The 72,089-nt window shown below is 44.2% G+C and overlaps 2 protein-coding genes across 2 annotated transcripts in view; both read right to left on the bottom strand.

The window, feature by feature from the left end:
• Positions 1-221: 221 nt before the first annotated feature.
• On the bottom strand, positions 222-34,391 carry LOC143982505 (cytochrome P450 2G1-like). The gene is made up of 9 exons (XM_077481306.1): positions 34,173-34,391; positions 33,486-33,648; positions 29,377-29,526; positions 24,309-24,469; positions 22,268-22,444; positions 7,868-8,009; positions 7,189-7,373; positions 2,440-2,581; positions 222-520 (listed from the first exon to the last, which is right to left on the bottom strand). Exons 1-9 carry the CDS (start codon positions 34,344-34,346, stop codon positions 327-329), a joined length of 1,488 nt encoding a protein of 495 aa, XP_077337432.1. The 5' UTR covers positions 34,347-34,391; the 3' UTR covers positions 222-326.
• Positions 34,392-67,491: 33,100 nt separating this feature from the next.
• The window catches only part of LOC143982508 (cytochrome P450 2G1-like), a 76,689-nt gene continuing 72,091 nt past the window's right edge, over positions 67,492-72,089 (bottom strand). The window contains exon 9 of the mRNA XM_077481321.1: positions 67,492-68,726. Coding sequence (XP_077337447.1) covers positions 68,533-68,726 — 194 coding nt within the window. The 3' untranslated portion in view covers positions 67,492-68,532. The remainder of the gene's footprint in view (positions 68,727-72,089) is intronic.

Raw genomic sequence — 72,089 nt, forward strand, 5'->3', positions numbered from 1 at the left:
TGTGCGCTCACAGTCCACGTGCACTCACAGCCCACATGGACTCACAGTTCATGTGCGCTCTCAGCACTCATGTACTCACAACCCATGTGCACTCACAGTCCACATGGACTCACAGTTCATGTGCGCTCTCAGCACTCATGTACTCACAACTCATGTGCACTCACAGTCCACGTGCCCTCACAGCACTCATGTACTCACAGTCCTTACATTACAATGCGGTCTTAAATGCTTAAATAAATATGTTTTTATTTTGCTACTACAATATAAAAGGAAAATACAAGCCAAATGTAATTTACAATGGGAATATACAACAAACCAATCCAAGATTAAATTGTGCTAGTGCGGAGAATGGCAGACATTTTGTAGAAGCGAGGAAAGTGTCCAGCACTGCTGACTTCAGGGGCTAAGTTCAGGTCTTCTCGAGGTACCGGGGAGGTCAAGGTGAACTTCTGGAGGAGGGAGGTGAGGAAAAGAAAAAGCTCCATGCGGGCAAGGCTTTCCCCTGGGCACATCCGCCTTCCTATAGATGTACAAGATATCATATTAAGGTGTTGAACATTACAATAAAATATATTTAAAGTGTATGTAAACCCATCTTTTTGGTTTTGGATAGGATGACGAAAGGTTAGAATCACTGTCATGTTTTTTGTTTTTTTTGTTGCTGTCTGCATTCCTGCTGCAGAAATTCACCCTCTGAATTTTTTTTGGTGACCATTGTCATTAGGGCTGAAAGTAAAATAAAAGCTAACATTTTGAGGTGTCAACAAAACAGAAATAAAGGAAAAAATCATCTAATGGGAACACTAGCATCGGGGACTTTACATACATTTCCTCTCAATTCCTGTTGTGCCCACAGGACAAAAAAATTAATAAAATCGTTCTACTGGGACACGAACACGAACACACACACACACACACACACACACACACACACACACACACACACACACACACACACACACACACACACAGACACACACACACACACACACACACAAAATGACAAAGGTTTCTTCCTTACTCTAAAAATTCTCCAAAAATAGAAAGTTTTGATTATGTACTAAACCATTAAAAAATATTTGTCAGGTGATGTCCAAAATGGTAATTCAACTGTGTTTATTGAGATTGAGAACCAGTCAGAAAAGAGAATAATGTAATCATTTAAAGTTTAGACATTGAATCTGTTATGAGAATAAAGCCTTACCTCTTAGAGCAGGGGTCTACAAACTTTTTAAACAAAGGCCCAGTTTATTGTTCTTCAGACTTTAGGGGGGCCGGACTGTGGCCAGAGGGAGTAGAAAATGTCCCAGCGTTAGTGGGAAAAAATAATACTCCATCAGCTGTTTCCGTGGGAGTAAAAGTGCCCCATGATTGGTGTCATCGGGAGGAGTTGTACCATTTCATAGGCATTAGTTGGGTGGGGGGATTATGCCCCATCGTTGGTATCAGTGGATGAAATAGTGCCCCAAGGGCCATATAAAAGCATGCAAAGGGCCATAGCTGGCCCCCAGGCCACAGTTTGGAGACCACTGTCTTAGGGAATACTTTTAATTTACTTCTTTACTTTCTCTACCTGTCAGATACTCAGAAAGCTGCCATTAAAAAGGAACTTTCAGGACTGAATTAGATGGAAGAAAACTAAAGGCTTTTTTTGGCAGTTTCATTATTCTCCTGCAGCCTGGGCACATTTTCAGTTTTCAGTCCAGAGGGCAGGCAGACTGACATTTCTGCTTTGACAGGAAGAGAATACAATCTGGCACATCGGTCACATAAAACCTTCCCCCTCTCAACCTTTACTTATCTATACCACCATTTCTAAAAAAAAACCTGTATTGCATGGTAAAGTATGTGTCACCTGCCTCCAATGATACAGAGCCCATATTTCAGTGCTGTCACTGTGTAAGTTCTCGTGACAAATGGTGAAGATCACTGGTGATTCTGGAGAGGCAGTGGTAGGCATCTTAATGGTGTTAAAGGTAAATATAGGCCCACAAGAGTTTTCTTTGGACAGGATGTGATAGGTCTGCTTCAAATAGCTGCTTATAAAACACAAACAGGGGCGGACTGACAACTCATGGGGACTCGGGCAATAGGAGAAGATTATGGGGCCCCCGGGCAATAGGAGATTATGGGGCCCCCAGGCAATAGGAGTTTATGGGGCCCCCGGGCAATAGATTATGGCCACACAGTATACACATACACACATACAGTATATACACACACCGTATACACACACAGAATACACACACTGAAAAGGTACTGGAGAGATGGGGCAGCTATAATCTTGGGATCTTTAAAAAAAACACAGATTTTTACATCCTGTCCCTGGTTTTATTGAGGCTGGCAAGCCTGATGGGGCCCCTTGGTGGCATAGGGCCCTCGGGCAGTGCCAGAGTGCCCGAATGGTCAGTCCGCCCCTGAACACAACACACTTCTTACCAGCAGAAAAAGGCATCAGTGCTGGTTTCTTCTCCAGGCCTCCGTTATTGTCCAGGAACCTGGCTGGGGAGAATACTTCTGGATCTGGAAACTGGGTGGGATCCTTCAATATGAAGGTAAGTAATGGGAACACATCTGTGCCCTGGGATATATTAAAAGAGAAAATAGTAATGTTGTGATTCTAAAGAGCACATGTGTAATACACATATAAAAAGTGTTTGACTGTCAAATGTATATAAGTTAATGCATGCAGTCTTGTGATTTACTTACCCCAGCCTTTTTATATGACTGCAAAGTATCAGAGATGGAAATGCCTTAAAGGGGTTGTAAAGGTTTGTTTTTTATTTTCTACATAGGTTCCTCTAAGCTAGTGCATTGTTGATTCACCTACCTTTTCCTTCGATTTCCCTTCTAAATTTTTTTTTTCTTTGTCTGAATATCTCACTTCCTGTTTCTCCTCAGTAAACTTCTCACCATTATCCGAGCTGGTGGTTAGTCAGCCAGAACAGATTACTGAACAGCTTACTGAGGAGGAACAGGAAGTGAGAAATTCAGACAAAGAAAACAAAGAAAAAAAACATTTATAAGGGAAATCGAAGGAAAAGGTAAGTGAATCAACAATGCACTAGCTTAAAGGAACCTATTTAGAAAATAAAAAACAAACCTTTACAACCCCTTTAACCACATGATTACTCTGTGGGTAACCAGCACACTTCACTACTCTTTTTACACCCTCCTGAGCTCTCCATATTCTGTAAGTACAGTTAAAATAACTACCTCCTCCTTTTTTTTATCAGTTTGCAAGCCTGATATAATCTTGTCTGCTGGCAAGCAACACGCTATAACAATAGTAACTCTTTAGGTTTAGAATAAAGAAATATTGGTGAAGAGTTGAATCATCATTTTGATAGGTATTCTAATTTTAGGTTTGTAGTAGTCATAGCCAGCTCTATAGAGTCTGATGGGCCCAAAATAAGTCCTCAGAACATCAGCAATAAATACAGTAGAGAGGCGAGAACACCATAAATGTAGCTAAAAGTCAAGCTAATTTTTATTAATTACAACAGTTACTGTACAACACATAGCTACTGCATTTTAAGGGCTTTACTGATTTCCCTCAACAGGGATTGTGGAGCTAAGGAGAGGAATTTAACTGGACCAAGAGCAGGTTATCTCGAAATTAACTTTGCATTACATTGTTAGTTTGGTTGAAAAAACACAAAAGTCTGTCTAGTTCGACCAATAGAAGGAAAAAATAAAAAAACAAATACAACCCTATATATGCACAATCCTATACCCACAGTTGATCCAGAGGAAGGCAAAAAAAAAAAACAGTAAAGCATAGTCCAATTTGCTCCAACAGGGGAAAAAAGTATTCCTTCCTGATCCCCAAGAGGCAATTGGATATTCCCTGGATCAACTTTACCTATAAATGTTAGTATTCAGTTATATTATGTGTAGCTTTGAAAGAATCTAGGCCTTCCTTAGAACAATCTACTGAGCTGCCCAGAACCACTTGTTGAGGGAGTCTATTCCACATTTTCACAGCTCTTAATGTGAGGAGGAAACCTTTCTGTATTTGGAGATGAAATCTATTTCCCTCCTGATATAAAAAGTGCCCCCTTGTCCTCTGTGATGACCTTAAAGTGAATAACTCAACACCAAGTTCACTATATTGACCACGTATGTATTTATACATGCTAATCATATCACACCTTAGTCTCATCACCTTAAAGCGGAGGTCCACCCTAAAGTGGACCTTCCGCTCATCGGAACCCTCCCCCCCTCCGGCGCCACAATTGGCACCTTTCAGGGGGGAGGGGGGTGCAGATACCTGTACAGTACAGGTATCTGCACCCACTTCCGGGATAGCTCTCTGCGGAAAGGGGCGTAGATTACGCCCCTTTCCGCAAGTGTCCGCCCCTTTCCGCAAGTGCCCCGCTGCCTGCTGGGAAACACACAGATCCCAGAGGCAGCGGGGACCGTCCTTATTGCGCAGCGCGACTCGCGCATGCGCAGTAGGGAACCGGGAAATGAAGCCGAAAGGCTCCATTTCCTGATTCCCATATCCAAGATGGCGGCGGCAGCACCCGAGAGATGACCTAAAGATCGGCTTCGGGTGCCGACATCGCGGGCGCGCTGGACAGGTAAGTGTCACTATTTTAAAAGTCAGCAGCTGCAGTATTTGTAGCTGCTGGCTTTTAAAAAAAAAAAAAAAAAATGCGTAGTCCCGGTGGACTCCCGCTTTAATCTCCTCTTTTTAAGAGAGAATAAATTCAGTTCCTCTAATCTTGCCTCATAGCTGAGCTCCTCCATGCCTCTTATCAGTTTGGTTGCCCCTGAAATTTCTCTAGTTCCCCAATATCCTTATTATGAACTGGTGCCCAAAATTGAATTATTCCAGATAACTGAAATATTCCAGATGAGGTCTTAATAATGATTTGTACAGGGGCAAAATTATATCTCTTTGTCTGCAGACTATGCCTCTCTTAATACAGGAAAGGTTTTTGCTCACTTTGGAAACTGTAGCTTGGCATTGCATGCCATTATTAAAGGGGTTCTGCACTCATAATACAACATTTGCCCATTCTGTTGCCTATAGTTAATATATCTCATAATGCCACCTGTTTTTTTTTTTTGATTCACCTACCTTTTGTAATCTTCAGTACTTTATTTTAAACCCCTCGGCGGTCTCTTGCGGGGATCAGCGTAATTTCCTGTTGAAGCCCGCACTGTCTCCTGTGATCTCGTTCGTGTAATCCCAGGAGACATTGCGGCTAATGCACCCGACATCTCGCGAGATTTCGGGTGCTACAGCCGACATCTCGCGTGATTTTGGTAATTACAGCCGAGATCTCGCGAGATCTCGGCTGTAATTACCGAAATCACGCGAGATGTCGGCTGTAGCACCCGAAATCTCGCGAGATGTCGGCTGTAGCACCCGAAATCTCGCGAGATGTCGGGTGCATTAGCCGCAATGTCTACTGGGATTACACGAACGAGATCCCAGGAGACAGTGCGGGCTTCAACAGGAAATTACGCTGATCCCCGCAAGAGACCGCCCATCGCCGCAGGGGTTTAAAATAAAGTACTGAAGATTACAAAAGGTAGGTGAATCAAAAAAAAAAAAACAGGTGGCATTATGAGATATATTAACTAGAGGCAACAGAATGGGCAAATGTTGTATTATGAGTGCAGAACCCCTTTAAGCTTATGATCTTCCAGAACACCCAGATTCTTCTCCACCATTGATTCCCCCAGCTGTTCTCCTCCTGTAAGATGCATGCTTATTCTTAGCCCCAAAAGGGCATAACTTTACATTTATTAACATTAAATCAGTAATTTTGTAATCTTTCCATCTATTAAATCTTCTGCCCTTGTTGTTTTAACTTTGGATAATAAAACATTATTTTTTTCTTCCAGTAAATACCTTTTTGCAGCCCACTTCCTGTTTCTTGTCTGGTAAAAAAAAAAAAAACTAGGCTTATGACATCATGCACAGCTCTCTCTCTCACTCTTGTGAGAGTTTGCCAGGAAAGGAGGGAGGATAAGTCAGAAGAGCGCCAATGAGAGCTGCTGAGCTGGAGGTGTGCCACTGTGTGTCTGTGTAAATCCAGGAAATGAACAGCCAGCAGCTTCAGCTTCCCACAGTTATATTGGCTGCAGTCAGACTCAGTAGAGGGAGATTTCTGCAGCATATTTGGCAAGTACAGAATCAAAGTATATATGAAATAATATGCAAAGTGGTTGGAGGGAAGCTCCAGAATGGCAAAGATGTTTTTATTACAAATTATGTGAGCAGACTGCAGCTCCTCTTTAAACCTCATTTGCCCCTGAATTGCGCTTGATACCTGTTGATACTGTTATTATCCATAAAAATTAACTGGACTTTAAACTGAATTTATGGAGCTCTCTTCTCTACACTGTACTTATCAACACATTTGAAATATAGACATATTGTGCCAAAAAAGACCAAGTGGTCCATCAAGTATGCAACTTTTTATTTTATCAATATATATATATATATATATATATATATATTTTTTTTTTTTTTTTAACCTATTTTAGAGTATAGATTTATGTTTTTCCCAACCATTTTCAAACCCACTGCTGGAAGTCTATTCCAAGCATCAACTACTTTTTCAGGAAAATAATAATTTGTAAGATTAGTTTTGAAGTTTCCTCCTGCTAGTTTGAGGTTTTGTCCTTGTGCTCTTGATCTTGGCTTCCTATTCAAAATCCTATCCTCCTGAACCTATTTCTCCCCCTAGATATATTTTACGGTTTCAGTCATGTCTCCCCTTTGCCTTCTTTCCTCCAGTCTGTACATATTACGTTTCTGAAGTCTCTCTGTCCTGATAACTTTTATCTCTCAGACCTTTCACCATTTTTGTTGCCTGTCTCTAGAGTCTAGACTGTTTCTATCTTATCAATATCTTTTTGTAAGTGAGGTCTCCAGAACTGGACCCAGTATTCTAGATGAGGTTTAACTAAAGATCTACATAGAGGAATCAGGACCTCCTTCCTCCTGCTATTGTTTAACTGTGTCTTTGTCAGAGACAGTCTTGATTTACTTCTTTAGGTCTAAACATTTTTAGAACATTTTTTTTTCTTCCTAATTGTGTGTCCATCAAAACATAAATGCAGTGACATACAATAGCTATTTATGTTTTTGTTGGTGCATTCTATGTTTTGTCTACTGTATTCATTTAATTTCCCTTTCCAGATGTAGTATCCTAAACAAATTACCTTGGGTATTACATAACCCCGGAGTGATACATCCTCTGTTGTGCAGTGTGGCAGTCCAGTTGGGACAATATCACTAAATCGCTGGATCTCATGGATTACGGCCTCAGTGTAAGGCATCTTGGTTCGGTCTTCAGCTGACGGACAACGTTGACCTAATACTCGATCAATCTCCTTCTGGACCTTAACTGAATAATACATTTTAGAGTCATTCCACCAAGCAAGAGTAATTCCAAGTAGTAGTAAATGTACCTATAGACATGGTAGATTGTTGATGCTTCCTATTGAGCCAACCTCATATTTGACAAAAGCTGTATGTAAGGGTGATCCTATCATGTGTGCTTGAAAAATAAATATTGGTTTTTGGTTGGATGTATCTGTAGTTCTTTAAACAGGTCTATGGATTGTTTTAATTTTCAGAGACAGATGTAATGAACGGAAATGATGTCTACAGTTCATTCTAGGGTAATTCACTGCTGCTGCCTAGGGTGCCCCTCTGGGAGTGTTGTCACCCTAGGACAGGATGATAAGAAACTGTCAAATTGAAGAAATGTAAATTGAAGAAAAAAAAAAGAATTAGAGTAAAGAATGACATTGTCAGTAGAAGGTCAACTATTATTTTATGTTTGTTAAATGTAGGGTCGGGTGCACAGAAAAGATTTTTTAAGTCCTATTTTTTTACCTTGAATTTCTGGATATTTCAACAGGATGAGAAAGCCATAGCGAAGAGTTGTGCTGACAGTTTCTGTTCCAGCGGTAAATAGGTTTACTGTTGAAGCCACAAGGTTCTCCATATGAAATTCTGTGTCTGGATTCTCCTTATCCTGCAAGAAAATACAGTGATATTAGTTACTAAAACTTTTGATTTCAAGTAATCTTTAAAGCATATCTAAATCCAAGAATAAAAAATTAAACATATCGTAGCTACTGTTGCGCCCCATTCTCTTAAAAAAGAAAACATTTTCAATTTTGCCAAAGCAATTAAAGTGCATGTAAATCTAGAACTAAATTTGAATACATTATAGCCTACCAGTTCTTAGATGTGGTGGCTGCATGAGTTTATTTTTGTAGGCTTTTTTCCTTAATTTTCACCTGGTGAACATAGTTTTTGTTTTAGAGTTACAACGCTCAGTCGTCATACTGTATCTATGGAGGAGCAGTATTAACACTCAAGGGCAGGACTGCAGAACAACAAAGGTGTTCTGTAGTCTTGATAGATGCCTGGGAGCAATGCTAACAGATAACAGTCAGCAGAAGTAGACTGTACAGAAAGTTATCAGTTTGCACAATTTCCGACAGGTGCTTTTTTACTCATTTTAAAGAGAAATAACAAATTGCTTTCAATGATATATTAAACAGACCAAAAAGGAGCAAATATGAGAAGTTTGTTGTTGGGGTTTACATACACTTTAAGACATGCAATATTTCTGTATATTCTATGTAAGCGCTGTTGATAATTTACCTGTTGTACGTGTAGCACTAACCCCTGAAGGAGCTGCTGGTCATTTTTGGGCTTACCGTTACCTTCCGTTCTCCTTGTTGCACGTCTAGGGATGTCCCGTGGTAGATGGCCCAGTAACTTGAGACTGACAATAGATCCACTTGAATGGATTTTATTTGCAAACTCAGACAATTGAACAGTCTTTCAACTTGGGACCAGAGGGTTGGAAAAGGAAGTTCAAACATTAAAGAACTTGCTTACTTTGACGGCATCCAGAGAATAGCCATTCGCAGCTGGATGAGCACTCAGGTTGGACAGTCCCTCTCTCACAAGGCCTAGCAGCCAACTTGGTGCTTACTCAGGAACAAAGTCTTTGTCACAGACGTTGTTACAGAACGTGTAGGGAAACTATGCTTTAGAACACTTGTAGGATACCTGGATCTTTCAGCCCACTTGGCGATATCCACAAGAACCGGATTCTCTCAGTTACTTCAGCCCTTCCAGGCTCTTGTTAAGAAAACCAACCCGTACGTGGTGTTCTTCTAAAGAGTCCTCCCCTAGAATGCTCGAAGTACACTGGGTCTCTCCCAAACCGGAGACGGCACCCAACCACCTTGGAATCCTCCTTTAGTTTCCTTGCCTCAGGCTAGCCAGCCCCGAGGCATTAAAGTCGGGTGGAACCGTACCCCAGACCATAGCCTTCCTGTGGGCTGGTTAGGAGGACCAGGACCATGTAATCAGCACATTATACTGGACTGGAATCCTGAAGCACGTGACGTCCACATCTTAAATACCCTCTCCCAGAGGGCACAGCGAGAGGGCCACTCCCACTGACTTGGCTCTGAAAGAGAGTAACTTAAGCACCTAACCAGACCATAGTTCCACACCTGCCACAAGAGACAGTGCCCCCTGTGGCCAGGCTGAACATCTTACAGTCCAGTCAGACTGATGCAGAGGTCCAATTTAGACAAATAAACCCAAACCAAACGTCAGTTTAGGTAAAGTCTAACTTTGAAAAAATGCATAGCGCGTGCTCTTCAGGAGCCGCCGCTACATAAGCTACGTATCTAAATGTATAAATAGACACATAGCGCTGCCTTTAGGAAGGCTGGCCAATAGCTACATCAGGATCTTTAACTAGCTAGAACCACACCACTCAAAGAATAAGGACTGTACAAGAGCATATGAAGCCTTCAGAATAAGCTCTATGGTATGACATGCATTAAGGCTTTCTACTGCTGCTGCTTGGTGCTGTTGGTTTGTTGTTTGGTATGAAAGCTACAGTGATGTTTGTCTGTTGATAAATCTGAGGGTGGTCATGTACCAAGGCTTGTATATACCATAATGGCACTTGTGGACGGGTCCATGGCCATCAGGATATGCAGAGACAACACCAAACCTCATAATTTACTAATTGGGATACTTTTTTTATTAATTACTTTTACACTGCTGTCATCTCTGGACCTCTGTGGCTACATGTACTAAGAGGACTGCAGAGATATGGGATCTTAAGGGGATTTTAAGAGAAGTCAGAAAGCCTTTTATAGTAAAGTATAACTAAAGGCAAAACTTTTTTTCAGTTTTGGAGTGGAGATGGATTAGAACACCTGCCAGTTCTTATTGCTGTCTGTGCCCCCTTTAGGGAGATTCACTCTCTCTATTTGTCCTGTTTATCATCATCATTGAAAGTGAAAGCAAAAGAAAATCACAAATTTTGGGTTGTCCCCAGAAAAGTAATAGAGGGGAAATCTTCCCCCGGGACACTAGTTCTTGGGACCTGGGGGTCCCAATGAGATTCCCTCAATTTGTAGGTATTTCTTTTCACTTCCTGTATTGGCTATGGGACAGGAAGTCCCACAGATAGCAAAAATATACCTTACATGGGTCATAACCCTCCCTAAAGACAAAAAAATTGTCTATAGTTCCACTTTAAAGAAACATGAAATGACCTTTGCATTCTGTAGTCTGGTGGTTTGTACAATTCTGTATATAACACAGACAACATGATGCTTCTAATATTGCATTGTCTGGGTTATTTTTAGTAAAATAATCACATGATACAAGAGGCAGAGCTTGCATAAAACCGTGTCATCATTTTTGTGTAGCTGTGGCATCATGATGTCTTAATATGGTCCAACATACTGTATATCAATGGCATTGCAATAGAACTGGGTGATGCCATAGGGCCCAAGATTTCAGGACATCCTAAAGGCCCGTACACACGATCAAACTTTTTGACAACAAACATGCAAATTAGCTGTTTTGGAGCAACAGCCAACCGTGTTTACGCTCCATCGGACAAACTTTTTCCGTTTTCATCAGACTTTTGTTGGCAGTGCGAACGGACAAACTTTTTGACAACATAAGTCCGATGGAGCAAAGTCAGATCGTGTGTACAGAAAACCATCGGACTTTTGTACAAGGTACAAAAACGCATGCTCAGAACCAATGCAAAAGATCAGACAATAATACAGAAGTTGACCAAAGGTGGCGCTGGAGTAATTGAATGTCCTCTTTTGAAGTGTCGTCAGTATGTTGAAACGTCACTACGTTTGTGTTTGTTGCCTAAAAAGTCTGATCGTGTGTATGCAATACAAACTTGTGGACTACGCCCTTTGTACAAAAGTCCACTGGAAAGTTTGTACAAAGTCCGATCATGTGTATGAGGCTTAATACTTACCCAAATTCATGAGTGTGACTATTTTCTTTTACAGTGCACCAATTGAAGGGTGGTCATGATGTGTTTTCCAGTTAGAAAATACTTCTATAATCATTATAGTCTGTGTGGCCTTTGTTTGTAGAGTAGTGGTTATTCAAATGGAGAAGATTTTACTGGATCCTGGACAAAACTTGGGGTTCAAAGAAGTTTTGCAACCCCAATGAGTAGAGCACTCAATAGGAAAAATAGACTATGAGAGATCTACCTATTCTGATTTAAATTATTTGGCTTCTGGCAGTCACCAAAACTTGTCTCCAACTCATGACACCTCTGATGGAAGGACTGTCCCTTTATCTATGGAGAATGGCAGTTAGCCAATACAATGTTTGCTGTTTATCTTGAGCATTAACCATAAAAACATTGGTGCAGCTCCCTTCTCTAGCTCCACTGTATGCCGGTGAAGCTGGAGCTGACTAAAGCTAGCCATAGATGGATCAAAATTTGGGTGGTTCAGCAGGAACTGGACAAATTTCAATTGATATGTGGGTGTCCCTGTTTGACAGAAGTCAATCGTTAGATTGAATTATGTTGTATGGTAATACTAGAAAACTTTTCTTGAGAGTTCCACTGTCAGAATACAGTGCCTCAACAGGGGTAGATTCCTTCATCTATCTTGCTAGCCGCTGGGCTTTCTTTTCGTTCAGCCGAACAAAACTACCCTTCTATGGCCAGTTTAAGAAAGGCTATAAAAACAATAGTTTGCTGTTTGACAAAACCAAGGTCAAGGTTATTTCGCATATAAAGCCCCATACACACTATCAGATTTTTTGCTGATTTTTTCCATCAGATTTACCAAAACCATATAATATGAGGTCAAACCTTAGGGGTTTCAATGTGTATGCAATCAGGCAGGCCCTTGTACTACATGGTTTTGGTAAACCTGAAGGAAAAAATCAGCAGACAATCTGATAGTGTGTATGGAGCTTAAGGCTCGGTTCACACAGGGGGCGACACGAGGCGACACGACTTGCCGCGCCGCGACCTGCCGCGACCTCAGCGGCGACTTGTAAATGACTTCTGTATAGAAGTCAATGCAAGTCGCCCGAGGTCGCCCAAAAGTAGTACAGGAACCTTTTTTCTAAGTAGGAGCGACTCGAGTCGCTCCTCTTAGAACGGTTCCGTAGTACAGAACGGGGGCGACTTGTCAGGTCGCGGCACGGCAAGTCGTGTCGCCTCGTGTCGCCCCCTGTGTGAACCGAGCCTAAGAGTGTCCAATATGAATGAGAAAAAATAAATTGCATAGCTTGTTTTTCACAAGAAGACATCATATGTGGTTTGGGAATTTTAGGAAATGGTATGTTGGAAATCTACTCCTTAAACTCAAGTAAATCTTGATGATTTATTACATTTTTTGAACTGGTTGTAACGTATGGGGTTCTAGACTGTCTCTACCCTAAAAAAAAGGCATTTTCTTGCTTTCTGTCTGTGTTGCTGTTGCAGATTTCCCCCTCTAGTGATGGCCGAACGGTTCGCCCGGCGGTCGTTTCGCGGCGAATTTCCGACTTTCGCCGTCCGCGGGTTCGAACGCCTTTTTCCGTCGTTCGCCCCGGCGGACTTACGTGTTTAATGTATACAAGAACTTTAACCTTTCGTGACACGTTTATCATGTGTTACAGGACAACCAATTGAGACATGACAGCTCATGGACACTTGGACATTCCCCCTAACCTATAAATACACCCGATCCGGTGGCCATTTTACATTCTTTCTTCTGTCACTGTAGGGAAAGGATCCTGTGTGGAGTAGGGACAGAGAAAACGCTAGCTATTTGGTACACAAAAGTTCTTTTCAGGACTGGTATAGGTGTTAGGTCAGCAGCCTGAGTTTCTTTTGTCAGTTTAGATAAAGGGACAGAGCGCTGTATGCTGCTATTTTAGGGACAGCTCAGCCAGATTAGTCTTTCTTCATCATCATCATCATCATCATCATTAGCTGTTACTATCAGGTCCACAAAAGAGCTGTTCCAGCTAATCGTTCCAGCCTACTCTTTTTTGCCAATTTGTATAGGGACAGGCAGGAAGCAGTGTGTCAGGCAGTGAGGATAATTTTAAAGACTTGCTGTTACTATTAGTTCCACAAAGGTTCTTTTCAGGACTGGTATCAGTGGTACGGTAATAGGCTTGTACACGTATAATATTCTTTCTTCCAAATATAGAAAGAATATTATACTTGACTGCTGCCCTTCTGCTGCAGTCTGCTAATCATTCACAACTCACTTGTTCCACAAAGCTCTTTATCAGGACTGGTAACTTGGTCTGTCTAGGGTGCTACGGTACATAGGCTTGGGTGCGGTACAGTCTGCTGTTCTGTAAGGACCGCTATCGGTCCACAATACATAGGGTTGCCGTGCACTACTGCTGACCGCTGCCCTATACTGCAGCAGTCCTTCAGCGGTATAGGGACTGACGCACAGTCTGCTAAACACTAATACACAACCTGCTTGGTCCACAAAAGTTCTTATAAGGACTGGTAACTTGGTATAGGGTGCTACGGTACATAGGCCTGAGTGCGTTACAGTCTGCTGTTCTGTAAGGACCGCTATCGGTCCACAATACATAGGGTTGACGTGCACTACTGCTGACCGCTGCCCTATACTGCAGCAGTCCTTCAGCGGTATAGGGACTGACGCACAGTCTGCTAAACACTAACACACAACCTGCTTGGTCCACAAAAGTTCTTATAAGGACTGGTAACTTGGTATAGGGTGCTACGGTACATAGGCCTGAGTGCAGTACAGTCTGCTGTTCTGTAAGGACTGCTATCGGTCCACAATACATAGGGTTGCCGTGCACTACTGCTGACCGCTGCCCTATACTGCAGCAGTCCTTCAGCGGTATAGGGACTGACGCACAGTCTGCTAAACACTAATACACAACCTGCTTGGTCCACAAAAGTTCTTATAAGGACTGGTAACTTGGTATAGGGTGCTACGGTACATAGGCCTGAGTGCAGTACAGTCTGCTGTTCTGTAAGGACCGCTATCGGTCCACAATACATAGGGTTGCCGTGCACTACTGCTGACCGCTGCCCTATACTGCAGCAGTCCTTCATTGGTATAGGGACTGACGTACAGTCTGCTAATCACTAACACACAACCTGCTTGGTCCACAAAAGTTCTTATAAGGACTGGTAACTTGGTATAGGGTGCTACGGTACATAGGCCTGAGTGCAGTACAGTCTGCTGTTCTGTAAGGACCGCTATCGGTCCACAATACATAGGGTTGCCGTGCACTACTGCTGACCGCTGCCCTATACTGCAGCAGTCCTTCATTGGTATAGGGACTGACGTACAGTCTGCTAATCACTAACACACAACCTGCTTGGTCCACAAAAGTTCTTATAAGGACTGGTAACTTGGTATAGGGTGCTACGGTACATAGGCCTGAGTGCGTTACAGTCTGCTGTTCTGTAAGGACCGCTATCGGTCCACAATACATAGGGTTGCCGTGCACTACTGCTGACCGCTGCCCTATACTGCAGCAGTCCTTCAGCGGTATAGGGACTGACGCACAGTCTGCTAAACACTAACACACAACCTGCTTGGTCCACAAAAGTTTTTATAAGGACTGGTAACTTGGTATAGGGTGCTACGGTACATAGGCCTGAGTGCAGTACAGTCTGCTGTTCTGTAAGGACCGCTATCGGTCCACAATACATAGGGTTGCCGTGCACTACTGCTGACCGCTGCCCTATACTGCAGCAGTCCTTCATTGGTATAGGGACTGACGTACAGTCTGCTAATCACTAACACACAACCTGCTTGGTCCACAAAAGTTCTTATAAGGACTGGTAACTTGGTATAGGGTGCTACGGTACATAGGCCTGAGTGCGTTACAGTCTGCTGTTCTGTAAGGACCGCTATCGGTCCACAATACATAGGGTTGCCGTGCACTACTGCTGACCGCTGCCCTATACTGCAGCAGTCCTTCAGCGGTATAGGGACTGACGCACAGTCTGCTAAACACTAACACACAACCTGCTTGGTCCACAAAAGTTTTTATAAGGACTGGTAACTTGGTATAGGGTGCTACGGTACATAGGCCTGAGTGCAGTACAGTCTGCTGTTCTGTAAGGACCGCTATCGGTCCACAATACATAGGGTTGCCGTGCACTACTGCTGACCGCTGCCCTATACTGCAGCAGTCCTTCATTGGTATAGGGACTGACGTACAGTCTGCTAATCACTAACACACAACCTGCTTGGTCCACAAAAGTTCTTATAAGGACTGGTAACTTGGTATAGGGTGCTACGGTACATAGGCCTGAGTGCGTTACAGTCTGCTGTTCTGTAAGGACCGCTATCGGTCCACAATACATAGGGTTGCCGTGCACTACTGCTGACCGCTGCCCTATACTGCAGCAGTCCTTCATTGGTATAGGGACTGACGTACAGTCTGCTAATCACTAACACACAACCTGCTTGGTCCACAAAAGTTCTTATAAGGACTGGTAACTTGGTATAGGGTGCTACGGTACATAGGCCTGAGTGCAGTACAGTCTGCTGTTCTGTAAGGACCGCTATCGGTCCACAATACATAGGGTTGCCGTGCACTACTGCTGACCGCTGCCCTATACTGCAGCAGTCCTTCATTGGTATAGGGACTGACGTACAGTCTGCTAATCACTAACACACAACCTGCTTGGTCCACAAAAGTTCTTATAAGGACTGGTAACTTGGTATAGGGTGCTACGGTACATAGGCCTGAGTGCAGTACAGTCTGCTGTTCTGTAAGGACCGCTATCGGTCCACAATACATAGGGTTGCCGTGCACTACTGCTGACCGCTGCCCTATACTGCAGCAGTCCTTCATTGGTATAGGGACTGACGTACAGTCTGCTAATCACTAACACACAACCTGCTTGGTCCACAAAAGTTCTTATAAGGACTGGTAACTTGGTATAGGGTGCTACGGTACATAGGCCTGAGTGCAGTACAGTCTGCTGTTCTGTAAGGACCGCTATCGGTCCACAATACATAGGGTTGCCGTGCACTACTGCTGACCGCTGCCCTATACTGCAGCAGTCCTTCATTGGTATAGGGACTGACGTACAGTCTGCTAATCACTAACACACAACCTGCTTGGTCCACAAAAGTTCTTATAAGGACTGGTAACTTGGTATAGGGTGCTACGGTACATAGGCCTGAGTGCAGTACAGTCTGCTGTTCTGTAAGGACCGCTATCGGTCCACAATACATAGGGTTGCCGTGCACTACTGCTGACCGCTGCCCTATACTGCAGCAGTCCTTCATTGGTATAGGGACTGACGTACAGTCTGCTAATCACTAACACACAACCTGCTTGGTCCACAAAAGTTCTTATAAGGACTGGTAACTTGGTATAGGGTGCTACGGTACATAGGCCTGAGTGCAGTACAGTCTGCTGTTCTGTAAGGACCGCTATCGGTCCACAATACATAGGGTTGCCGTGCACTACTGCTGACCGCTGCCCTATACTGCAGCAGTCCTTCATTGGTATAGGGACTGACGTACAGTCTGCTAATCACTAACACACAACCTGCTTGGTCCACAAAAGTTCTTATAAGGACTGGTAACTTGGTATAGGGTGCTACGGTACATAGGCCTGAGTGCAGTACAGTCTGCTGTTCTGTAAGGACCGCTATCGGTCCACAATACATAGGGTTGCCGTGCACTACTGCTGACCGCTCACCTATACTGCAGCAGTCCTTCAGCGGTATAGGGACTAAGAGTTTTGTCACAGGGTCATTTAAAAAATGACATGCAGAGGAAGAGGCAGGCCCTTCCGCAGGGGTGGTAGGGGTAGGGCAGGAGCAACAGGCTTGAGCCAAAGTGGGAAGTTGCAGAAGGTGCGTTCAATTACTTTAAAGGATGCACCAGACTTGGTTGAGTGGCTCGCTCAGCCTTACTCTTCTGCACCCTCCTCATCCTCTCGATCTGCACCCTCTTCTTCACTCTCTGCTATGTGCACCCCCAAAGACACTACCACCAACAACACGACCACCACCACCACCACCACATACCTTCCGCTTGAGTCACTGGAATTATTTTCCGATCCATATCAAGAGGACATTTCTGATGCGCAGCCACTCTTGGTATTGGATCAGGAAGAGGAGGTAGCAACAAGCGCTACTCAGCAGTCTGACGCCAGTACCCAGATCAGCCCAAGGAGGAGGTTGGTCCCCGGTGTTGCTGCCTACTCTACTTATAGCGGTGGGGAAGGTGACGTTGATGATGACGTGTCTAGTGATGTCACGTGGGTGCCCACAAGAGAGGAAGAGGAGGGGAGTTCAGAGGGAGATATGGACCAGCAGATAGGGAGGAGAAGCAGCAATGACTTACATTGCACAGCAGGGACAAAGCAGACTGCAAATGTATCAGGAGCGAGTCATCGACCATGTACGGTCACATCTGGCGCTCCCAGGACACCGGCACATGGCTCCGCAGTGTGGGCTTTTTTTAACGTGTCCGCTGCTGACAATAGCGTTGCCATCTGCAATCTTTGCAGTCAACGCGTTAGTCGCGGTAAGCCCAATACTCACCTAGGGACGACCGCCTTAAGAAGGCACATGAGCAGCCATCACCGAGCCCAGTGGGAGCAACGGAACACACAAAGCCACACTGCAGGCTCTCACCGTCCAGCCTCGTCTTCTACTTCTCCTTCTCCTCTCTCCTCACAATTGTCCTCCACTCCACCTTCCATCACGCCAAGCTCACATTTTTCTGCAAAAAGGCAGGCTTCCGTGGGCCTAATGTTTGAGCGTAAAAAAATGATGACGCCGGATAACCCTCTTGCCCAACGGTTGGCGGCTGGCTTGTCAGAACTCATAGCCCGCCAACTACTGCCATATAAACTGGTGGACTCGGAGGCCTTTCGCAAATTTGTGGCCATTGGAACACCACAATGGAAGGTCCCAGGAAGGAAGTATTTCTCAGAGAAGGGCATCCCAGAGCTATATGGCCATGTTCAGCGGCAAGTGAATGTATCTCTGGCACACAGTGTCGGTGCCAAGATACATCTGACCACAGACACGTGGTCTAGCAAACACGGGCAGGGAAGGTATATCAGTTTTACTGCCCACTGGGTGAACCTTCTGACGGCCGTCAAGCATGTAACCCGTGGCACCCGTGTAGATTTGGTTTTACCGCCACGGATTGCATGCAGGCCTGACTCTTCTTCTCCTCCTCCTACTCCATCCTCCTCCCTCTCCTCCTCAGCTGCCTCCTCCTTTTCCGCTGCTAGCGTCTCTTCCACTGCACCGCCCAAGCTCCCCAGAACCTATTCCACATGCCAGGTGAGACGTTGCCATGCCGTGCTGCGTCTGTTGTGCCTGGAAGCAAAGAGCCACACTGGCCCGGCACTCCTTTCAGCTTTGCGTTCACAGGCAGATGAGTGGCTAACACCGCTCAATTTGACAGTTGGTAAAGTGGTGTGTGACAACGGTGCCAATCTGCTTAGCGCATTGAAACAGGGCAAAATCACGCACGTGCCGTGCATGGCACACGTCTTAAACTTGGTCGTGCAGCGATTCCTTGTCAAATACCCTGGGGTCCAGGACATCTTGCGGCAGGCAAGGAAAATCTCGGCCCATTTCAGAAGATCTTACACGGCCATGGCTCGCCTTGCTGACATTCAGCGGCGACACCATCTGCCGGTCAGACGTCTTATTTGCGATTGCCCGACGCGATGGAACTCAACCTTCTATATGCTTGATAGGCTGCTCCAGCAGAAACGTGCAGTTAACGTCTACCTGTATGAACTCTGCGAAAGAAACGGTTCTGGGGAGCTGGGTTTTTTTTCACCGCGCCAGTGGCTGCTCATGCGCGACACATGCAGACTTCTGCGGCCATTTGAGGAGATCACCAAACTGGTCAGTCGCAGCCATGGCGCCATCAGTGACATGGTACCTTATGCCTTCTTTCTGGAGCGTGCATTGCGTCGTGTCATTGATCAGGCTGTGGAGGAGCAGGAGCGGGAAGATGAGGAAGTCGCAATGCTGGATGAATTCCCAGGGGGGGCTACTCTATCTGAGACAAGTCAACAACAGGAGTCTGATGAGGAGTCAGAGGAGGATGGTGCCGGGGCGGATGAGCAGGAGCAAGAAGAGCATGCTTTAAACCTTTCTGGGATCCCTGTTGTGCGAGGATGGGGAGAGGAGAATGAAGAGGACGACATTATCCTGGATGATGAGCAGGAGCCAGGCCACCACACCGCTTCCACTTTAGTGCAAATGGGGGCCTTCATGCTCCAGTGTTTTAATAGGGACCCCCGTATAAAAAGCATGAGGGTCAAGGACCAGTACTGGGTGGCAACGTACTTAGACCCCCGGTACAAACACAAAATGGCGGAAATGTTACCGCCGTCGCAGAGGGCTGTCAGAATGCAGCACTTCCAGGCCTTGCTTCGAGAAATGCTGCATTCTGCTTTTGCGTGCGCTGGCAGAGGAGCAATTCCCACTCCCAGAGAAGGATTTGCGGGTACCAATCCAACAGCGCCTGCAAGAAGAGGCCGGTTTGAAGATGTGTTGGTGACTTCGGATATGAGGTCATTCTTTCAGCCGACCCATCGACAGGTGTCATCCGGATCCAGCATCAGGGAACGCCTAGACCGTCAGGTGTCCGACTACATTGGGTTAACGGCCGATGTGGACGCTCTGAGGAGTGATGAACCCCTAGACTACTGGGTGGGCAGGCTTGACCTCTGGCCAGAGCTTGCCCAATTTGCAATCGAACTGTTGGCTTGCCCCTCATCCAGTGTCCTGTCCGAAAGGACGTTCAGCGCAGCAGGGGGGATTGTGACCGATAAGCGTACTCGCCTAGCTCACCACAGTGTTAACTACCTCACATTTCTAAAAATGAATGAGGCATGGATCTCGGAGGAATTCAACACATGTGATCAGTAGACCATGTATATGTCTATAAACAATTTTTGGAATCAAGCACACAGACCTTCTTAATTCATTTGGCTCACTTCCCTGACCCAAAAAAGCACACCGTACTATATGCCCCTACCCTCCTCTTTGAAGAGGTTGAGCGGTGTCATATTTCTACTGGGGCTGCTTATTATGAGGGGTTCCCACCATCCCTGTGCTGTGCTGACTTCCTCCTGGGTGTTCTTATTATGAGGGGCTCCCACCATCCCTGTGCTGTGCTGACTTCCTCCTGGGGGTTCTTATTATGAGGGGATCACACCATCCCTGTGCTGTGCTGACTTCCTCCTGGGGCTGCTTACGGTGCTGCTGTCAGCGCTGTATGTCACGGAGCTGCTGTCAGCGCTGTATGTCACGGAGCTGCTGTCAGCGCTGTATGTCACGGAGCTGCTGTCAGCGCTGTATGTCACGGAGCTGCTGTCAGCGCTGTATGTCACGGAGCTGCTGTCAGCGCTGTATGTCACGGAGCTGCTGTCAGCGCTGTATGTCACGGAGCTGCTGTCAGCGCTGTATGTCACGGAGCTGCTGTCAGCGCTGTATGTCACGGAGCTGCTGTCAGCGCTGTATGTCACGGAGCTGCTGTCAGCGCTGTATGTCACGGAGCTGCTGTCAGCGCTGTATGTCACGGAGCTGCTGTCAGCGCTGTATGTCACGGTGCTGCTGTCAGCGCTGTATGTCACGGAGCTGCTGTCAGCGCTGTATGTCACGGAGCTGCTGTCAGTGCTGTATGTCACGGAGCTGCTGTCAGCGCTGTATGTCACGGAGCTGCTGTCAGCGCTGTATGTCACGGAGCTGCTGTCAGCGCTGTATGTCACGGTGCTGCTGTCAGCGCTGTATGTCACGGAGCTGCTGTCAGCGCTGTATGTCACGGAGCTGCTGTCAGCGCTGTATGTCACGGAGCTGCTGTCAGCACTGTATGTCACGGAGCTGCTGTCAGCGCTGTATGTCACGGAGCTGCTGTCAGCGCTGTATGTCACGGTGCTGATGTCAGTGCTCTGTATTACGGTGCTGCTGTCAGTGCTCTGTATCTCCTGCACCCTCTTGTTTGCCTACCCTGGTCCCTGACCTTCCCTCTCCTCCATTGCCTTCATTAGCTCCATAGTCCTGAATTGTCAGAACAATTTCCCAAATAAAAAAAAAATGCTTGTAGTTATCGATCCCAAATTCACCTCATACATGTATTATGCTATTGTCCAGGTGGTGGGACTACGTGCTACCCCCTAATAATTACCCCGTGGCCGCAAATTCGACCTAAAGGTTTGCGAAATTCGCCTCCCATTGAAGTCAATGGAGCCCGCGGCGAACGGTCGTTTTCGCGAACGTTTGTGTCCGTTCGCGTTTCGCGTTCGCGAAACGTCCCGTCGGAAGTTCGTCCATCACTATCCCCCTCACTTTCTGTTTGATTGAACCATTGCCAGTCCTTCTGAAATTTTTGACTGGACATACACACTTTAAGCTCTTGTACACACGGTCGGACATTCCGACAACAAAATCCGTCAGATTTTGTGCAACGGATTTTGTCCGAAACTGATGTTACATACACACGGTCGGACAAAGTTGTTGGAAAATCCGATCGTTCGTAACGTGATGACGTTATTTCGTTATGACGGGACTACGTTCAGGCTAGTAGCCAATAGCTTTGGTCTAGGAATTTGATCTGAGCATGCGTGGTACTTTGTCCGATCGGAATTCTCTACAAACGATAGGACAAAGTTCGATCGGATCATGTTGTCGGAAAATTTTATAGCCCAGCTATAAAACTTTATCGGTCGGATATTCCGATGGAAACAGTCCGATGGAGCCCACACACAGTCAGATTATCCGACAACACAGTCCGATCGGACATTTTCCATCAGAATGTCCGACCGTGTGTACAAGGGCTAATAATTATTAATATTATTTGATGTTTACATCAATTTTTTTTTCTCTCCTCCCTTCTTGAGAGTTATGTATTTATTTCTGTCTCAATATAGTGCTTTCTATTTAGAAAAGAATAAGAATCTTCTTGCCGTTACCTGTTGCATCCTCTCCAGAAAACAGTCGATAAAGTGGCGGGGGGAATGGGGGTCCATGGTCTTTTGACTGCCTTCCACCATCTCACGAACAAATGCTTTAAGCTCATGTAAATATTGCACCCCTCGCTGAGGAGGTCCTGGAACATAGCGGATGAGCCTCTCAAAGTTGTAAACAACCTAAAATATTAGGAGAACATTTATTTACCAAGAAAATTCAGGATTCTATAGTATATAGATTTAAAGGTAATTCATTCTCAATACAGGTGAAGTCCAAGTGCACTCAGGGCATATTTCCTTTATAAACAGCTTGTGCAGAGGCTAAACACAATTAAAGTGCTTGTAAATCCTTACATACACCCAGTGAAGTGACTGGTCTCAGGCGATACACAGAGATGAAACAAATCCTCCTACATAAGTTGTACTTATCTATCTGCAGTCTTCTCTTTTCTACATCTGTTCAAAGTGCAGAATTTATAAAGTCTGTCTGAGAGTTCAGATAAAAGATGGCAGGGAGCTGACACTACACTCTGCAGAGCTCAGTGAGAAGAGTTATGGGAGCTTATTCCACACAGCTCACAGGAATAGAGCCAAGGCTGTCAATCAGCTGGAGGTCCCTCCCCTGTCACCATTTTTCTCTTGGTGTCAGGAAACCTTTCAGAAGTGTCATGTTCTTTTCTAAATATTCATGTTGATAGCAGAGGACACTTAATTCTCTGGATTAAGACAAGTACACAATATAGAGGGATATGTTTGGTTCATATTTCATGTCTGAGGTTTATAACTACTTTAAATTGTATCCAGCCATTGGCTGTACCCAAATTAAAATGTTATCATTTTTTTCACACAACTAGAGCTTTCTTTTGGTGGTATTTAATCACTGCTGTTTTTTTTTTTTTTTTTTTTATCTTTTTGCTAAAAAAACGAAAAAATACAAAAAAGTTTGAAAAAAACCCTCAAAAAACAGTTTCATAGTTTGTTATAAGATTTTGAAAACAGGTAATTTTTCTCTTTCATTGATGTGCGCTGATGAGTCTGCACTGATGGGCACTGATAGGCTGTGCTGATGGGAACTGATAGGCTGCACTGATGGGCACTGATAAGGCGGCACTGATAGGTGGCACTGATGGGCACTGATGGGCGGCATTGAAGGGCACTGATAGGTGGCACTGATAAGCGGCACTGATAAGCGGCACTGATAGTTGGCACTGGAAGGCACTGGTAGGTGACACTGATAAGCAGCACTGATGAGCATTGATTGGCAGCACTGGTGGGCATTGATAGGTGGCACTGGTGGGCAAAATTAGGTGGCACTGTGGGCACTGGTAGGTGGCACTGATGGACACTGGTAGGTGGCACTGGTGGGTACTGGAAGGTTGCACTGGCAGGTGGCACTGGTGGGCACAGATGAGGCAGTAAGGGAACAAGGTCCCTCTGACAGAAGCCGGTGATCAGCTTTTTTTCCCCTAATGCTGACAGTGTGAGGAAAAAAAACACAGATTACTGATCTTCTGTTCACATCATGTGATCAGCTGATCATGTGGTAAGGGGCTGGGATCGGCCCCTTACTCTGATCTGTGATGCTCGGGAGGACGTCTATGGATGCCCTCCTGGAAATTAAGGCCCGCGCTGTAGCCATCTTTCAGCTATAGCGTGGCGGGAGGAAGTTTGTTAACATACAAAAACTGCAATAACCCCACCCCAAGAAAGATGTTGAATATTCACCTTTCCAAGGGGCGGCTTGTCAGTTCTTCTGCCAAGCTTAACCCACCACTGCTAGCTGAGAATAGGAGTTGAGGTTCCTCCTGTCAACCTTGTGCCACCGCTGTGTCCTGTAGTACCTAGAGATCTTTGCTTTCAAAGATAAATGTTTTGCATGGTTTCAGCTGCTTCACACAGATTACTTTTACAATAGTGAAAATTGACTCTATTTGTCCTGACTATAAATGACTGACCACATCTGAATTGTGGGATCAGAGAACTTGATATTAGTTAATAAATAAGGTTCAAATATCTCATGTAAAATATCTCACGTATTACTTACCAAGCCCCAAGTAGAGTTCATAAGGCGAATGATCCCATTAATATTACGAAGCAACGATAAGAAATGTTGATCGCTGTAATTAAAGCGCCTCCCAAATACGATGGAGCAGATGATGTTAGATACAGCGCAGCTCAGAAAGAAGGTCGGGTCAAATGGCTCTCCTATAAAGCGCAAGAGTTTGAAATGCATCGATGAGAACCAAACACAGCCTCTGCTTCTCCTAAAGAAAAGTTCCTTAAGCACACTACCAATATCCCTTGGGAGTTTGAGGCAGCAACCAAAAATGAAACATCTTTATAAGAATATAATTTTATTTATATGTGGTTAAAAGTAATTACCATGGGATATCCTAAAATATGTGGTTCCGGTATGATATATAAACCATACAATAAAATACTGTTAATCATGGGTTCAAAACGAATTCTTATACAATATCCAGGTGAAAGCCCTTATTTTGATCAAAAGAGTCTAGATTTTCTTCAGGGGTATTGGCTGGATATCATAAGAAAAGTTCTTTCTGCCACTCCTGTTCCATCGTAATCTATCAATTTTAAGTCTTTAGCCTTGGCGAAGAAGAGAACCTTCAAAACAGGTTAACTATTTTGTGCTCACACATTTATTAGTAAACTCCAGTATTTAAAGTATAACTAAAGGCAAAACTTCTTTTTTTTTTGTTTTGTTTTGAATAGCGGAGAGATATTGGAACCCCTGTCAGTTTTTATTGCTTTCTGTGCCCCCATGGGGGAGATTCACCCTCTCTATTTTCCTGTTTACCATTATCATTGAAAGTGGAAGTAAAAGAAAATCCCACATTTTAGGTTGTCCCCAAAAATGTAATAGGGGAAACATTTTCTTATGGGGACACTAGTTCTGGTGATCTGGGGGTCCCCAAGGAGTTCCCTTCATTTGCAGGGATTTCCTATCACTTCCTGTTTGGCTATGGGACAGGAAGTGAAGAGAAATCTCCACAATAGGACACAGATGGCGAAAAAAAAAATCTGGGGTTATAACCTTCCCTTACTCTATCCAAAAAAAAAAAAAAAGTTTTGCCTATAGTTGTACTTTAAAACTGGACCCAAGGAATTTTTTATTTTTTTTGCTATGTAAAAATAAATGACCGATAATGATGAGTGTCCCATCACTGGCTGCTGCATTTAGTAAAACTCTTAGTGCTCATCCACATGTGCAGTGACCTTTGAAGAATGATCTGCATTGGTCACCTCCTCCTTTATGTGGCCTTCTCACCACTGGATTTACCCTTCTACATGATGTACTACCGTGCCATGCGTGCGTTGCGGGGCAGTTGCGGTGTAGCTCCATAGACTTGCATTGGTCACGTTCAACGGCATAAATGTCAGCTGAGTACATAGCAGCAGGTGTATAGCCCTGAGCACGGCATGCCCAGGTTCAGGCAGACAGGTGGAGGGGGGAGTAAAACTGCATTTTAACTGCATGGTTTTACAAACCCCTAGCTACAAGTGTAAATGAAGACTTACTTTCATTCGGCCTGGACGGCAATGTGACTACCAAACTTCGGGAGCAAAATCTTACAGTCTTAGTATACATTGATCATAGCAGAGCTACTTTATCATTTTCATTAACACCTTCTCATCCAGTCCCCACCAATTCTTCTCTACCTTCAACTCTCTTCTTTGTCCTCCACTGCCTCCACCCACTAACTCACTCACTACCCAGGAGATCGGCAATCACTTCAAACATAGGATTGAAATAATTTGGGAGATCTACTCTGTACAGATACTTTCTCCCCTAAGCCCTTGTACACACGGTCGGACATTCTGACAACAAAATCCGACGGATTTTGTCCGAAACTGGTGTTGCATACACACGGTCGGACAAAGTTTTCGGAAAATCCGATCGTTCGGAACGTGATGACGTTTGTACGTTACGACGGGGCTATGTTCAGGCTAGTAGCCAATAGCTTTCATCTTGTAATTTGATCTGAGCATGCGTGGCACTTTGTCCGATCGGAATTCTCTACAAACAATCGGACAAAGTCCTATCGCATCATGTTGTCGGAAAATTTTATATCCAGCTCCCAAACTTTGTTGGTCGGACATTTCAAACGGAAAAAGTCTGATGGAGCCCACACGCGGTCGTATTATCCAACAACGCGGTCCGAACGGACATTTTCCGTCGGAATTTCCGACCGTGTGTACAAAGGCTAACACTCCATATCCACAGATATATTCATTACTTCCCTCATTCAACCCCACCACTGTAGACGAGGTTGCTAAACTTCTTTCTAACGCCCACCTAACCACCTGTCCCCTGGACCCTGTTCCCTCACAAATGCTACGTTCACCCTCTGGCTCTATTCTACACTATCTAACTCACATCTTCAATCTTCCCCGGATCTCTCTGTCAAGATCGATGGCACAACTACCAGTCCATCCCAGCATGCAAAGGTGCTTGGACTCCACAACATCTGCAAAATATGACCTTTTTTAACTAATGACACCACAAAGCTCCTAGTCTCTGATCATCTCTCACCCAACTCCATTTTCATTGACTTACCTTTACATAGGCTAGCCCCCCTTTAGTCATGAATGCTGCTGCCGAACTCATCAACCTTACCAGTCGCTCAGTGTCTGCTACTCCTCTCTGCCAATCCCTCCATTGGCTGCCTCTCACCCAACAAATTAAATTCAAAGTTCTAACAATAACTTACAAAGCCACCCACAACTCTGCCCTCAGCTACATTACTAGCCTAGTCTCAAAATACCATCCAAACAGTTCTCCTCGTTCCTCCCAAGACCTCCTGCTCTCTAGCTCCCTCGTCACCTCCTCCTATGCTTACCTTCAGTATTTTTCCAGAGCTTCTCCAATCCCATAAGACTCCCTACCACCCATTCTGTCCGATTATAGCCTACTCTGTTTGCTTTTAGACGACCCCTGAAAATTCTTCTCATCAGAAAAGCCTATCCTGCCCACACCTAACAACTGTAATTTTATTTTCTCCATCAGATCATCCCCCACGGTTATTACCTTTTCAGTCACTTGTCCCTCCCTCTTAGATTGTAAGCTCTAATGAGCAGAGCCCTCTGATTCCTCCTTTATTAAACAGTTTTGTAACTGTGCTGTCTGCCCTCATTTTGTAAAGCACTGCGCAAACTGTTGGCGCTTTATAAATCCTGTATAATAAATAATAATAGTGTGTCTCTCGCTATACACCTCCTTTATTCATACTTTGCATACTTTTCACAGAATAAAAGGCATGCTCTAAATGGAGGAGACTAAAGTGGCATAAGAATTGTGTCATTGTACCATAATAATGCAAGGCATTTAATGAATGGATGGGGTGTACAGCAAGCAACCCACTATGATCAGTATAATAGAACCAAGACTAAAATTCTCCGCCGGAAGTTCGATGGTCACTCCCTTTATTACAGGTAGTTCAACTTTAACCACAGTATCAAACAAACAAAAAAAGGAATTATATTGCAGCTGACCAGATCTTAGATGTGGTGGCTACATTATTTTTTTTTGTTTAGGTTTTTCTTTCTTTCTTTTTTTTTAACCTATAGATCTGACCAGTAGGTCTGTTACTTTTAACAAACCAAACTGCCAAACAAAAAGAGGACTTAGGCAAATTATTTAACACTGACAGAGGTGCTTACAATGATCACCTTTGTTCATTTATGTAAAACTTTTATCCCAAAGGAAAAATAAACTGTTGTTGTAACTGCTTATAAAGTGTTAGCTGGATTTCAACTTAAACTTGTTAGTCAAGTCCATATAAATCTACTTGTGCATCTAATGCCTCGTACACACGGTCGAACTGTTTGACGTACTTAGTCCGTTGAAACACATTTCAGCGGACAATCCGCTCGTGTGTGGGCTTCAGCGGACTTTTTCAGCGTGCAGTCCGGAGTACTAAGAATTTCGGTTTTTCCAAAAATCTGTCCGTCGTACTTTGGTTTCAGCGGGCAATACGGTCGTCAGTATGCTAGTTCGACGGACTAAGAATGGCGCATGCCCAGAAAGGATTTACACGGCGGAAGGGTGCTTTGCTGTGTCTTGGACTTCCTATTTCTAGTCCCGTCGTACGTGCTGTACACGTCATCACGCAAGCTTTCGACGGACTGTTTGTCTATCCGTGTGTGGTCAAGTCCGTTCAGTGGAAACTACGACGGATTGTCCGTCGGATTGTATGACGGACTAAGTACGCCATACAATCCGCTCGTGTGTACGCGGCATAACACTACCTTCTTCCCAGAATGACAATGCTGCTGTCCAAAGGTGTCTCTGTTACTCCTCCATCCAGAGTGGGGACACTCTAAGCCCTTCTACACATGGTCGGACATTCCGACGGAAAACCGTGTGTGCGCTCCATCGGACTGTTTCCGTTGGAATATCCGACGGACAAAGTTTTAGAGCTGGGCTATAAAATTTTCCAACAACATGATCCGATCGGACTTTGTCTGATCGTTTGTAGAGAATTCCGTTCGGACAAAGTGCCACGCATGCTCAGATCAAGTTCCTAGACCAAAGCTATTGGCTATAGGCTGAACGTAGTCCCGTCGTAACGAAATAACGTCATCACGTTACGAACGATCGGATTTTCCGACAACTTTGTCCGACCGTGTGTATGCAACACCAGTTTCGGTCAAAATCCGACGGATTTTGTTGTCGGAATGTCCGACCGCGTGTACAAGGGCTAAAACCCCATTCACACTTAGGGGGTTATTTACAAAAGGCAAATCCACTTTGCACTACAAGTGCAAACTACAAGTGCAAAGTGCACTTGTTTTTTTTTTTTTGGCATCCTCTGGATCAACTGTAGCTGAAGGATTGTGTATATGGGATTGTATAGGGTTTTTTTTTTGTTGTATTTTTTGGTTGAACTGGATGGACGCGTGTCTTTTTGCAACCTGACGAACTATGATAACCCATGATACAGACATTTACGTGTGCAAAATGTGTAAAACCACAAAAACAAACCAATTTACATATTTTGCGGATGTGACATCACTACGTGAAAGCTGATTGGTCGTTGTGACCACTAGTCTATCACTGCGCTAAACAGATTTCAAAATTGTGTTTTTACCTTTGGTTTTGCTGAATTCCTCTCCTAGAAAGTGAGCTTCTTCTTGGATTCTCTCCTCAATGGATCTCTTCCCCATACCAAAATTTCTCAATGTTGTAAGAGCAAAGCGGCGCATTTGTTTCCATCGTTCTCCGTTACTACCTGTTATGCCTGGAAGATGCATAATCATTAATATGCAAAAATGCTTTCCTTTTTACATAAAATGCTTTAGAAATATTTTTTAAAAGAAGAGAAAATGATCGGAAGGGTCAAATCCTTCCTATTTATTTTGAGAAATGAAAAGGGACTAGAACAGCTATTCTCAACCAGGGTTCCTCCAAAGGTTGCAAGGGGCTTCTTGAGCTGTGGCTGATTGAACGCCCATTTGATGGTGCCTGCATTGTCCCAGGATCAATATCACTTGGCAAAGCCATCAACATGACACCAAAGATCTCTTTAATTATCTATAAGGGGGGCATGTTGACCACTACTGTAATGGCTTTATTCTTCCTACTGACTACCAATGTACAGTATAAAGCATTTTCTCAATGCCCCCAGATGACTTGATTTCAGTAAGGGTTCCCTAAAGTAAAGAAGTTGTGAAAAGCTGGACTGGCTGGACAGAATGACAGAGTGCAAAGCATGCAAAGAACTAGACAGGCCTCAAAAGTGGTGAAGGATTTGAACTCACGTCAGGTTTTACTGCAGTTGGAGGCTCCTTAGGAGAGGATTCTTCACTTCCTGTTTGATAAAAATATTGGTCCCAGGATATAAAGTGAGGAAAAATCTCACTAATTCCCCATACACACTATCAGATTTTCTGCTCAGCTTTTCCTTCGGATTTACCAAAACTATGTAGTAGAAGGGCCTGCCTGATTGCATACACATTGAAACTCCTAAGGTTTGACCTCATATTATATGGTTTTGGTAAATCTGAAGGAAAAACTCAGCAGAAAATCTGATAGTGTGTATGGGGCATAACAGTAACACTTTGAAAAAAAATTTTTTTAACGTTAAGTAGGGTGATTCTAGAACGCCTATCAGCTGTTTATTTTTGTTGATTTCCCTTCAGATTATAATTCACTTGTCGGCAGATGTAGTTTGACCTCCCTGCAAGGGTGGTGCAATTTGGTGGGCCCTGTGCAGGAAGGGTGGAGGACAAGGGAAAAACCAAGTTCTCTTCAAGGCCTCCATAGGTGTCGTCGGGGGAGCAGCTTGGTTGCTGCTACCTTGACTGATCTGGCAGCCATCTTTGATGTGGGCAGTGCTTATGAAAAACACTGCCCCCTTTGGGTTGGCATGCATTCTGCATAGTGGGTAGGTCAGGGACAGATCCCCTGCTGGCTAGGGACAGTTGGATTAGCATAATGTTAGGCCCCAGTGGAGGCTTACACACTCCATTCACAAAAGAAAACTTTTGGGTACAGATAAATTTTAACTTGTCAGTACTAGGGATTGCCAGTATTACGCTACAAAATCAACAAGCAGATTCAGAGTTTTAGATTTAGAATAATAGGAGAGGGTAATTGTGGTAGGAAAAGGGGAAATGAGGAAGAGCGCAGAGCAAAAAAGTCATGAAACATACATAATTAAATCCATTTTTTAATTGTCTGTGTTCCATCTGTCAAATTTTCTTCCTGTTCTAGAGACCCAGCAGAAAATAAAAGAAGATCTCTAAAAAGCAATGGGAAACTTTCTTGTCATCATGTTTCCCTATTGGAAGATTTCCCCTCTATTTCTGTCCTTGAACTAAACAAGTTTGGATTTCCCATCACTTTCTTTCATGGTAACCATGGGCACCAGGACAAATAGAGAGGGCAAATCTTTGTACTGGGGACACAGATTGCAATAAAAACCTGACAGAGGTACTAACCATTCCTCACTCCATACAACATATAAAAAGTTTTGCTAATATTTAAAATTTCTTGTTCAATATTTTTATTAAAGTTTAACAAAAGCAGACAAGAGGTTAATTTACTAAAGGCAAATAGACTGTGCACTTTGTAAAGTGCAGTTGCACTCTACAAGTGTAGTTTCTCCAGAGCTTAGTAAATGAGATAAAGCTTCACTTTGCATAGAATACCCAATCACAATACTGTACAGAATTTTTGCTTACACATGATTGGATGATGGAAGTCAAAAGAACTTCTGCTCATTTACTGAGCTCTGGAGCAACTGCACTTTGCTAAATGTACAACCTGTTTGCCTTTGGTAAATAAACCACAAGGTGTACTGAGTATAAGCAGAAGAACTCAACCCACTAGCAGTTGACTAGCAAAACAATGATGTACAACTAACACAGCAGTTAGCCAGGGGTGAACATGCTTAAGTAAAGTCTTAGCCCTTGTACACACAGTCAGACATTCCGACAACAAAATCTGATGCATTTTGTCAGACGGATTTTGTCCGAAACTGGTGTTGCATACACACGGTCGGACAAAGTTGTCGGAAAATCCGATCGTACGTAATGCGATGACGTTATTTCGTTACGACAGAACTAAGTTCAGGCTAGTAGCCAATAGCTTTGGTCTAGGAATTTGATCTGAGCATGCGTGGCACTTTCTCCGAACGGAATTCTCTACACACAATCGGACAAAGTCCGATCGGATCATGTTGTCGGAAAGTTTTATAGCCCAGCTCTAAAACTTTGTTCGTCGGATATTCCGATGGAAACAGTCCGATGGAGCCCACACACAGTCGGATTATCCGACAACAAGGTCCGATCGGACATTTTCCGTCAGGATGTCCGACCATGTGTACAAGGGCTTAGAGGTTAATCAAGAGGACAATATAGATCAGCCTTTCTCAACCTTTTCAACACAGAGGAACCCTTGAAATAGTTCTCCAGGCTCGGGGAACCCCTGCTAAAAATTTGAAATCTACAGCTCATGACACATTAGTGCGATGGTCAGTGGGAAGAATGCTCTTTACACTTGTGGGCTTGGGGAATAATTATCTCCTTACAGATAGCTAAAAAGATCAATGGTGTCGGTGGGAACTTATCCGAGAGGCAGAAATAGCCCAATGCTGAAGGAACCCCTAGCAACCTCTGGAGGAACCCTAGGGTTCCACGGAAACCTGGTTGAGAATCACTGATATAGATAAATAATTTGCAGGAGTGAATCAAAAAAGATCATCTAGAGAACCCCATCAAATACATTAAAATGAGGGAAAAATAGAAAGAAAAAGAGGTGAGAGAAGGGCAGAGGGAAGTAATGACCTCAGGAGACTCCACAGCATCTGGCTCCAGAGGAGGAATGCCTTTGAGTCATAAAGGACTAAGGCCCCTTTCACACATGCGGATGGTATGTCCGTATTTCATCCATCCGTTTGCGGATGAAATACGGGCATACATTCATCCCTATGGGATAGCGGGTGTCTGCGGATGAGCATCCGCAGACACCCGCTATTGTCCGCCTCCGCAACTGTCCGATTCTGCAGACGGAGGAAAATCCTATTTTTCCTGTCCGTCTGCAGAGGGGATCGGACGAACACGGACAGACGGTCCGTGCTCGTCCGATCCCCATAGAGGAGAGCGGAGAGCTGACAGGGCGGTCCCTGCACAGTGTGCGGAGACCGCCCTGTCCGCCGCCGGCTCAGCGGGGACAACGGAGCGATCCCCGCTGAGCGAGCGGATCATCACGGGGCGGATCATTACTGATCTGCCCCGTGTGAAAGAGGCCTAAGGGGAACATGTTGACAATATTTACACTTTAAAATGAACCTGTATTAACATATTTTAAACAAGCAGTAAAAGCACTGTAAAAGCTTTCATTCACCTTTGTATCTAAAGGTATTATGGAGAAAATCTTTTTTATAGTTCACAATAATGGCACCCAAATAACATGTCCTCTCCCCTTATTTTTTCTGGCAGCCTGCCAGTCTTTTAATGTAAACACACAGCAGGTGCTATTAGACACTGACTAACATATGACTTTACAGTCCCCATTTGTGATTTTTTGAGGATTAATTGCTTCACAGTACAAACAGCGAGAGAGGTATGGTTAGGGATATGTAAAATATTTGATATCCATAGCCTGGGCACAGGAACACTTTCAGCATGTCCCGCAGGACATAAAATACACAGAAAACAGCAAAAGCAAATAAACAAAAAAAACAAGACATCTTACCAAAGCCTTTTAGGACGTAGTGAACCATTGGCATCTTCCCCCTTGCACTGAATCCATCTTTTTGGTCTATCAGAGCCTCTTTAGCCACATCATATCCACATAACATCACTACCGGCCGAGAGCCAAAATATACAGTAAAAATAGGACCGTATTTCTCCTGAAACTGCATAGAAAAGAGAGAGATGAGAGAGAGATAGAGACAAATGAGAGAGAGAGAGAGAGAGAGAGAGATGAGAGAGACATGAAAGAGATGAGAGAGATGAGAGAGAGAGAGAGACGAGAGATGAGGAAGAGATGAGAGAGAGAGATTAAAGAGATAAGAGAGATGAGAGAGAGACACATGAGAGAGGAGAGAGATTTTGCATCCCTCTTAGGAGATTTCCCCTCACTTCCTGTTTTTTTAGACAAAACAGGAAGTGAGCGAAAATCTCTCCAAAGTGAGGAACATTCTCTCTTCGTTATCACTAAAACAAATGTCCTCATTGGGAGATTTCCCTTCTATTCCTGTACAGGTGACGACTGCACATTTTGGATTTTCCATTTCTTTCTGTCTTTTTTGACAATGGTCACCAGGAAAAAGAGAGAGAGAGAGAGTGGACCATCATAAATCAGGGCATCTAACCCTTCCCTGCTCTATCATAGAACCCCAATTTACAAGTATTGGTATGAAATTAAAATCTTACTTACCTTCTGCAATGTTACCAGGAACTTATCTGGCCTGATTTGAAGAATGTTACCTATCAGTGGTAGCGGGGAAGGTCCAGGTGGCAGAAGTGTTTTATTTTTGGTTCTCCCTTTCAGCCATGCTATGCATATCAGGCATGCCAGGACAAGGACCAGAATGGCACTGGAGAACCACATGTTGCTTCTCTGTAGGTCTGTGTGTCACTTATGGAGTGAGGATTCCCTTTTTATGCCTTGCAGCAAGAGCTATGAACCCAAATTGTGACCTGTGGGTCATGCCAGGAACACCGCTGGCCAAAAATTCTTCCGGTGACTAAATTAGCAGAAAATGTCCTTATTTTGAAATAGTGAGCTCACATTGCTATTCAGCTACAGACGTTTTTTTTTTTTTTTTGTGTGTGTGTATTTGAATACCATAGACCTAAAGGTAGATAAGAGAGCTGTATTCCTGTTCACTCAATAGACAACTTCAGGCAAGAAGCAACATCAACAACAGATTTGGTAATGTTTTCCAGAAAACACTGCCAGTGTACTTAAAGAGTCCATGTCACCAACCCTAAAAATTGCAGGCAAAACCATAATAAAGTGGAACTTTAGTCAGAAAATTAAGTCCTGCTAGATAATTTCAGGCTGGCCCCTTTTGCAGGTATATCTATTTAAAAACAATACAAATTAAGGTCTATAGTTTTTAAAATACAGTAATACACGGTCTCACTCTGCTCTGCACATGCTCAGTTGCTCTCCATTTTAAGGCATTTTAAGGCACTGCCGAATTTGTAGAAGCCGATCCGCTGATAATAGACTGGTTAAAGCAGAATTAAACTTTCTTATCCTTTAAAGCCAAGGAATCTGCTTCTGTTTGATCTGCAACTGCCATGGTGTTGCACATGTGATCAGTTATGACACCAGACATTTGATGGTTTGGCAGTTTGGTTGAGGACACAAGCAAATGTGACTGTTGGAAAGCCCTGGAATCCAGGAATGTAACTGTTTTTGGGGTTTAGTTCTACTTTATAATTTACTGCTGTTCAGGGAGTTTGGGCTTCAGCAAAAATGGCAGCCTCCAGTAAGAAGAAATAGGAGCAATGCTGGAGGCAAATTACAGCACACACTAGTTTTGGTAGTCTAATTCTTAATGTTGTATGTATATTCCTTGCTCTCCCCTCCCCTCATGTACTTCATGACCTTTTATGTGTTTTCTGGGAGGCATTCTCAACCAGGGTTCTGTGGGCTCCATGGGACTTCTGGGCTCTGTGTACCCATCGGTAGACCCAGGACAAGCATGGCAGGTGCCACCAGGTAGAGGGAAGTGAGACCAGTGAACACCACTTCCGAATACCTGTCTCACTTTCCCCAGCCGGTATGGCTAGGGAAGAAATTGTGCGATCTGCACTATATTAGTTTCATTGGAGGTCAGGTAAGACATCAGGGGTCTTTTCGATCCCTGATGCCTCAATAACCACTAGCCTACTGGGCACTTTTACCCCTTCCTGCCCAGGCCAATTTTTAGCTTTCAGCGCTGCCGCAATTTGAATGACAATGCAACACTGTACCCAAACAAAAATTATTTATTATTTTTTTCACACAAATAGAGCTTTCTTTTGGTAGTATTTAATCACCACTGGAGTTTTTATTTTTTGCGCTAAAAATGAAAAAAGACCGAAATTGTTGAAAAAAAAAATGTGCTTTTCTTAGTTTCTGTTATAATATTTTGCAAATAAGTATCTTCTCTTCATACATTTTGACCAAAATTTATACCGCTACATTTTTTTGTGAAAACCCCCCAAATAAGCGTATATTATTTGGTCTTTGTGAAAGTTCTAGAGTCCACAAGCTATTGTACCAATCATTGAAAATTGATCACACCTGATGTACAGACAGTCTCATTTTGTGAGGTCCTAACATGTCAAGACAGTACAAAAATTCCCCAAATTACCCCTTTTTGGAAAGTAGACAATCCAAAGTATTTAGGAAGAGGCATTGTGAGTTTTTTTGAAATTGTAGTTTTTTCCCACAGTTCTTTGGAAAATTAAGCAATTATTATTTTTTCACAAAAATGTCACATTAACAAGTTATTTCTCACACACAGCATAGGCATACGTGTAACTACATGCAACTACATGCCAAAACACATTCTGCTACTTGTCCTAAATATGGCGATACCACATGTGTGAGACTTTTTCACAGCCTGGCTACATAGAGAAGCACAACATCCAAGTAGCTCCTTCAGCCATTATCCACTTTAAGACCAGGCCTTCTTCTGACACTTTATGATTACAGATTCAAGAAAGAAATAAATCTTTATAAAGAGTACCTCACCATAAGAAATGTATAGTAAAAAAAAAAACGAGGAAATGTTGGACTTTACTGGTACCAAGAGAAGGACAGCCACATTTTGTTATGATAAAATACCAATATTTATTACAAAATTATAAAATAGTTAGTAAAACCATACATTCATATTACCATAGGAGAATATCCGCCATATATTGAAGAACCAACATGTCTTTGATAAATGTTCCAAGAGGCCAACACGTTTCGCATAATTGCTTCCTCAGGGCTTCAGTATCTTGGCAGCACAGAAATGTGGCATATTGTCATAAGAGCATTGCACAGAGCTGGTGGGACATCATATAGTGTGGAAAAAAATATATTATGTAGGATGGCAGAATGGCATACACAAATATGGTCTTATCTGTAGATGGCAAATAAGGAAGTAGTACATAAGATGTAAGAGGTTATTGTCTAAATGTCCATTCATAAAAACAGATCGACCATGTGTTTCCACAGTGTCATCTGCAATTACTAGGAAGGAACCTGCCAATCCTCTCACTGTATCATACAAATAAGCATCTTCCTCCCAATAAACCCAATCAAGGTTTCAAGGCCGCCCCACAATACACAATGTTTGGCTTTTGGTGGACATGTTGTGGTTTCAAATTGTGGACAGTGGCCTCTGCACACGCTTAGTTGCTCTCCATTTTTAGGCATTTTTTAGGCACTACCAAATTTGTAGAAGCCGATCTGCTGACAGCAGACTGGTTAAAGCAGAATTAAACCTTCCTATCCTTTACAGCCAAGGAAGCTGCTTCTGTTTGATCTGAAACTGCCATGGTGTGGCTGCGAGCACTGACCGGTGTGTTTTGGCTGGGGGTGGGGCGGTACCCCTGTCAGAACAGAATAGCTCAGTGGGGAGATCGCTGTACTAAAATCGCATCATTAGTACAGCGACCTCTTGAATAGCCTGCCCAGCAGGCTGAATGAGAAAATAGGGTGTGTGTGCCAGGCTTTAAAGCAGCATTAGAAATGTTTAGTGTGCATGAGACCTTAGACAAGTATTTATTTCCTTTGTTCTAATAGTTTAACTGCAGGTTCCCATAGCTTCTTGAATGTGTATCTAACTCCTTGTCACAGACTTGTTACCAGTAATGCTGCGTACACACTCTGACAAGAAAACCGAGGATTTTTTTTTTGAAGGATGTTGGCTCAAACTTGTCTTGCATACACACGGTCACACAAATGTTGTCAGAAATTTCGAACGTCAATAACGCGGTGACGTACAACATGTATGATGAGCCGAGAAAAATGAAGTTCAATAGCCAGTGCAGCTTTTCTTCTTGATTCCGAGCATGCGTGGAATTTTGTGCATCGGAATTGTGTACATACGCTCGGAATTTCAGACAACAAGTTTTGTTGTGGGAAAATTTGAGAACCAGCTCTCAAACATTTGTTGTCGGAGATTCTGACAGCAAATGTCCGATGGAGCATGCACACGGTCGGATTTTCCGACAACAAGCGCACATCGAACATAAGACTATGGGGGAGATTTACTAAAACCGGAGCACTCAGAATCTGGTGCAGCTGTGAATGGTAACCAATCAGCTTTTCATTTTCTTCCTTTTTCTTCTTTAAAGGAGTTGTAAAGGCAGAAGGTTTTTTTTTATCTTAATGCATTTTATGCATTAAGATAAAAGAATCTTTTGTATGTAGCAGCCACCCCAGCACCCCCCTAATTACTTACCTGAGCCCCATCTCTCTCCAGCGATGTCCACGAATGTCTAAGCCGTTCGGGACACTCCTCTCGATTGGCTGAGATACAACAGCGGTGCCATTGACTCCTGTCAAAGTCGGTCAGTCAATCGGGGGGGGGGGGGGCAAGGTCAGGGCTCTGTGAATGAAAACACAGAGCTGTGACTCGGCTCGAGTGCCCCCATAGGAAGCTGCTAAAACTGGGGGCACTTCTCCAAAACTACTCCTGCACAACTCTTGCTTGCAGACTATTGCTCTCTCGCTCTTCCTCTTTACCTTTCAGGAACAGCTAGCTGGTTAGGCCCAACACTAATTTAGCCGAGCCCAAGTAACTTGTTGTTTGCAGGCAGAGACCGTGGGCCCCTATGGTGTAGCAGGAAACAGAAAGTCTTTTGTGTTAGCTGTCCTATAGGTGCTCCCAGTCAGTCCTCTTCAGGCCCTACTGCCCATGACATTGCAATCCTCCCTACTGGTTCTGCGCCCATCTCTGTTTTCTCTCAGTCCTCTCGGGTATGCCCCTCCTCTCCTCCTGACTGAACATGTCTCTCACCAGCCCTCCTGGCTGCAACCGGTGGTTCCCTCCTGAAGACTTACCCAGCATCCTGCTGTCCTCTCTTGCTCCTCCTGTGCCTCTTGCTCAGAGCCTCCACAATTACCTGGAGGGCACCATGTTGGTGCGAAATTATTCGGCCCCCCTGAACTTTTCAACCTTTTGCCACATTTCAGGCTTCAAACATAAAGATATAAAATTTTTATTTTTTGTGAAGAATCACCAACAAGTGGGACACAATTGTGAAGTGGAACGAAATCTATTGGATTTTTGAAACTTCTTTAACTAATAAAAAAATGAAAAGTGGGGCGTGCAAAATTATTCATCCCCCTTGCGTTAATACTTTGTAGAGCCACCTTTTGCTGCGATTACAGCTGCAAGTTGCTTGGGGTATGTCTCTATCAGTTTTGCACATCGAGAGACTGAAATTCTTGCCCATTCTTCCTTGCAAAACAGCTCAAGCTCAGTGAGGTTGGATGGAGAGCGTTTGTGAACAGCAGTTTTCAGCTCTTTCCACAGATTCTCGATTGGATTCAGGTCTGGACTTTGACTTGGCCATTCTAACACCTGGATACGTTTATTTGTGAACCATTCCTTTGTAGATTTTGCTGTATGTTTGGGATCATTGTCTTGTTGGAAGATAAATCTCCGTCCCAGTTTCAGGTCTTTTGCAGACTCCAACAGGTTTTCATCCAGAATGGTCCTGTATTTGGCTGCATCCATCTTCCCCTCAATTTTAACCATCTTCCCTGTCCCTGCTGAAGAAAAGCAGGCCCAAACCATGATGCTGCCACCACCATGTTTGACAGTGGGGATGGTGTGTTGAAGGTGATGAGCTGTGTTGCTTTTACGCCAAACATATCGTTTTGCATTGTGGGCAAAAAGTTCAATTTTGGTTTCATCTGACCAGAGCACCTTCTTCCACATGTTTGGTGTGTCTCCCAGGTGGCTTGTGGCAAACTTTAGACGAGACTTTTTATGGATATCTTTGAGAAATGGCTTTCTTCTTGCCACTCTTCCATAAAGGCCAGATTTGTGCAGTGTACGACTGATTGTTGTCCTATGGACAGACTCTCCCACCTCAGCTGTAGTTCTCTGCAGTTCATCCAGAGTGATCATGGGCCTTTTGGCTGCATCTCTGATCAGTCTTCTCCTTGTCTGAGCTGAAAGTTTAGAGGGACGGCCAGGTCTTGGTAGATTTGCAGTGGTCTGATAGTCCTTCCATTTCAAAATGATCGCTTGCACATTGCTCCTTGGGATGTTTAACCGCTTCCCGCCCGCCCTATAGCCGAATGACGGCCTTAGGGCGGGCGGCTTCCCTCGCCTGGCCGTCCCTGGACGGCCTGGTGTTTACTTCCGCAATGCGCGCCGCCGCGGGCGCGCATCGCGGAAGTTCTGTGTTTGCCGTGTCCCCCGGGGACAGGCAAACACAGATCGCTGTAAACGGCCAATCACAGCGGCCGTTTACAGCGTGATCGGCGTGTCCAATGGGAGATGATCTCATATGTAAACATATGAGATCATCTCTCAGCGCCGCTCTCCCTCCTCACACAGACAGCGTGTGAGAGGGGAGAGAAGAACGGCTGCAGCAGCCGTCAGTGTACAAAAGAAAAAAAAAAAAAAAAGTAAAAAAAAAGTTAAAAAAAAAGTGCCATCCTCCCCCAGAGCCATCCTCCCCCAGTGCCCCCCCCCCAGTGCCATGCCCCCCCCAGTGCCATCCTGCCCCAGTGCCATCCTGCCCCAGTGCCATCCGCCCCAGTGCCATCTCCCCCAGTGCCATCCTGCCCCAGTGCCATCCGCCCCAGTGCCATCCACCCCAGTGCCATCCACCCCAGTGCAATCCACCCCACCCCAGTGCCACCTGCCCGCAGTGCTATCTGTCCCCAGTGCCACCTGTTGTCAGTGCCATTTGTCCCCAGTGCCATCTGTCATCAGTGCCACGTATAAGTGGCATCTGTCATCAGTGCCACGTGTTATTAGTGCCACATAGTGCCATCTGTCATCAGTGCCACGTATTAGTGCCATCTGTCATCAGTGCCACGTATCAGTGCCATTTGTCATCAGTGCCACCTGTCAGTGTCACGTGCCATCTGTTGTCAGTATCACGTGTCATCAATGCCACTTATCAGTGCCATCTGTCATCAGTGTCACGCGTCATTGGTGCCACGTATTAGTGCCCTCTGTCACCGGTGGCACGTATTAGTGCCACGTATTAGTGCCACATGTCATCAGTGCCACGTATTAGTGCCACGTGTCATCAGTGCCACATATTAGTGCCACGTGTCATCAGTGCCACGTATTAGTGCCACGTGTCATCAGTGCCACGTATTAGTGCCACGTGTCATCAGTGCCACATATTAGTGTCATCTGTCATCAGTGCCACGTGTCATCAGTGCCACGTATAAGTGTCATCATTGCCACGTATCAGTGCCATCTGTCATCAGTGTCACGTGTCATTGTCCTGGTGCTACAAAAGTGTAATAAATAGTCAACAAGTTAGATGTGTAATTTATGCTTCTAGAACACGTGATGGCGCTCCCTGCATGTTGGGCCTCTCTATGTGGCCAGGCTGTGAAAAAGTCCCACACATGTGGTATTGTAATACTCAGGAGGAGTAGCAGAATTTTTTGGGGGTGTCATTTGTGGTATACACATGCCATGTGAGAGAAATAACCTATTACAATGACAATTTTGTGGAGAAAAATAAAGAAAATGAAAAATCTTCATTTTGCAAAGAATTGTGGGAAAAAAATGACAACATCAAAAAGCTCACCATGCCTCTTACTAAATACCTTGGAATGTCTACTTTCCAAAAAGGGGTCATTTGTGGGGTATTTGTACTTTCCTGACTTGTTCGGGTCACAAGAAGCGAGATAGGCCACCAGTACATCAGATGTGATCAATTTTGTGCGATTCGCACCACAGCTTGTAAACTCTATAACTTTCACAAAGACCAAATAATATCCACTAATTTGGGTTATTTTACCAAAGACATGTAGCAGTATAAATTGTGGCCAAAATTTATGAAGAAAAATTAATAATTTGCATAATTCTGTCACAGAAACAAAGAAATATGCGTTTTTTTTTCAAAATTTTCGGTCTTTTTTCATTTATAGCACAAAAAATAAAAACCCCAGAGGTGATCAAATACCACCAAAAGAAAGCTCTATTTGTGGGAAAAAAAGGACACAAAATTCATTTGGGTACAGTGTTGCATGACTGAGTAATTGTCATTCAAAGTGTGAGAGCACCGAAAGCTGAAAATTGGTCTGGGCAGGAAGGGTGTTTAAGTGCCCAGTAAGCAAGTGGTTAAAGCTTGGGAAATCTTTTTGTATCCAAATCCGGCTTTAAACTTCTCCACAACAGTATTACGGACTTGCCTGGTGTGTTCCTTGGTCTTCATGATGTTCTCTGTGCTTTCAACAGAACCCAGAGACTATCACAGAGCAGGTGCATTTATACAGAGACTTGATTGATTACACACAGGTGGATTCTATTTATCACCATCAGTCATTTAGGACAACATTGGATCATTCAGAGATCCTCGCTGAACTTCTGGAGTGAGTTTGCTGCACTGAAAGTAAAGAGGCCGAATAATTTTGCATGCACCACTTCTCAGTTTTTTATTTGCTAAAAAAGTTTTAAATATCCAATAGATTTCGTTCCACTTCACAATTGTGTCCCACTTGTTGGTGATTCTTCACCAAAAATTTAAATTTTATATCTTTATGTTTGAAGCCTGAAATGTGGCAAAAGGTTGAAAAGTTCAAGGGGGCCGAATACTTTTGCAAGGCACTGTATAGATTTATTTATTTATATATAGATATATCTATCTATATAGATATAGCTATATCTATCTATCTATATCTATCTATCTATATATCTCTATATATATATTTGTTTTTCATGCATGTTTTTAACCTTCTGTAATGTAATATATTTGGAAGGTTAGGAATGCCTGCTTTCCCAATATACCTGAGGCCAGCCAGAGGTGAGCCAGAGTTAATGATCTACTACAGATTTATTATCATCACCTTGTGACCTGTACTCTGGAGAGCAATTGGGTGACCTAATTGAGTAATTCCTTGCTAAACTGATATTTTAACCTCCCTGGCGGTGATCCCGAGTCTGACTCAGGCTGGGATTTCAGTACCACGAGGGGTAACCCCAAACCAAACTCGGGATCGCATCGCTGGATATAGGGAGGACACAGGGAGAGTTACTTACTTTGTCCCCTGGATCCAGCGATGTCCTCCCCGCTGTGTGTGCGAGCTATCCTCCGCTCGATTCACACAGTGCCCGAGTGCCGCCGGGCTCCGTTCCCTGCCAGGTTATGACGCACGGGAGCGGAGATCGTCGCCAAATTCAAAAAAGTAAAAAACACAAATACACATACAGAACTGTAATCTTACAGATCACAGTACTGTATAAAAAAAAAATACACAACCCCTTTGTCCCTAGTGGTCTGTCCAGTGACCTGCATGTAGTTTTATTTTATAAATACAGTTTTTTTCTGCCTGGAATTTGGAGATTGTCCATAGCAACCAAAAACTGTCCCTTTATGTCAAAAGTGATTTTAGACCAACTAGAAAACAGCGATAATAAATTAGAATCACTTGCAGAATTGAGCAATAGCGATTTGTGGGGAGATCCGTCATCAAACACTAAATCTAACGACAACGACAATTCTGCAAATAAGCAAATTGCAGTGTTTTTGGATTTGATTACATTATTGAATAATTTTTATTATTATTTATTATCATTATTTATTATATTATACATTTGATCATACCCGGGATGTCTGCTAGACTCTGGTTTGAACAAATTTAAGAGAGTTATTCCTAAGAATTACAGGCCTACAATATAAAACGCCAAATTTCCATGCAAAATAATTGTACCGCTTTCAGCACCTAAAATAAGAACTAATCATACCGCCAGGGAGGTTAAGTAATGTAAAGAAAACAAAAAATATGAACATAATTTTAATATATTGTGGTTCTCCACTGTCTCCCAAAAAAAAAAAGAAAAAAAACAGCTGTCATGGAGTTCTGATAGAAATCAAAGTAACTGTGCACTGTATAGAGGCTCTTGAATGTCCCTGTGGTGTTCAGACTCTTGCACATGGCCATATTTAACCACTTGCCATCCAATGTAGGTATACGGGCAGTAAGTGATTATACCACAATGCAGCTGTAGCCATGATCCTGCTGTCAAAATTTGTATCTGGTGATCAGCTTTACGTAAAAGTAATCTGAGTGGCTCTACAAGCAACAAATCACTTTTACAGGGCCAAAGCCTTTACCAAGCTCTCCCATTCCTTCAAGGAACCCAGAACTGCTGCAAGCAGTTGGGTCAGCTGTCCACAGAGGAGGAGGAACTACTGTTTGACCCCCATCTCTTTGACGATGATCCCAGAAGCGACAAGGATTTCTTTACTTACGGTATTGGTTCTTATTTAGCTTGCTGTTACTGGTCAGGCAAGCATCTGATCAAAACAATCTTGGGCACAGGAGGGATCAGGAGGGATCAGGATTCCTATAGCCCCCTGATCTCTCAACAAAGAGTACCTGCCACTGCCCATGCTAGCATGATCAGGGGTTTTGCTAGGTGGGAAAAAGACCAAGGGCTTCACCCCGAAGGTAAATTTGATAACCCATCCCACATTTTAAATAGAAAAAACCCTCCCTCCCCTTGCTAGTTTAGAGTGCCTGCATGCGCTCTGAGTCAGTGATCTGCTCCAATCACATTCTGTATGAGAAGCCTGTGATTGGATCCCACAACACCCCATTCCAACATCAGAAGGGGGCGTGAAGATCAGCGCTGGGGCACTGGCAATGTGCATCAATGCTGCCTCACTAGTGCCCATCAATGCAGCCTCATCAGTGCCCACCAAAGAAGCCTGATCAGTACCCATCAATGCAGCGTCACAAGTGCCCATCAATGCAGCGTCACAAGTGCCCATCACTGCAGCATCACCAGTGCCCATGACTGCAGCATCACCAGTGCCCATCAATGCAGCCTCATCAGTGCCCATCAATGCAGCCTCATCAGTGCCCATCAATGCAGCCTCATCGGTACACAGCCACCAGTGCAGCCTTACCAGTGCCCAGCCATCAGTGCAGCCTTACCTGTGCCCATAAATGCAGCTTGATCAGTGCCCATCAGCACAGCCTCACCAGTGCCAATCAATGCCGCCTCACCGGTGCGCATCAATGCAACCTCACCAGTGCCCATCACTGCAGCCTCATCAGTGTCCATCAATGCAGCCTCATCATCAGGCATCAATGCATCCTGATCAGTGCCCATCTCATCAGCTCAGCCTTACCTGTGCCCATGCAGCCTGATCAGACATTGGTGGCCATCAGGAGAGCTGCCAGTGTTTACACAGAGCGGGGATCTTTCCCCCACTTACCAGGTGTGGCCACAGTCCCGGCATTGGACCAGTGCTACATACATCATAGAAGCCGATCCAGGAGGTGGACTTCGTAATGTCACTTGGCCACACCAGGTAAGCAGAAGATGGAGATCCCCCACTCTGTGTAAACTGGCGGTGCTCGCCCCCTTTCCCTTCAGAGGCAGCCTGGCATGCAACTGCCCAGGATCGGCCCGAAAGCGGCCCCAGGAAGGCAGACAATAACTCAGAGTTCCCAGAAAGGCCTTGGGACTCGGGCTAATTGTAATTGTTAATACTCAGACCTTTTTGGGCTTTGGGATTTTTGGGGCCTACTCAGGGCTATAGCCCCGGTCAGACCCTCCGTCCCGACGCCACTGCAAAGGATGTTGTTCATCCCATGTGATTCATCCTTATTTTACTCAGTATGTCCATGTGCTGTACAAACACCCAAGTGCCCTTATAGTTGTATTTCAGCTCAAAACACTGGTCATAACTGGGCAGAGATAAGGGTAGCCCCTGCACCTGAAGTATATGTAGTTATTTAATATATTGAAGGGTGGTGTTGCAGGGGCTGCTTCCTAGCATTTTTACTTAAAAAAACAGTTACTATTTAAAGTTAAGCTTTCATTTGACAACACAAATGAATATATAAAATGTGGTCCCTCGCGCTACTAAGTGAACAATATTTAACCAACTACATGGGGTGAAAACGCTGCTAGATCTAAAGTGAACACACTGCACAAAAGAATAAACAAAGAGGTAGGTGATCTCCGCAATTTCCTAAAGTGATGAAATCGAAAGTTCCAGTGAATGCAATAATATAGTCCAATAAATTTAAATACAAACAAAATGTCCAAACAAGTAAAAGTAAAGTTGCTCTTCCAAAAAGTGATAACAAATTCTTCTTAACATATATATCTTTGCAAAAGCCAAATTCTCACAGATCGCTTACCTCCATTAGGAGTATAAAAAGCTTTAACCGTATCCTGTAGTGGGGATGGGTACACCGTGGTAGGTCTCCAGTTGATGGCTGTATTGGGAGATGTTTTCAGGGTGCTAGTAATATCCGACCAGGTTGTAGTCTCGCTACACTTAATGGTCTGCTGCTCCTTCAGACCTTACAGTAACTGAGTGCCACTCCGGTTCTGGCCATTAGAGGAAAGATAAAATAGAGCCTCCCATAGTGTAGTATGTAAAACAAGTCAATTTATTAAAATGGCAAGCAAATCCTTACATAAAAAACAAAAAAAGCAGGCGATTGCAATAAAACACAATATTTACATCACTTCTGGTACATTACAACATCCGACCACGCCCTATGCATTACGTCACGGCACGTGACTTCATCAGGGAAACCGGATTGGTTTTTGGGCAATTCTATTTATGCCCAGAGACAGGAAGTGTAATCACAGCCATCTTGTTTGGAAATATTGTCTTTAACATAGTGGCGGCCATTTTGTAGGTAGGAAAAAAAATAGACTACAGCGGTGATTCTGATAAATTGTCTCCAACATAGTAGCGGCCATTTTATGGGTAGGAAAAATGGCCTATAGTAGTCCCTCTGATAAGGTGAATGTTAGTGGCCATTTTAATGGAGAAAACGTCTCCACCACAACGGCGGCCATTAGGTGGTTTTTTAGGTATAAAAAAAAAAAAAACAGTAATGGAATTACAATCCTTGGCTGCGCTGTTGAGACCGTCAGTATGTAAAATAAAATAAATTAATTAACTATGTGAATACATGAGGAACAATGATAGAAATATAAACCTGGACCAGTCACCACAATAAATCAATAGGTAAAATGATCTGTCTGACTGAATAAAAAAATCCATATAAAAACTTAATAAAATATATGGATGCATATTAATAATAAACTTAAAGTATTGGCACAAGACGACTAGTAATAATGACGATGCATGATAATAATAATGCCATAATACCATAGATAAAATTGGGATGATAAGTAAAAGAATATTGCAAGAGGGATATCATCCATAATAACAAGTAATTGCACTAAGGTTAAAAGTTATTTAAAAAACAATTCAAATCAAATTCAACATTGAATCCATCAGGTGTAAAGCCTTCTACACACGATCGGAGAATCCGTCGGAATGCGTCTTATCGGACCGTGTCGTCGGATAATCCGACTGTGTGTGGTATGCATCGGACTGATTCCGTCCGAATCTCCGTCGGACCCAATTTTCCAACATGTTGGAAATATTTTCCGACCAACTGGTTTGATTGGACATACTCCGATCATGTGTAGAGAATTTTGATCGGACCAAGTGCCACGTATGCTCAGATCAAATTCCTACATCAAATCTATTGGCTACTAGTCCCATCGAAACGAAATTACGTCATCACGTTCTGAATGATCGGATTTTTCGACAACTTAGTCCGACCGTGTGTATGCAACAGTTTTGGACAAGTTCCGACGGGCAAAATCCGACGGACAAAATCCGACGGATTTGGTTGGCAGAATGTCCGACCGTGTGTACAGGGTCTAATAGTATGTAAAGTGTGTATCCATAAAGATTCCTTTTGACTAATGGTTCTAACCTTGTGTACCCCCCCCATGGTTTATTGTATCTCTGAATTCCTCAAAATTGTAAATGTTTGGGGTCATTATTGTGTACCTGTGCAAAATGTCTGGAAACATTGTGTTTGAGAAACCTTTTATAATGTTCTGAACATGTTCCCTGATCCTAACCATGAGGGGTCTCTTAGTTCTACCCACATATTGTAAATCACAGCTGCATTGAAGGACATAGACAACGCCTTCAGTATGACAGATGAAATCTTTAATGGGGTATTTTTGTCTAGTATTAGTGGATGTAAACTCTATACGTTTCAGTTATGGCTTCTTGAAATGTTACAAGCAGTGGCGTAACTAGAACCTTCAGGGCCCCGATGCAAGAAACCATGAAGGGCCCCCCTGAACCCCAGCCAGGGCCCTTCCCTCCGAGTCCGGTGGTGGAACTCCAGGGCGTGGTCACAGGTATGACCTTTGTGAGCCACGTAGTTCCACCACTGGCATCAGTAGTTTTTTTTTATTAGTTTTTTTTTAATTTTTAGGTGCCCCATTGGGGGACTGTCCCTAGGCAGGATGGAGTCCCCCTCCCCAGAAGAGATGAGGTCCTTTTCTCCAGGGCAGATGAAGTTACTGCCCCCAGGTGAGAAGGGGTCCCTGTCCCCAGGGGAGATGAGGGTCCCTGTCCCCACGTGAAAAGGGGCACCTGTACCCAGGGGGAGATGGAGGGGGTAAGTAATGGTGTGTGGGGGATGGGGTCCTTTCACTCACCATGACCAAGCTGCAGGCCGCGCACTCATCCATGTTGGCCTGGGCTCCATCCAGTGTGCTGGACGGGTGATCAGCATATCTCCCAGAAAGACCTTTCATCATCTGTGTATGACGGGGAGGAGGGGGGCTGGCAGACAAGCCTGCAGTGTCCTCTGGGGAGCCGCTCTCATAGGGCTGCACTGCATCTGTGTGCTTAATTTTGTTTACCCGGGAGAAGTATGCAGTGCAGTGTGGACCAGACTCGGAGGGGGGGTGGTACTCTGGCTGGGGAGAACAGACATCAGACTGAGCGGCAATGCATGGAGCAGGAGAGGGGTACTCTGAGGAGCAGGCCAAGGACACAGGTCATGCGGGGAATGCACAACTAAAGAGCAGCCAGTGCGATAGTCGAGCATGGAGCTCTGCTAGTCACCCTCCACCTCCAGCCACCTGTGTGCATGGTGCACTGGTACCCCTAGCTGCCTATGCTGCTGCCGGCCATATGTAGAGGGAGCTGCATGGGCCCTCTGCAGCACAGGGCCCAGTTGCGGTCGCGACTGCTGCACCCCCTATAGTTACGCCCCTGTTTACAAGGATAAAATCCTTTGCCATTGAACGAAGTATATCCCCTAATTGAAGGGAGTTCAATAACATTCTTTACAATAATGTCTCTCAAAGTAGGTGCTTTCTTATACACTATGTTGGGTTTATCTGGAAGGATATCCTTTAGATGTCTGTCACTTTTCAATATATGCCAATGCCTTTTAATATATTTTTCTATTTCTCTATATTGGATATTATAATCTAGAACTAATGCCGCATACACACGATCGGAAATCCGGGCAGCAAAAGACCGATGAGAGCTTTTAGTCGGAAAATGAGACCATGTGTATGCTCCATCAGAATTTTGCTGAGCAAAAATTTGAGAACAGGTTCTCAATTTTTCCGACTGAAAAAGTTTCGAACGGAAATCCCGATCATCTGTAGCAATTCCGACACACAAAATTCCTACGCATGCTCGGAAACAATTCGACGCATGCTCGGAAGCATTGAACTTAATTTTCTCGGCTTGTCGTAGTGTTGTACGTCACCGCGTTCTTGACGGTCGAAAGTTCAGCGAACTTTGTGTGACCGTGTGTATGCAAGCCAAGTTTGAGCGGAATTCCATAGGAAAAACCATCATAGCTATTTCCGACGAGAATTCCGGTTGTGTGTACGCGGCATAAGACCGGTGCTTCAGATATTCGATGATGTTTATCTTTATCTTGTAGCATTGTTGTCCTGTCCAGGTTTTTGACGTTGCCTATCTGATTTTGTATGAATTCTTCTACTTTTACTTGTTTGGACATTTTGTTTGCATTTAACATTATTGAACGATATTATTGCATTCACTGGAACTTTAGATTTTAACACAAATGAATAGCCACTCTCATGAACACGCAATAAACATGTTTCCAGGAAACCCCAAAATCTGGGGGCACTGCTAAACTGTAACTAAAAAATAGAAATGTATTTCACATACAGTAACATAACTACTTGACCCTCATATCATCCTCCTTTGACTGGGAGAGTAAGGGTAACACTTATTTAACTTAATTATTTTGCATAGGTGGCAAAAGCAGATGACCTTTTAATTGTCCTTATTATACTTCAATGTGCAATAACAGGTTTGGGCAGGTCCTGAAATAAACTGCATTGCTTAAAGTGATCCTGTCACTATACTAATCTCCCCAAGACATAACTTACCTGCCACTTGTGCCACCAAACGTGGCTTTGTTCAGTAGGAATGGTCAACTGAAGTCTACAGGAAAACCTGCATTTCCATGAGTGGCAATCTCCTGGGTTTCTCGTAGCTCTCATAGGTTCCTCCTGCTGACCTCCAGGTCACTACAGAACTCAGTTGCAGGAGAAATCAGTGGGAACAGCTGGAACCCAACAGATTGACACTCCTGGAAATGTTGTGTTTGTTCCCATATGGATTTCAGGGAACAGAACTGTGTTTGGTGGAACAGTCAGCAGCAAAGTTAGATACGTACTATCCTCTTTTACAGAGATATCTTATCCTAGGTATTTTAGTATAGCAACAAGGTCACTGTAACTGAATTGTTGTCTGTAAATAGATTAACCTCCCTGGCGGTTTGATTATTTCGTATTTTAGGTGCTGAAAGAGGTACAATTATTTTGCATGAAAATTTGGCGTTTTTATATTGTAGTCCTGTAATTCTTAAGCCGCGTACACACGGGCGGACTGTCTGGCCAACTTAGTCCGCCAAAACACATTTCAGCGGACAGTCCGCTCGTGTGTGGGCTTCAGCGGACTTTTTCAGCGTGCAGTCTGGCGGACTAAGTATTTCGGAATTTCCGTAATATTGTCCGTCAGACTTTGGTTTCAGCGGACAGTCCGCTCCGTGAGTAGGCTAGTTGGACGGACTAAGTATGGCGCATGCTCAGAAAGGATTTACACGGCGAAAGGTTGCATTGCTGTGTATTGGACTTCCTATTTCTAGTCCCGTCGTACGTGCTGTACACGTCATCGTGCAAACTTTCGGCGGACTGTTTTGCATCCGTGTGTGGTCAAGTCCGTTCATTCGAAAGTAGGACGGACTGTCCGTCGGATTGTCTGACGGACTTAGTTGGCCAGACAGTCCGCCCGTGTGTACGCGGCTTTAGGAATAACTCACTTAAATCTGTCCAAACCAGAGTCTAGCAGACATCCCTGGTATGATAAAGTTTGAAAAATGAAATCATAAATATAATAAATAACTATAAATAATTATACCAAATAAAAATATAACAATAATAAAAATTATTCAATAATGTAATCAAATCAAAAACACTGAAATTTGCTCAGTTGCAGAATTGTCGCTGTCATTACTTTTCAATATTTGATGACGGATCTCCCCACAAATCGCTATTCCTCAATTCTGCAAGTGATTCCAATTTATTATCGCTGTTTTCTAGCTGGTCTAAAATTATTTTTGATGTAAAGTGACAGTTTTAATTGCTATGGACAATCTCCAGTTTCCTGGCATAAAAAAATAAAAATAAAAAATAGTTTTTATATTATAAAACTGCATGCAGGACACTGGGCAGACCACTAGGGACAAAGGGGATGTGAAATTATTACATATAGCAATGTAATCTGTAAGATTACATTATACTGTATGTATACTGTGTGTTTCACTTTTTGAATTTGGCGCCGATCTCCGTCCCCGTGCGTCGCAACGCTCGCAGGGAACGGAGATTGGCTCCGTGATGAATCGAGCGGAGGACAAGACACTCGTACAGCGTGGGGACATCGCTGGATCCAGGGGAGAAGGTAAGTAAACCTCCACCTGCATACAGCGATGCGATCCCGAGTCTGGCTCGGGGTTACCGCTTTTGGTACAAAACTTCCACCCCGAGCCAGACTCGGGAACACCGCCAGGGGGGTTAAGGTCCTGGCTGTGCAGACTGGCAGGGTTGTCTAAATCACAAGACTGACCAAAAAAGTATAAGCAGTTAGCATATACACAACATGTGTATTGCACTGTTTGCCCAGTTCCAGCTTTAACATTCATCCCATCCAAGCTTGGATAGAGCACCAGGGGATTGATTTACTGAAAGCATATAGACTGTTAACTTTGTAAAGAGAAGTTCCACTTTGCAAAGGAATTTTCCCCAGAGCTTAGTGATTGTGGGGAAATCTCACTTTGCAAAGAATACCCAATAACATACAACGGAAATCAAAAATAGCACATGATTGGATGTCGGCAGCCAGCAGGGCTTCACCTCATTTACTAAGCTCTGGAGAAATGTAATTAAGAAAGTGAGACTTTCCTTGCAAAGTGAACAGTCTATTTGTCTTTAGTAAATCAGCCCTAAGCCCTTGTACACACGATCGGAGATTCCAACAACCAAATCCATCAGATTTTGTCCGAAACTGTTGTATACACACGGTCGGACAAAGTTGTCGGAAAATCCGACGTGATGACGTTATTTTGTTACGACGGGACTACGTTCACGCTAGTAGCCAATAACTTTGGTGTAGGAATTTGATCTGAGCATGCGTGGCACTTTGTCCGATCGGAATTCTCTACACATGATCGGAGTATGTCCGATCGGAGCATTTTGTCGGAAAATGTTACCGACATGTTGGAAAACTTGGTCCGTTGGATATTCCGATGGAAACAGTCCGATGTAGACCACACACAGTCGGAATATCCGACAAAACGGTCCGATCGGACACATTCCGTCGGAATCTCCGACTGTGTGTGCAAGGGCTTAGACAAGCAAAATATATCCAACCATGCAGAATGGATTTGTGCCAACCACCCCTGCTCTGCCCTTCTTTACAATTCATCTGTCAGTGCCAACATTTCAAGGAGATGCCTGATTTGAAATTTCAGCTCATGTGCAGGGAAAGGTGGGACTTATGCCTAGTACACAAAACGTACAGGTAATAATACTGGTTTCGGAGCAATCATCTTATAGATAATCTGATCGTTAGCACACAGCTTTCGAGAGCTGATCACAACAGTTCATATGAAATTATTCGAGGGTACAAGCATGACATTTTTTCTCGTACCATACAAGAACTAACTATTTTTGTTTAATCGGCACAATACAATACATTACATCATTGCGGGAAGTTGTATTCTGTCTTACGAGAATTTTCGTAACTTCAGTGATCTATTTGTTTTCAATATGAGACCGGAATGCAAAAAAAAGACTGATCATTCGTCCGATACTCTCATCATGTGTACGAGACGTAGCTACAAATAAGAATAACCGATAACTGCAGGAAATGATTGTTCTATGAATATTCAGAATACTTTAATACAGAATATAAGAACTAAATGGAAGTTTGTATCTTGCCTGGAGCTTTCATGATGGAAAAAAACTGAACTCTGTGTAAATAATGGTAACACAGGCGATAACCTGGCAAGCAATGACTTCCCTTTTTTCTGGGGAAATATATTTACCTATATTGCAAAATGAAGATATGTTCGTTTTGCATGCATACTTCTATCCTTGTGCAATGTGACATATTTGGAAGGTTAGGAATGCCTCCAAAATACCTAATGGAATCCCTGCAGATCCTTGACCGCTGCTGTAACGTCAGCTGACAGTGGGCTTCAGCCCACTGTTGGATGAATCCAAGTCACAGGAATGCAGAAATAAGTAAACTCCTGTGACCCAGACGAGACGTATCACCAAAAAAGCTTTGGCCATACTTCTCTTTCAAGGTATTCTACCTTGCTAGTCCTTCAAATAAGTTTACAATAAAAAGTTTAAAACTCTTTATTGTAAAGGAATACCTTAAAAAAGAAGTATGGCCAAAGCTTTTTTGGTCATACGTCTCACCTGGGTCACAGGAGTTCATTTATTTCTGCACTCCTGTGACTTGGATTCAAGAATGGGCTAACATTGATTTTAAAGAATAAATAGGTTGGATACATGGGATGAAACTACATCTAAATAGAGGCCCCACTTGAATTCAGGCCCTTTTGGATGGGGTAAAAAAGAGTAATGCCGCGTACACACGACCAGACTTTCCCTCAGAATAAACTCTGGTGGTCTTTCCGACTGAGTTTCTGATGGAGTTCCAACCGAACGGACTTGCCTACACACGATAAAACCAAAATCTGTTAGTTTTGAACGCGATGATATACGACGGGACTAGAAAAGGAAGTTCAATAGCCAGTAGCCAATAGCTGCCCTTGTGTCTTTTTTGGTCCGTTGGACTAGCATACAGACGAACGGTTTTCCCGATAGGAATTGATTCCGTTGGAAAGATTTAAAACATGTTCTATTTCTAGGTCCCTCAGACTTTTTGAAAAAAAAAGTCAGCTGAAGCCCACACACGATCAGAATATTCGATGAAATGATTCCGTGGGACCTTTTCTGCCGGAAAGTCCGGTCGTGTGTACGCGTCATTAGGAATACATGTAAGTTATCTCATTTACCACTTAGTGATAGCTAAGTATCTCCTAATTACCCTGTTGCTGCTGAGGAGTGGATGAAAGGGCTGCAAGGAAAGAACCATCTCACATGACCCCCCCCCTCGAAACACCAACATAAAAACAATGAATTTGCTCACTATGGTAATCTCTTTTGACCATGCAGCCACCTGCCGCTGAGATAAGCACAATGTTTGATAAAATCTGCAGCTCCATTTCTTTGAAAGCAGCAACTACTGAGCGCCAAAGCTACAATTATTTCCAACTGTGAAAAAATGCCTCCAAGTCACAGGGATTGAAATCAGCCACTAGAGCAGGTGCGTTTGACTGGGGTGAGGGTTGGCATCACCCCACAGTGTAAAGTAAATATAGGCTCTAGTAAGATGCCAAAATACGCAGCAGGGACAGCACATAATCTACCTGGCTGCATCTGAACTTGAAAGAAAAAAACTCAATGCTAGGCGTGTGAGGCAATTTTTCATTATTCTGAGATTTGATGCATCCAAATACCCAAATTACAATATAAATGAATTTTACTGAAAGTTCCGAACAACGTAACAAAATTCATCCGCATTTTGGAAAATCGCACTGAAATTAGAATCGAAATTTACATTGAACGCCAGTTGAATTCTAACTACACATATTGCTGAGATCAAAGACCGTGTGTTTTATTAGTGTACCATTTTAAAATAATGCTATTTAACCACTTGCTTACTGGGCACTTAAACACCCTTCCTGCCCAGACCAATTTTCAGCTTTCGTGCTCTCACACTTTGAATGACAATTACTCAGTCATGCAACACTGTACCCAAATGAATTTTTTGTCCTTTTTTTCCCACAAATAGAGCTTTCTTTTGGTGGTATTTTATCACCTCTGGGGTTTTTATTTTTTGCGCTATAAATGAAAAAAGACTGAAAATTTTGAAAAAAAACCCCACATATTTCTTAATTTTGTGACACAATTATGCAAATTATTAATTTTTCTTCATAAATTTTGGCCACAATTTATACTGCTACATGTCTTTGGTAAAAATAACCTAAATTAGTGGATATTATTTGGTCTTTGTGAAAGTTAGAGAGTCTACAAGCTGTGGTGCGAATCGCACAAATTTGATCACATCTGATGTACTGGTGGCCTATCTCACTTCTTGTGACCCGAACAAGTCAGGAAAGTACAAATACCCCCCAAATGACCCCTTTTTGGAAAGTAGAAATTCCAAGGTATTTAGTAAGAGGCACGGTGAGCTTTTTGATGTTGTCATTTTTTTTTTTTTACACAAAATTGTCATTGTAATAGGTTATTTCTCTCACATGGCATGTGTATACCACAAATGACACCCCAAAAAAATTCTTGCTACTCCTCCTGAGTATTACGATACCACATGTGTGGGACTTTTTCACAGCCTGGCCACATAGAGAGGCCCAACATGCAAGGAGCGCCGTCACATGTTCTAGGAGCATAAATTACACATCTAACTTGTTGACTACCTATTACACTTTTGAAGGCCCTGGAGCACCAGGACAATGAGACCTGACACTGATGACAGATGGCACTGATACATGGCAATGATGACACTTATACGTGGCACTGATGACAGATGGCACTAATACGTGGCACTGATGACAGATGGCACTAATATGTGGCACTAATACGTGGCACCGATGACAGATAGCACTAATACATGGCAACGATGACGCCTGACACTGATGACAGATGGCACTGATAAGTGGCATTGATGACACGTGACACTGACAACAGATGGCACTTGACACTGACAGGTGACACTGATACGTGGCACTGATGACAGATGACAGATGGCACTAATATGTGGCACTGATGACAGATGGCAATATGTGGCACTGATGACACGTGGCACTGATGACAGATGGCACTTATACGTGGCACTGATGACAGATGCCACTGGGGACAAATGGCACTGACAACAGGTGGTACTGGGGACAGATAGCACTAACAGGTGACACTGGGTACAGATAGCACTAACAGGTGGCACTGGGGGCAGGTATCACTGGGGTGGATGGCACTGGAGTGGATGTCACTGTGATGGATGGCACTGGGGCGGATGGCACTGGGGGAGCATGGCACTGGAGCGGATGGCACTTTTAAAAAATTTATTTATTTATTTATTTATTTATTTCACAATTACGGCCGCTGCAGCCGTTCATCTCTCCCCTCTCACACGCTGTCTGTGTGAGAAGGGAGAGCGGCGCTGCGAGATGATCTCATATGTTTTACATATGAGATCATCTCCCATTCAACACGCCGATCGCGCTGTAAACGGCCACTGTGAAACACAACGATCTGTGTTTGCCTGTCTCCGGGGGACACGGCAAACACAGAACTTCCCCAATGCGCGCCCGCAGCGACGCGCATTGCGGAAGTAAACATCAGGACGTCCAGGGACGGCCTCCCGGACGAAAGCGTCTGCTCTACGGCCGTCATTCGGCTATAGGGCGGGCACGAAGAGGTTAAAGAGTCATTGTAATCATTTGGTGAAGATTTTTCTTTTGTTTGTTCACTTTGCTGCATTCAAATGGAAAAAAATATAAAATTTTCTCAGACTGAGACAGAAGTACAGTTAAATCTCACTTGTTTAATAATAATAATAAAAAAAGGTAAACAGAGTAAAAGGTAGTCAAAGCATAGCCAGAGTTCCGGAAACCGGAACGGATAGTCAGACAAGCGAAAACATCAGAAGCCAGAGATGAGCGTAGTAGAACAGCAAGCAGGATCAGGAGCCAGAAGGAATGTCAGACAAGCAAGTCTTAACAGGAACACAGGAAAGCATCTCTAGAGATGTGACCAAGGCGAAGGCAGAGATCATCTGGGCTGGACGGCTTAAATAGACAGGACGGACAAGCAGGATATCATCAACAGGTGAGTCACTGTGGAAATATATTAGCTGGCAATTAGCCGACAGCTGAAAAGCCAGCTCAGAAGGAAGGGCTGAGCCCAGCCCTGACTGTATCCCCTCTTCAATGACCCCTCCCCCTCCACACACCAACAGGCTTGAGAGGAAAACATCTATTGAAATCAGGGAGGGGGACAGGGGCATGTATGTCCAAGGATGAGACCCAAAAGTGTTCCTCTAGACCATACCCTTTCCAATGCACCAGGTACTGTATGCACCACGGAACCTACAGGAGTCAACAATGGACTGAACTTCATACTCCTCATGGTTCTCAACTTGTACAGGGTGAGGACAAGGAACCGAGGTGGTAAAGCAGATGCTGACCAAAGGTTTTAATAAGGAGACATGAGATACACATATTAGAAGTCAGGTCTAATGCGTAAGCCACTGGGTTAATCCTGCAAAAAAATACAGAAAGGCCCAATAAACCAAGGTGCAAACTTCAGAGAGGGAACACGAAGTCGGAGGTTGCGAGATGACAGCCAGACCCTGTCCCCAACCTGGTAGGAAGGCGCAGATAGGCGTCTGCGGTCAGCATGGAGTCTGTACCTATCATTAGTATGTCATAAAGCCTCCCGGACTTGTGCCCAAGTGGAACGAAGACCACGGTGATGCTTCTCTAACACGGGAATACTCTGCGGAAAAAATGAGTCAGGCAACATGGAAGGTTGGAAACCATAGTTCGCCATAAACGGGGACAATTCAGAAACACAATTCAAGGCACTATCGTGAGCAAACTCTGCCCATGGTAAGAGGTCTGACCAATTGTTATGATGGTCAGAAATATAGCAACATAGGAATTGCTCCCAGGAATGATTGGCTCGTTCTGCAGCCCCATTAGACTGCAAGTGATATGCAGAGGAGAAAGCAAGCTGAATTCTCAACTGTGCACAAAAGGCTCACCAAAATTGGGACTCAAACTGACTACCTCTGTTTGAGACAATCACCTTGGGTAGCCCATGTAAGTGAAAGATCTCCAGAGAAAAAATGGAAGCCAGTTCCTTAGAAGTGGGCAACTTCTTAAATGGAATACAATGAGACATTTTCGAGAAACAGTCAACCACCATAAGGATAAATATGTTGCCCTGGGAGTTGGGTAACTCCACAATGAAATACATAGACAGGTGGGTCCAGAGCCTCTCTCCATTGGGCATGGGTTGTACGAGGCCCACTGGAAGGTGTTGTGAAGTTTTACTCTGAGCACACATGGAACAGGCAGCTACGAAGGCGGATACCTCAGTATGTAGACTAGACCACCAGAATTTTTGGGAAATGGCCCAAAAGATTTGATCCTTCCCAGGGTGGCCAGAAGCCTTGGGAGAATGGTAAGTCTGGAGCACGGAAGTACGGAGACTCTCTGGGACAAAGCAGCGGTCAAAAGGTTTCGCAGGAGGAGCATGGACCCGAGGAACAAAACTGTTGTCACCCAAAGGAGAAGTGAGACTGGTGCAATCCGTAGCCAGAATACGATCAGGAGGAATCACAGGAACCGAAAACCGACTCCATCTTGGAAGTGGAGGAAAATTGTCGTGACAAAGCGTCAGCCCTTACATTCTTAGTACCGGGTAAGAATGAGACCATGTAATTGAAACTGGGAGAGTCGTTTAGACTCAGACAAGAATGTGAGATTCTTATGGTCAGTAAGAATGAGAACCGACACAGTGGTACCTTCGAGGAGATGTCTCCATTCTTTTAGGGGGCTAAAATGATCGCTAACAGCTCTCTGTCACCAATTTCATAATTGCACTCAGCAGGTGACAATTTCTTGTAAAATTAGCCACAAGGATGCATAGCTCTCTCAGATGTAGGACTTTGAGACAGAAGGGTGCAAACTCTAGTCTCAGAAGCATCAACCTCAAGTATTAAAGGTAACGTAGGATCAGGATGTGCCAACACAGGAGCAGAAAAAAGGAAGCCTTGAGACTCTCAAAGGCCTTAATGGACTTCAGAGGCTAACACTGTGGGTTACTGTCCTTTCTGGTCATATCAGTCAGAGGCTTGACCAGAGATAAGAAGTTACGAATAAACTTCCAATAATAGTTGACAAAGCCAAGAAAACACTGCAGAGGATGTAAACCCACAGGTCGGGGCCACTGTAGGACTGCTAAAAGTTTCTCTGGGTCCATCGAAAAACCAACAGTGGAAATTACATAACCCAGTAGTTTAACCTGTTCACGATGAAATTCGCACTTATCCAATTTACAATAGAGATTGCTCTCTCTTAGTTTCTGAAGCGCATGACAGACATCTGTGTGGAGGCTCTCCAGGGACTTGGAAAAATATGAGGATATCATCAAGATAAACCACCACCCATAACTGCAACAAATTTCTGAGGAAATCGTTAATAAATTCCTGGAAAACTGCCGGGGAGTTACAAAGGCCAAAAGGCATTACGAGGTACTCATAATGGTCTGTTTTGGTATTAAGCACAGTTTTCCACTCGTCGCCCTCCTTAATCCCCACGAAATTGTATGCCCCTCTCAAATCAAGCTCCCTTGAGACAGTCAAATAACTCCGTAATCAATGGAATCGCATAGTCATTCTTAATTGTGATTGAGACCCCTAGAATCAAGGTTTTTTTCAGTGGGAACGTGGGGGGACGCAGTTCCGGCACCTCCAGAACCTTCAGCACTGAATGTATGTTATGGCAAGGGGTACTGGAAGTCTATTGATGTTTGAGGGGGGTCTATTTTTTCCAGGGGTCTAATGTTGCTGGGGTGGGTCTTATGTTGCTGGGGGTCAATTGTTGCTGAGAGGGATCTACTGCTGGCGGAAGGGTCTTTGGGTGCTGGCTGCTTGAGGATCTGTCGATGCAGGCTGTTAGGAGTCTATTGTTGCTGTAGTGGATCTATTTTCTTGCCTTTCTTGTTATCAATAACAAATTCTATACAAATTACTTAGCACCACAAAAAGATACTTGGTTTTATATACTATAAAAGCAGGAGGAGGATAAGTACTGGAACCAAGAAACAGTGCTCTGAGGTGGGTAGGGGGCAGAGACAAGGTGTGACTCGGAAGGGGGAGTTCCTGCACCTACTCTCTAAGAAAAAAAATCCCTGCCTAGAATCAATACAAAGTCTCAGTTCACCACTTTTCTTCTTTACATAGAGTAACAGCACCAGCAGGAGACAGGGATTTGCGGATGAAACCTCGAGAAAGTACGTCTGCAACATACTCCTCCATGGCCTTATCCTCCAAGACCGACAAAGGGCAAACTCAGCCATGAGGGGTAGGGATGAGCTTCGAGTTCGAGTCGAACTCATGTTCGATTTGAATATTGCCTGTTCGCCTGTTCAGCGAACAGTGAACAATTTGGTGTGTTTGTGGCAAATTCAAAAAGCTGCGGAACACCCTGTACAAGTCTATGGGAGAAATCTAAAGTGCTAATTTTAAAGGCTAATATGCAAGTTATTGTCCTAAAAAGTGTTTGGGGACCTGGGTCCTGCCCCAGGGGACATGTATTAATGCAAAAAAAAGTTTTAAAAATTGAAGTTTTTTCAGGAGCAGTGATTTTAATAATGCTTAAAGTGAAACAATAAAAGTGTAATATTCCTTTAGATTTCGTACCTGGGGGTGACTATAGTATACCTGTGAAGGGGCACATGTTTCCCGTGCTTAGAACTGTACCTGCACAAAGTGTCATTTCTGCAGAAAAAAAAAGTCATTTAAAATGACTCCCCGTAATACAGAGAACAGTCATTGAAAGTCATTGATAAAAAAAAAAGTGTGGGGTTCCCCCAAATTCAATTGCCAGGCCCTTCAGGTCTCGTATGGATATTAAGGGGAACCCTGCATCAAATGAAAAAAAAAAATATGTGGGGTTCCCCCTAAATATCTATACCAGACCCTTCAGGTCTGGTATGGATTTTAAGGGGAACTCCACGACAAATAAAAAAAAATGGTGTGGAGTTCTCCCTAAAAATCCATACCAGACCCTTTATCCGAGCATGCAACCTGGCAGGCTGCAGGAAAAGAGGGGGGGACGAGAGAGTGCCCCCCCCTCCTGAACCGTACCAGGCCACATGCCCTCAACATTGGGAGGATGCTTTGGGGGTCTGTGACCCCTCAAAGCACCTTGTCCCCATGTTGATGAGGACAAGGGCCTCATCCCCACAACCCTGGCTGGTGGTTGTGGGGGTCTGCGGGGGGGCTTATCAGAATCTGGAAGCCCCCTTTAACAAGGGGACCCCCAGATCCTGCCCCCCTGTTTGAAATGGTAAGGGGGTACAAAAGTACTTCTACCATTTCACAAAGAAAGTGTAAAAGAATGTTAAAAAAGACACATACACTGCTTGGGAGGGGAGAGGGGGTCGACTGCACTCGCTACTCCGCGAGAATCTGTGGGCAGCAAAGGGCTTAAATGGCAGCTGCTTTGGACCCCAGTGATGACAAGGCAGCGCAGGGCAGCCAGCACTTGCCTTCAGTGGCGCCGCACCGACTCCAGTCGACTCACCCCCACTGTCCGAGAAACCAAAAGTGATGTACTAGCACCACCCACGCCCACTGTCCTCTCCTCCATTCCCGGCCACACCAATCCCATGCCACTACTAGGCATACTGACGAATGAAAGTAGAGTGGGAGTGTATGCGGGCGCACAACTTGCGCCCTGAACACGCCCTAAACATGGGCAAATCAGCTTCCCAGCCTAAAATCAGCTGATTGCGGGCTGGGAAGCTTCCCATAGATCGCCACATGTCCGAGCACCCCCTATGGATGGGCCGCCACTGTTCAGGGGTTCCCTGGATGGGTAGGACATTTCACAAAGAAAGTGTAAAAGAATGTTAAAAAAGACACACACACACACTGCTTGGGAGGGGAGAGGGGGTCGACTGCACTCGCTACTCCGCGAGAATCTACGGGCAGCAAAGGGCTTAAATGGCAGCTGCTTTGGACCCCAGTGATGACAAGGCAGGGCAGGGCAGCCAGCACTTGCCTTCAGTGGCGCCGCACGCACTCCAGTCGACTCACCCCCACTGTCCGAGAAACCGAAAGTGATGTACTAGCACCACCCACGCCCACTGACCTCTCCTCCATTCCCGGCCACACCAATCCCATGCCACTACTAGGCATACTGACGAATGAAAGTAGAGTTGGAGTGTATGCGGGCGCACAGCTTGAGCCCTGAACATGCCCTAAACATGGACAAATCAGCTTCCCAGCCTACAATCAGCTGATTGCAGGCTGGGAAGATTCCCATAGATCGCTGCATGTCCGAGCACCCCCTATGGATGGGCCGCCACTGTTCGGGGGTTCCCTGGATGGGTAGGACAAAACTTCAAAAAGTGACCTGCCTGGCCACAATAAAGGCACAATCTCTCCCTCCTGCTAAGGATTCTCTCATCCCCAGAGAGATGCATGAAGCCCAAGCGCTCCTTAAAAGAGAGTCTTTCTTGTGTCTGGAGTCAATGACGATGGCAAATGTGATCAAATTCTCCAGCTCAGTGGGTATATCTCGGGCTGCTATCTCATCCTTGATGGTATCCAAGAGACCATGAGAAAAAGCAGCGATGAGGGTCTCATTGTTCCAAGCAACCTCTGCTGCCAGAGTACAGAATTCAATGGCGCAATCGGCAACAGTTCTCGTACTCTGTTTGATGGACATAAGTCACTTAGAAGTAGAAGCAGAGCGTGCAGGAACGTCAAATACCCTTTTAAAGGAAGCCAAAAACTGAGGGTGACTCAAGACAACAGGTTTTTGCATCTCCCATAGAGGGTTTGCCCAGGCCAAGGCTCTCTCAGAAAGCAAAGATATCACAAACCCTACTTTGCTTCTGTCCGTGGGAAACGCCTAAAGCAGCATCTTAAAGTATATCTCAACCTGGTTAAGAAACCCTCTGCATTGGACTGGATCGCCCCCAAATCGCTGGGGTAGCAGAGCAAAACCAGACATACCACTTGTAGAGGTAGTACTTGAGGAGGGTGCCTGAACAGAGACTGGAGCAGCAGCAGAGGCAGCCTGAAACACAGGTTGTACCGGAGCAGCCACAGTGGGAGATTCCAGGTGAGCCGTGTGACTCAGGAGCGTTTGTAACGTCATGGCAAACTGATCCATGCAGTGATCCTGCTCATCCAATCTGGAAAAAATATTACCAACAAGTGGATTGACTGCATCTTCTGAATTCAAGGCCTTCGACTACTGTCAGAAACCATGAATCAGACTGAGACAGAAGTACAGTTAAATCTCACTTGTTTAATAATAATAAAAAAGCTGGATCTGGAGCCAGAAGGAATGTCAGCCAAGCAAGTCTTTAACACAAAAAGCGTCTCTAGAGATGTGACCAAGGAGAAGGCAGAGATCATCTGGGCTGGACGGCTTAAGTAGGCAGGACTGACAAGCAGGATATCATAAACAGGTAAGTCACTGTGGAGTGATAGGAGCTGGCAATTAGCCGACAGCTGAGTGGTCAGCTCAGAGAAGGAAGGGTTCAGCCCAGCCCTGACACAGTGGATGTCTTGGAGGTGTGTTTGGGGTTGTTATGCTGGAGCCCAGTCTCCGAAGGGAGGGGATTATGCTTTGCTTCAGTATGTCACAGGACATGTTGGCATTCATGGTTCCCTCAATGAACTGTAGATCCCCAGTGTCGGCAGCACTCATGCAGCTCCAAACCATGACACTTCCACCACCAAGCTTGACTGTAGGCAAGACACACTTGTCTTTGTACTCCTCACCTGGTTGCCGCTACACACACTTGACATTATCTGAACCAAATAAGTTTATCTTGGTCTCATAAGAACACAGGACATGGTTCCAGTAATCCATGTCCTTAGTCTGCTTGTCTTCAGCAAACTATTTGCAGGCTTTCCCGTGCATCATCTTTAGAAGAGGTTTCCTTCTGGGATGACAGCCATGTAGACCAATTTGATGTAATGTGCGGCAAATGGTCTGAGCACTGACAGGCTGACCCCTTCAACCTCGGCAGCAATGCTGACAGCACTCATACGTCTATTTCCCAAAGACAACCTCTGGATATGATGCTGAGCACGTGCACTCAACTTCTTTGGTCAACCATGGTGAGGCCTGTTCTGAGTGGAACCTGTCCTGTTAAACCTCTGTATGGTCTTGACCACCGTGCTGTAGCTCAGTTTTAGGGTCTTGGCAATCTTCTTATAGCCTAGGCCTGTGATGGCAAACCTTGGCACCCCAGATGTTTTGAAACTACACTTCCCATGATGCTCATGCACTCTGCAGTGTAGTTGAGCATCATGGGAAATGTAGTTTCAAAACATCTGGGGTGCCAAGGTTCGCCATCACTGGCCTAGGCCGTCTTTTTGTAGAGCAACAATTCTTTTTTTCAGATCCTCTGAGTTCTTTGCCATGAGGTGCCATGTTCTTCAGCTCTGTGTATACAAAGGAGCATAGGGGGCTCATGTCCACAATGGGGGTGGTAGTGACACAGCCCCAAATGATCCACAATGACTCAAAACGGATATGGTCCAGAAATATTTAGACAGAATAAAGGTGGATAAAGCATTTTTAGGGACTCATTAATGGTGGGAATAGTACCACTGGATTGGCGTAGGGCCAATGCGATGCCTAAATTTAAAAAGGGAACAAAGTATTTACCAAGTAACTATAAACCTGTTTGCTTAACTTCTGTAGTCGGGAAGATACTGGAGAGTTTAATAAAATACCACATAGACAAGTTTTTGCTGAAAAAAATATTTTAAGCAACAGAGAGCATGGATTCATGAAAGACAGAAGTTGTCAAACAAACCCGATTTCTTTTTATGAGGAGGTAAATAAAATCTTGGACAGAAGGGTTGTGGTGGTTGTGGTATACTTGGATTTTGCAAAAGTGTTTGACACAGTTCCCCACACATGGCTCATGTATAAGGTAAAGTCTACAGGTTTGGAAATATCAGTTTGTAAATGGATAGTGAGTCCCGCAGCTAGCATCCACAAGGGGGAGGTAGGTGCAGGGACAGCATGACATGTGCTGGACTGCACAGTCGCCGTTTTAAGGGGAGTGTATGGCCGCTTTAAGGATTATGGGGTGGGCGGAGCCAGGGGCGGAGCCACGACGTCCATTACGTGCTATCAGGGACAATGCTAGCAGTTGGAGAGCGGAGGAGGAAGCAATCCCCCCCCACCCTCCCTGGTTTGGTACGGGGCTTCGGTCTCGGGTGATAGTGTGTTTCATTGGGCGGTTCTGGGGGCTTTAGATGAGGAAGTGAGGTACAGGTAAAAGGCCTGTTGTACCCATCCATGGGATGGGGGTGGTTGTATGTACTTCCAGGTTATGAGGGTTTAACCTGGAAGGGTTTAAAACAGGTAGGTCACTGCTACAGTTGGTTATAGCCTCCGAGACAGGGGTTGCCGTCTGGAGGTCAAAAGGTTATAGTTGAAGTTGTTGGCAGTGACCATTTTATGTTGTGATGCTACGTACCCATGACCCCTTGGAAAGGCTGGGAAAGTTTTTACCGTTTTTAAATGTTGGTATTTATTAAAGATTATATTTTGGTTAATAAAGTTTAGGCCTGATGGCCATTTACTCCAAAATCTGTCCAGTCATTTGTTAAGAGGGACAAGGTTTGGAGGGGGGGGGGGGGGGGCGGGTAAGCCGGGTTATGAAGGTTCCGAGGTAATATAAAATATAACACTGGGTTGAGTCCTACAAATGTCAAAAAAACTGTCTAAAATACAGAATTCAGAGATTAATTAACAGAGGTTAATGATTCTTACTCTGAATGGTCTAAAGTTATCAGTGGTGTACCCCAAGGTTCAGTGTTGGGACCCTTACTTTTTAATACCTTTATAAATGATATAGGGTCTGGGATTAAAAGTAATATTTCTGTCTTTGCAGATGACACAAAGCTATGCAGTGGAATAACGTCCTTACAGAATGTCTCCAATTTACAAGCCATCCTCAATGCACTGTCTAATTGGGTGACTATGTGGCAGATGAGGTTTAATGTTAATAAATATAAAGTTATGCACTTGGGGGCTAAGAATATGCATGTATCATACATACTAGGGGGAGTCCAACTGGGGGGATCCATAGTGGTGAAGGATCTGGAGGTTTTGGTAGATCATAAGCTCAATAATAGCATGCAATACCAAGCTGCAGTTTCCAAAGTGAGCAAAGTCCTTTCTTGTGCTAGGAGAGGAATGGACTCCATAGAGAGAGAGAGAGAGATCATTTTGACTCTGTACAAATCATTAGTAAGACCTCATCTGGAATACGAAGTTCAGTTTTGGGCACCAGTTCTCAAAAAGGATATTGGGGAACTGGAGAAAGTGCAGAGAAGGGCAACCAAACTGATAAGAGGCATGGAGGAACTCGGCTATGAGGAAAGATTAGAGGAACTGAATTTATTCACTTGAGAAGAGGAGATTAAGGGGGGATATGATCACCATGTATAAATATATAAGGGGTCCATGTAGTGAACTTGGTGTTGAGTTATTCCCTTTATGGTCAACTCTGAGGATAAGGGATCACTCTTTACGGCTAGAGGAAAAGAGATTTCATCTCCAAATATGGAAAGGTTTCTTCACAGTAAGAGCTGTGAAAATGTGGACTAGACTCCCTCCAGAGGTGGTTCTGGCCAGCTTAGTAGATTGCTTTAAGTAAGGCCTGGATTCTTTCCTAAATGTACATAATATAACTCTATCATTTATAGATAAAGTTGATCCAGGGAGGATCATGCTTTTCTGGGTTTTTTTTTTGCCTTCCTCTGGATCAACTGTGGGTATAGGATTGGGTATATGGGATTGTATGATATTTTTTATTTTATTTTTTTATTTTTTTATGGTTGAACTAGATGGACTTCCGTCTTTTTTCAACCTGACTAACTATGTGACTATGTTGAACTTCCAGTGACCAATATGAGTGAGTGAGAGCGATAACACAAAATTTAACACACCTGTTCCGCACCTGAGACCTTGTAACACTAACGAGTCACATGACACCAGGGAGGGAAAATGGCTAATTGGGCCCAATTTGGACATTTTCACTTAGGGGTGTACTCACTTTTGTTGCCAGTGGTTTAGACATTAATGGCAAATTTACACTGTTATACAAGCTGTACACTCACTACTTTACATTGTAGCAAAGTGTCATTTCTTCAGTGTTGTCACATGAAAAGATATAATAAAATATTTACAAAAAATGGGAGATAACGTACAATACTGTGCAAACAGGTCTTAGACAGGTGTGAAAAAATGCTGTAAATTAAGAATGCTTTCAGAAATAGTGTGAAGGGTGAATAGTTTATTTTTATTCATTATCAAGTAAATGAACAAAAGAAAAAGACAAATCAAATCAGTATTCGGGGTGACAACCCTTTGTCTTTAAGCCCTTGTACACACGGTCGGAGATTCCGACAACCAAATCCGTCTGAGTAATTCAGACGGATTAATTCCGGAAGAGGTCCGGAAGTGATGTTGCATACACACGGTCGGACTAAGTTGTCGGAAAATCCGATTGTACACAACGTGATGGCGTTATTTCGTTACAACGGGACTACGTTCAGGCTAATAGCCAATAGCTTTGGCCTAGGAATTTGATCTGAGCATGCGTGGCACTTTGTCTGTCGGAGTAGGCTACACATGATCGGAGTATGTCCGATCGGAGCATTTTGTCGTAAAATTTTACCGGCAAGTTGGAAAAGTTGGTCCGTTGGATATTCCGACGGAAACAGTCCGATGCAGACCACACACAGTCGGAATATCGGACAAAACGGTCCGATAGGACACATTCCGACGGAATCTCCGACCATGTGTACAAGGGCTAAGACAACATCAATTCTTCTAGGTAGACTTGCACAGAGATTTTGAAGGAATTCAGCAGGTAGGTGGTTTCAAATACTTTGGAGCATTAACCACAGATCTTTTGTGGATGTAGGCTGCCTCAAATCCTTCTGTCTCTTTATGTAATCTCAGACAGCCTCATTGATGTTGAGATCAGGGCATGGATATAGGACATGGAAACACGGCTATGCAGGAAAACATAGGCACTGGGCTGCAGAATAATAACAGCAGGTGCTATAGACCGATGAGACAAAATGTGAAATATTTAGCTGTAGTAGGAGGTAGTTTGTTTGCAAAGGGCTGGAGAGCAGTGCATCTCACTTGCAAGGGAAGAAGCATCATCTAGCGACACCTTAACATGCAGATAGATCTGTATACAAAATGAGATTTAATACAAAAAAAAGTGAATTCAAATATTGCAAATTATTTAAAAACGAACTCGATTTGAGGTTCTCTAAAGTCATCGTTATGGTTGGTGAAATGGATGCTATAAGGGAATCGAATAGGGGACAAATGCCATATTAAATCTGGGAGCCCTTTTTCCTAATCCACTGTATTCTGGCGAGAGATCAATCTCATCAGGTGATTTATCAGAGCGGATGTCAAATTTCTGAAGGATGGACGTGAGGTAGAGGAAAAGCTCCATGCGTGCTAGGCCTTCTCCAGGACAAGCTCTCTTTCCTAAACAAGGACGACAAAGACAGTAACAGATTAAAAGTCTTTTTTTTTGCCTCATACAATCAGTTCAGACCTGCCTTATTTTAAAATGACCTTAGAAACGCATAATTTATTTTTGCCGTAGTTGTCCTTTTTTGGAAAATGCTAGCCCAATATGAAATCTTCTAACTGAAATAAATTAAAGCCTAACTATGTTTACTGTGACTTTTGGGCCAAGCTGGTTTTCCTTCACTAATAGATGCACCTGATGTTAGCAATGTATAAACAATACATTGTATGTAGCCTCGGCTACATACAGTATACGGGGATGTGTTCCTGCAGTGGAACAGGGACTTTCCGTCCGACTCCCTGAACAAAGTAGAGTCCGGATGGGTGTTGCTTGTATGGGACCTGGATTGGGTGACTGTTCATGCCAAGTTTTTCCAGTTTCCACTACGTTTTTTCTCCAGATAGGATAATCACATACAGTGGCGGAATTATAGGGGTCGCCAAGATCGCCATGGCGACCGGGCCCCTTGCTGCAGGGGGCCCTCAGGCCCCCTGTACTCTCCCGTAGGAGGGGAGGCTGAGAGGAGCTCCTCGATCATCAGCCGAACTGAAATCGGCTCTGTGCGGGAGCTCCTCACATTAGGGTAAAGTGTGTGCTCTTTGTCTCCCCCTACAGTGCAGTACCCGGCAGGAAGAGCCAAGGTACTGTAAATGTCTGCCGTTTTTTTTTTTATAAGACTAGCTACTGCATTTGTGTTTATATGTGTGTGTGAGCATGCTTGTATGTGTGTGTGTGTGAGCATGCTTGTATTTGTGTGTGTGTGTGTGTGTGAGCATGCTTGTATGTATGTGTGAGCATGCTTGTATGTGTATGTATGAGCATGCTTGTATGTGTGTGTGTATGTGTGAGCATGCTTGTATGTGTGTGTGTGTGTGTGTGAGCATGCTTGTATGTGCATGTGTGTGTGAGCATGCTTGTATGTGCGTGTGTGTGAGCATGCTTGTATGTGCGTGTGTGTGAGCATGCTTGTATGTGTGTGTGAGCATGCTTGTATGTGTGTGTGAGCATGCTTGTATGTATGTGCGTGTGAGCATGCTTGTATGTGCGTGTGTGAGCATGCTTGTATGTGCGTGTGTGTGTGAGCATGCTTGTATGTGCGTGTGTGAGCATGCATGTATGTGTGTGTGTGAGCATGCTTGTATGTGCGTGTGTGTGTGAGCATGCTTGTATGTATGTGCGTGTGAGCATGCTTGTATGTGTGTGTGTGTGTGTGTGTGTGTGTGTGTGTGTGTGAGCATGTATGTATGTGTGTGTGTGTGTGTGTGAGCATGCGTGTGTGTGTGTGTGTGTGTGTGTGTGTGAGCATGCTTGTATGTGTGTGTGAGCATGCTTGTATGTGTGTGTGTGTGTTCATATATGTATGTGTATGTATGCATGTGTGTGTGCGCATGTATGTGAGTGTGCATGTATGCATATGTATGTATGTGAATGTGCATGTGTTTATCAGTGGCATCCAAAAGGGTGCACAGGTGCCACCCCCTCTCTCCAGCCACACCCTCTATGACCAATGGATAGATTCATGCATAGCATAGCATGAATCTATCCATGGCCACCGCTGGCACCCCCATATTTAGGTGTCTGGTCCCTTTTGAGGTGTCGGGCGCCTGAATTACAGCGGCGGGGGGTGTTTTTGCAGCACCTGATTAGAGCCATGGGCTCTAATAGGCTTCAAAATAGGTGAACTGCGAGCGCCATGCTTGACGCTCACAGTCTACCCAGGTGTGTTAGAAAAGTGAATTAATATTCACTTTCCTAACACTGAACCGCCTCTCCACCAATCAGGTGTGCGGGTCTGTTACCCATCACCTGATTGGCTGAAATGATAGGCGCAGCTATTGGACGCCTATCAGGAGGAGAGGACAGGAGATGAGGATGGCAGGAGATGCATGGAGGACCCCGCTCATGGCCGTTACCCGCTGCCCCACCAAGACAGGGTAAGTGGCGGGCAGACAGTGAGCGGGTGGTGGGGATTCACAGTGACAGCATTTGATGGGCACACCAACAGCATTTGATGGGCACAGTGGCGGCATTTGATGGGCACAGTGGCAACATTTGATGGGTACACTGGCAGCATTTGATGGGCACAGCGGTGGCATTTGATGGGCACAGCGGCAGAGTTTGATGGGCACAGTGGTGGCGCTTGATGGTACAGTGGTGGCGTTTGATGGGCACAGTGGCTTTAATTGATGTTTTTTAAATCGGTTCCTTTATATGCGGCCACCCACTTGGGACTGGGCCCTGGTGTTCCACCATCGGGCTCGGAGAAAAGAGCCCTGTCCGGAGGTCGGGGGGGGGGGCCTCCAAGGTTTCCTGCATCGGGGCCCTGAAGGTTCTAGTTACACCACTGATCACATACCTGCCTTTAGGGAGAAGTTCCTCCAATTTGTGTCACTCACTGTTTATGCCTGAAGTCTAATTTCTCATATTCCCGCCCTGAGGCCTGTTAATAAAGTACATCCAGTCCATATGCTTTTCAATGCTTACTGCATCACATTAAGCTCATAGCAATACACTTTCTTCACACACAGTACACAATCTCAGTGCAGAATGCTGAGTGCAATTTTAGTAATGGATAAATATTCCTGCGCTACCATGTAAAAAAAAAAAAAATATAGTAATAGAAAGAACTGCTACATACACCAAATGTGGATCAAACCATATCCACTATAAATGTTATCGGATAAGGAGGGTGGTGTTGTGCTGTTCTATAGGGTAACAAGAAATATATAAAAAAATAATATTAAATATGAGAGGTGTGTTGCTGTAATTCTCGCGGGGAACCAGTACCGTATTTATCGGCGTACAACGCACTTTTTTCCCCTTAAAATCAGGGGAAAATCGTGGGTGCGTGTTATATGGCGATCCCCCGCTGATTTTGAGCGGAGGAGCGAGCAGCGCCGTTATACATACATAGCCGAGTGTACTTGATTAGTCTCGGCTCTGCTCACAGTCATGCACAGTCCGCCCTATGAAGGACATAACACAGGGACTGGGCGTGACTGTGAGTGGAGCCAAGACTAGCCGAGTACACTCGGCTATGTATGTATATCGGCTCCTCTCGGCTCCACTCACAGTCACAGCCAGTCCCGCCATTGGACCTGTGTTATGTCCATCATAGGGCGGGACTGCAAGAGGAGCCGAGATACACAGGACGGCTCTGTGTATCTCGGCAGGACCATATTTAAACTGCAGTGACACTGACAAGGTTGCGATGTCACTGGGCAAGGATGCAAATGGCACTAACAAGGCTGCAATGTCACTGGGCAAGGATGCAAATGGCACTAACAAGGCTGCAATGTCACTGACAAGGCTGCAAA

Source organism: Lithobates pipiens, unplaced genomic scaffold (genome assembly GCF_037356315.1).
Source record: "Lithobates pipiens isolate NorthernLeopardFrog02 unplaced genomic scaffold, aLitPip1_a1.2 Scaffold_1, whole genome shotgun sequence".
Taxonomy (NCBI): Eukaryota; Metazoa; Chordata; class Amphibia; order Anura; family Ranidae; genus Lithobates; species Lithobates pipiens.

Coding starts and splice junctions, on each gene's coding strand:
- LOC143982505 (XM_077481306.1), bottom strand. CDS start 34,346: ATGTGGTTCTCCAGTGCCATTCTGGTCCTTGTCCTGGCATGCCTGATA. Junction 33,649..34,172: donor TCCTGGTAACATTGCAGAAG/GTAAGTAAGATT, acceptor TTTTCTATGCAG/TTTCAGGAGAAATACGGTCC. Junction 7,374..7,867: donor GAAATATCCAGAAATTCAAG/GTAAAAAAATAG, acceptor TGTATTATTCAG/TTAAGGTCCAGAAGGAGATT.